Source organism: Lynx canadensis, chromosome B1 (assembly GCF_007474595.2).
Source record: "Lynx canadensis isolate LIC74 chromosome B1, mLynCan4.pri.v2, whole genome shotgun sequence".
Taxonomy (NCBI): domain Eukaryota; kingdom Metazoa; phylum Chordata; class Mammalia; order Carnivora; family Felidae; genus Lynx; species Lynx canadensis.
In genome coordinates, this window is record NC_044306.2 from 123,272,788 (window position 1) to 123,344,876 (window position 72,089).

The 72,089-nt window shown below is 36.7% G+C and overlaps 1 protein-coding gene across 3 annotated transcripts; it reads left to right on the top strand.

Annotated features, from left to right (window-relative positions):
• Positions 1-540: 540 nt before the first annotated feature.
• EIF4E (eukaryotic translation initiation factor 4E) lies at positions 541-49,984 on the top strand. 3 transcript variants are annotated; one of them, XM_030313393.1, is made up of 9 exons: positions 541-634; positions 2,969-3,066; positions 4,667-4,713; positions 29,287-29,393; positions 40,300-40,395; positions 43,566-43,629; positions 44,340-44,453; positions 45,779-45,918; positions 48,714-49,984. In XM_030313393.1, the coding sequence occupies exons 3-9, from the start codon at positions 4,696-4,698 to the stop codon at positions 48,826-48,828; spliced, it is 654 nt and encodes a 217-aa protein (XP_030169253.1). In that variant the 5' UTR covers positions 541-634; positions 2,969-3,066; positions 4,667-4,695; the 3' UTR covers positions 48,829-49,984. The 3 variants fall into 3 exon arrangements, with proteins under 3 accessions (XP_030169253.1, XP_030169254.1, XP_030169255.1); XM_030313394.1 differs by lacking the exon at positions 2,969-3,066 and adding an exon at positions 2,801-2,916 and having other exon boundaries at positions 562-634; XM_030313395.1 differs by lacking the exon at positions 2,969-3,066 and having other exon boundaries at positions 616-634.
• The last annotated feature ends 22,105 nt before the right edge of the window (positions 49,985-72,089 follow it).

The following is a 72,089-nucleotide window of genomic DNA, read 5'->3' on the forward strand; positions in this document are numbered from 1 at the left end:
ATTAGTTTTCAGGCTAGAATTGTATGTAGTTTTAAAAATTAGATTTGAATTTTCCCAAATATTTGTTAGCAATCTACCTACAAATCACAAGAAGCTACTCTTTTACCAGTGGAGACAACCTGCAATTAATTAAATAACGTTTAATATGATACTGGGTTTAGAGCTAGGGTAATGACGTAGTCTGAAGAAAAAGAAAGAAAGGTAAGGAGATAAAGAGTAATGAGTATGCTAACTTAGGGTGGTCAAGGAAGTGTTTTGTCAGGAAATGGCTTTAAAACATAGACCTGAGTGAAATGAGGGAAGGAACTAGGTGATGGGCTCAATTTATTAGATGAATGAGTGCTTGTTATGATGCTTGTTAGCTGCATCCTTTTGGTTCTTAGTCACACTTCTTTATACGGGTACTGAACTATTTATATTTCTATGACTTAGCAGGCCACGCAGATTTTACAGTCCAGGAAGGAAGTGCCTGGGCTTCCCATGTGCTTTAAATATCTGCCAGTGATTACACATTTCCCATGACTGACTTAGTACTTCTTGAGTGGTTTGTCAGTTCTGTAAACGAACTTAGTATCAGAAGTCCTTTGAAGAGGAGCAAGCATTTGGAAGAACCTACCAGAGGAGAGCAGCTATGGTATGGAGGAAAGAATCTTGAATCCAGAGAATTGGGTTTGAATGCCGGCTCACCACTGACTGTGTGGACTTGTATATGTCCCCTAACTTTACTGCATTTGTTTCTTTATCTCTAAAATGGGGTTGATAATGTTTAATTCACCTAATTGTTGTAAAGGTCAAATGAAATAATTGATATGAAAAATACTTGGTATGCAATAGGAAATCAGTAAATGTTACTTGATTTTGAAAACTCAGAGTATCCTTAAAGATAATGGGCTGTGGTTGTTTTTCTGCATAAAATAATTCTTAAGCATACTACACTAAACTAAAAAGTAGAAATAAGAAATTTATGTAACTATAAAATTGTAGTTAACATTGAATTCTTACCATGTTCTAAGAACTATTCTAAGCATGTTACATGGGTTAATTTGATTATTTCTCACACTGATCAAACAAGATAAGTACTATTATTCTGCACATTTAACTCATGACAAAAATAAGGCACAAAGATGGGGATCCTGGCTAATTCAGTTGGTAGAGCATGCAACTCTCAATCTCAGGTCATGAGTTCAAGCCCCACATTGGGCGTGGAGCCCACTTAAAAAATGAGGCACAAAGAGACTAAATAATCTACATACTGTCATACAGTAAGTGGTGGAATTGGGATAATAAACTAATAAATGCGATAATTAAAAGATTACTTATCCTGTCCCAAGCCATCACCTAGGTCTTTCCTTTTTATAAAAAATAAACTTTTTTTATTTTTTAAAGTTTATTTATCTTGAGAGACAGAGAGAGGGAGGGAGAGAGACAGGGGGCGTGCAGAAGGGAGAGAGAGAATCCCCATGCTAATGGTGCAGAGCCTAAACCCAGGAACTGGGAGATCATGCCCTGAGCCCAAATACAGGAATTGCGAGATCGTGACCTGAGTTGAAATCAAGAGTCAGACGCTTAACCAACTGAACCACCCAGGCATCCCACCTAGGTCTTTCCTAAAGGAACATACCTGTAGAAAGTGACAGTAACAAAAAAAATAGAACTTAAGGCACGATCAAGTTTAAAGAGGGTGAATAAGGTTAAAAAAAAAAAAACAAAAACCTCACTGTTAATGTTAATTAAAGGTTGCTTTAGATTATATCTAAAGCTAATAAATAGCCAACCCTGTAATATTAAGGATCATTTATTATGCAATTTCATATCTTCTTTCATCTTCTGAAGGTCTACTCATTTTAAGAAAAACGGTTGCTTAATATTGATCAGAGACTAAGAAAGACTAAAAAAGGCACCTAATAAGAACAGATTACCTAAAATTCCAAGGCTTTTAGAAAAAAATCCTAGAGAGTGCAGCAATAATATTTTTGAGGGATTGATTGTAACAAACGTGATGGGTTTGAACCATAGTTGAACAATGCCCAGCAAAACAATAACTCTGGTTATCTAGAAACTGAAAATTACAATGACAAAGAGGTAAATAAATGATAAAAACAACCTATGTGTTCTATCAAATTATTTAAAATCTTTTACCATGAGTTAAATCTATAAAGGCTAGTAGTAATATGCCAGCTTGAGAAATATATTATGTAGGGAAAAGATCATGACTATACATGCTAAATGATAACCAATCATCCCAGGCTTACAAATAATAATTACCATGATACTATACTGAACCATTAGTTATATATTAACTAACTAAATGAAGTAGAATATATTTCAATACCATATCCCATTTCATATATCTTTTTATTGCCCTTTTCCTTAAGAATAAGCATGAATATGGCAGTAAGATGACAAATGGAATTTTCTGTAGATTAACAGAAAAATAAAGTATAACATTTCTTCTCCGCATATTTCAAGCTGGAAAAAACAAAACCACATAAACACATGGATAAACACTTAACCACCAAATCAGAATCTAATGGAGATGTATTAGGTGGAGACCCATCAATGTGCCATAAAAACACATGCAACAAAGTGTATACAAAAAGGAGAGAAATTAAGCTACAAAGAATAGAAGCATATACAAGTATTATAGAAGTATTAGGCTGACTGACAAAAGTGGGTAGTTTTTTAATCAAGAGAAAAGTTAATAAAACAGAAGCTATCATTAAAAAAAGTTTTAAGAACATCACTGGATTTCAGTCCCATATGGGGACTGAAATTTCCTTAATTCTTTGCTGTTTTCTAGCAACACTGTGAAAATACATCTATGTTATCTCCTCAAAGAAGATAACCAGACACTACAAGAAGATACACTGAGATCAACTGTAATTACTTTGGATAGTTTAACAGTAGATCGTCTTTGTAAGTAGAAACAGAAATTTACCCTGTTTTTGTTTTGTTTTGTTTGTTTTAGAATTCCATCTACTTTTAAGCCTACTAGAACTAAGCTGACTGGAAAAAAGCTTTCATTAATCACCTCTGACATCCAGGGAAACCAAAACATATGAACAGGCAATGGTTTTGAGTTCTTATACAGTCTCAATTATGTGTTAGTCAACTCAAGCAACCATTATGTACTCAATAATAGGTATGACACAGGTCTGGACATCAGCAACACAATAAGCGGGCAGGCACAGGCAGCCTACTTATACTGATATTTTAGTATTAACATTCTTAAGAAGTATGGAAGATAGTAATGATATGTCTTCCTAACTAGAACTTTATAGTAGTGCTCTACTAGATTTATCTCTATTTTATTAACATCAAGACTGCAGAATAACACTGTCTTAAGAAATAACAGCGTAGTGTCACAGAGGGAAAGGAAATGTAGGATGCCAATGTGGGGATAAATTTCTAATTGCCAATGATTGTTGTGAATATAGTGATATTTTCCTGAACATTAAAGCTTCTGTTGTAGGTAGCTACAGTAATAAAGAAAAAAGTTGTCTTGAAACTTTAAAATGTCATTGTTGTGTACACGATAATACGACAAAGTAAACAAAAGAAAAATTTTAAATATTGTTTCAAAAAACATTAGGGGAGAGGCACGAGGTTGCTTATTATGAAGTGCTTACAGAGTCGGATGCATTTTCAAAGCTGGTTACAATCATCACCACAGCACACCCTTGTGAGGTAAGTGTATTATCATCTGTGGTTCATAAATGAAAATGCCAGGCACTGAATCACTTGCCTAAGGAGAATGAGTCAACGTCAAGAGTCATAGTTGACCGACCTAACTTCTGACGGTCAGTCCAGGGCTTAGTCAGCGGGGCCCGGAGTGGCTTCCCTGGCTGGCACCTGGACTTAGGCTATTTCCGTTCACGTTAAAGCAGAACAGTGGAACTGAGAAGACAGAACTTTCAAATAATTTTTACTTCTACTCAAGATTTAGCCCTGTGCTCTTAATCTCAGGATTTAGGACAGGAAAAGCTGTCGGGTGCACTCCCCCTCCCCCAACCTGTGGCAACTGGGAACTGTGGACGGTTCTGCCACCCCCTTTCGCAGTGATGGCAATGAGTGACCACCAGCGTTAGCAGAGCCGGGGGACGGGGGAGGGTGGATTGCTTTAAACAACGACTCTCCATCGCCGCCTCTTTCGGAAAGCAAGAGAAAATGGTGGGAAGTTAAACAAAATTTAAATAAACAGACAACTTGTCCTAGGACCTCAACTAAGCAGATGAAACCTCATTGTGCGCGCTGAGCCTGCAGTTCCCAACTTTCCGGGGAAAATGGGAGGACAGGGCAACAAAGGGCACGGCAGCAATGTCTGGCAGTAAACGCTACAGCACCTATCCAGGCGGAAGAGCACAGGACTAAAAACCACGCACCGACTCGCTAGGGTCCGCAGCCGAGAACCGCGCACCCAGCTCACCAACCACGTGACAAGTCCTTTTTTTTTTTTTTTTTTTTTTTTTGAACTTCTTTTCCCTTAAAAAAAAGAGAGGGAGAGTGAGTGAGCGAGAGAGACTCCACTTCCCAGAAGCCTCTTGTTACCCACGCAGCCGCAGTCTTGCGCAGGCGCCGCCAGGGCCAAACGGACACGTCGGTCACGTGAACAGTAGCCGGCCAATCCGGTTTGAATCTCATTTTTTTCTTCTCACCCCCCCTTCAGGAGCGGTTGTGCGATCAGATCGATCTAAGATGGCGACTGTGGAACCGGTGAGTATTGCCTTTGGCCCCCACCCCCACCGGTCCCCGCGCTCCGTCTCCCTTCGGACTAGGGGACCCCGCGGGACGGCGTTCCCGGCGCGCACGCTGCCTCTTGCTGCCCCCTCCCCCTCTTCTTGGGTCTGACCTCTCCGCGGGCAACTGGGGGCGCCCCGGCGGCTGGCCGCGGCGGCGTGTAGCGCACACGTTCTGGTGGGGGCCCAAGGGCTGGGGGAGAGAGGTGGGGGAGGGGCGGCACGGCGCCTCCTGGTGAAGCTGCGAGGTGGTCTACAAGGGTGGAGGGTGATCGGTGTTCTGGGCTAGGTGTGTGGGGCTTGTGTCTTCGGGATAGAAGGGTGCAGGACTGGCTCCGAGCGGGCGCCGGGATCCGCAGGGAGGGTGGGCGGCAAGACGGCCTGGAATGAGATGGAGGAGGGAGCCCCTGAGTAGAATTTCCCTCCCTCTTTCCCTCCCGAGCTCCAGCCTGGGGGTTCGGGTGCCAGACGCGCGCGGGTCTTCCTTAGACCGGTGGGCCAGGGAGCCGGTGGGCGCGCGTTGCCAAAGGGTGGGTTGGGCGGGAGTGGTGCCGCCGCACGCGCGGAGAAGCTTCGACCTCGCCGAGGGGAGCCGAGAGGGGCAAGCGCATGTTACTCCAGCGCGCTCAAGAGTTGCCGGGGTTGGCGGCTGGGGAGGCGAGAAAGGTTTGGGGCGGGAAGGAGAACCTCGTGTAGCGCGGTAAAGCTCTCAGAGTAGGATGAAGGGTGGTGGTGGTGAGAAACGGGGATCACATTGTCCTCTCCCCTCCATGCTTGATACTGGGCTGTCATGGAGGAGGGAAGGGGGAGGAGCGAGGCCTACTGATCGCTGCTGCTGGTCTAGTTGCCGGCCGGACCTGCTGCGTTTCACACGCGCCTGTCTTCCATTCATTCATCCTTTTCGCTCTGCGCACGTCTCCAAGAATGCGGATGGGTCTTGATCCGTCTGTCCTTACGAGCCTTTGTCGTCTGAAAGATTTCTAAGGCACAGTTTATTGGAAATAGGAACTTAACTTTAAAAATTGGTTTTCCATACATTTTTTTTTTTTTTTTACCCGTTCTACTGGCTTTCCTTTCAGTTTAGGCACCATCTTAAACTTAGTTGAAGCAAGCCGATCCCAGTACTTGGTAGTTACCGCCCAAAGGAGAGAGGATATCTTTGTCGTAGTTTGGTTTGCCGGCACTGGCTCATTTACAGGCCTGGGTTGCTGTTTTAGGAATGTCACATCTAAGTGAAATTGTTTTAGAGGCATAATATGGAGTATTTTAACAACTAGAAGACCTGTGACACTCGAACCAGTTCTAGACCTTGGTTGCCAGATATTTGTGTGTATCTTTAATGGTAGTTTGTGATTTTTGATAATGACTTACCAGTTTGCTTTGACTTTTTAGACTTTCATAGCTAGGTCAAAAATTAGCCATGGAAAGGCTTATAGAATACAAAAAGACTTATTTTTCATTACATTGATGTAAACTATCCTTAGCTTGTTGCCAGAATTTAAGGCAGTTCTTCTGTTTGGTTACTTGTTTTTTATTGGTACCAGTTTTCATTTATGTTTCTGAAAATTAGGTTGGCTGCAAAACTGTCTCTTAATTTTCTGATACAGTTAACTGACTTTGGAACATTCATGTTCCAAATAAAGGTATAGGATGAATATGAAAATACTCCCTTTTAACAAGTTTCCATATTCGCTTTTTACTGGATCTGCTTTCCTACCCATGGTAGTGGCATCATTAAAAAACATTACAGCTGATAATAGGAACAAGGCTAACATATCTGAGCTGTTAAATAATGTATTCTATGAAGTTTATCAGTAACATTTCAGTCTTTTGGATTTTGCAGAGCTATGCAGTTTTGTTTCAACAGCACAGAACTACAGAGTGTTGAAGGACTATTTTGAGTCAGTAAATATTTATAGCCTCTGTTATGTTTAGGAGGTTATACCAAATGTTCTTTAGGATACAGAGTTATACAAAATATGATTCTATACCTTGTTCAGTGTAAACTCTTAAGGAACTTAATTCCCAGTGATGTGGTCAATGATAACAGTATAGTATTCATTCTGGTGCTGACCCAGGGAAATTTAGATACTGCATTTAAATTTGGGGAGTAGGGAACCTAAAAACCTAAAGTGTGTGAAAAGTGGAGAAAGCCAGTAGTAGTTTGAGGATGTTTGTAAAGTAGACTGATATATTCATTTTTAGTGAGAATGGCAAATTTTTAGTACTTTATTTTTTGTTAAAAAATTTTTTTAATGTTTATTTTTGAGAAAGAGACCATGGTGGGGGGGGGGAGGGGCAGAGAGAGGGAGACACAGAATCTGAAGTAGGCTCCAGGCTCTGAGCTGTCAGAACAGAGACCAACGCAGAGCTTGAACCCACAAACTGCGAGATCATGACCTGAGTTGAAGTCAGTTGCTTAACCGACTGAGCTACCCAGGCACCCCAAATTTTAGTACTTCTAATGCACCCTTTTCACAGGTTAGTCTCTTAGAATTCTTTGACAATTTTGAATAGTGGGTGTTTGTTTTTTTTTTTTTTAAAGCAGCCTGTTAGTATCGATTACGATTGAGGTATTCCTGCTGAAGCCTCCAGAAACCGTATTTGTTCACTGCTACTTTAACTAGCTTGTGAGTTTCCTTATTGGTTTTCATTTGGGCATAATCATAAGCACTTAAAGAGCTATGGGCTTTTCTTGGTTGTCCCACCTTTCATAGGCATTTGGGGAATTTTTATCTGTGGAAATTAACACAAAATATCAGTCATTTTTCAGTTTGCTATTACTTGATTTTACTCAAGTGTGTGTAAGAGATCTTTTACATTAAGATGTAGCTTACAAATATTAAATTTGTTGAGAAGCTTGATAGGGCAAATTAATGGAAGCATTTTACCTCTTTACAGGTAATATGGCAAAATTTTGAACGTTGGGATCAATAGTGCATTCCTGTTATTCTGTTGGCACTTGAATTGTGACTAGGTCAAAATTAGACTCAATATTACTCATGAACATGGCAAGCAATTTCCCCGGGCCATTTTGCTTCCAGTGGGTCATGTTTCTTTGTAGCTTTATCTTCATTCCGCATTTTTAATTATTGGGCTGTTTTTTGACTTGTAGTTCTTTTTAAGGTAAGAGGTTGTTTTGTTTTGTTTTTGTTTTAGTTGAAAGGGTATATAGTTTTACATGGTTTTTATATTTTTTAGATTTTTAAAACTACATTAATTTCATTAGTGGAATTAACTTGAACAGCTAATCCAATGTTTCCATTTTTATCCTTCAGAAACATGTATTGTACTGCGAAGAGTTTATTAAAAGTAAATAAGGCTTACACATGTATTGACAAATATGTTGTATATAATTCAGTGTTTTTGGTTAATCAGAGACTGATTGACAAGCAGACCTTGCAAATTAATATGCTTTTTAAAAATGTTCATTTTTGAGAGAGTGCTTGATTGTGAGGGAGGGGCCGAGAGAAGAGACAGAAGCAGGTTCCAGGCCCTCAGTGCAGACAGAGCCCCGTGTGGGGCTTGAGCTCATGAATTATGACCTGAGCCAAAGTTGGTCACTTAACCACCTGAGCTGCCCAGGTTCCCCCCCCCCCAATACATATTTTTGCCTTAATCAAAAAACCCACTACATGTATCAAAGTTCATTCATGAACCAAATAAATTTGGTTCTGTTTATATTTCAAATTTCACTTTATTTTATACTTTGAATTAATACTGTGCATAATTATTTGACTTAGAGAAATCCAATTTAGAAGGCAGACATAGTCTATACACTGAAGTTGCAGAGAATACAATGTTAAATGAATTAGGTAAGCCTAATCCAATTTGGACAGCAAATTCTAGGCAAGATTTAAAAATATGTAGTTTAACTAAGGTAAAGAATGTACAAGTACCTGGATGTAACAAGGACCTTGTGAAGTGGTTATTCTAGCAATGGTAATTTCTACTTTTCGTTCTCTGCTACTACTACTGGAAATTTCCTAGCCCTTCTGGTACCTGTGAGTTTTTCCATCTTTGTAATAGAGGCTTTCTGGAGAAATGGAAATGAGCATGGGTTGTAGTCTAATTTTAATATCTGTGTGACCTTGACTGGGATTTCTAAGTCTAGTTGAAAGAATGGGAATACGAAGATATCTTCCAATGATTTTGATTTTCAAATGCAGTATTCAGAGGTTATGAAGTTATGTCAATTTCATAATGTCAGTTATGAAGAACTGGATAAAGTTAATATTCCATGAATGTGTTGCATGCAAGTGTATCCATGCATAATGTATATACTCACCTTTTTCTTTCTGTGCTAAGAAATTCACATAGCTCCCTTTTGATTAGCAATCCTTGGCCAATAGCAAGAAATGCAAAGCTTATGATCTACAACCCTCAGATACTCTTCCTACTCCTATCTCTATCGTAAAAATCACTAGTGTTCCTTCAAAAGTTCTATTTGTCTGGAGAAAAAAGAAAGGATCACTTTTGACTTTCAGGTACGTGGGAATGTGGTTGGAAAATAAGTTTTTTTTTCCCAGTTGGAATGTTTGATACATTATTCCATAGAAACAGTGGGAAGCTGTAATTTAGTCACATTGTTCAGTAAATTTCTGTGGAATTAGGACAGATGTGACTAACGTTGAATTTCCAGGGATACGGATTTAGAGTTCTAAGCAACTGACCATAAAAATGACCTATAAACACAACCTATTTGTGTGATTTTTAATGTAGGCAGATTTTTATTTCTTAATAATAGCTAACATACAGCACTAATATATATCAGGCACCACACTATGTGCTTTGCATATATTAATTCATTTAATCCTACAGCAACCCTATGAGGTAGATATTATTCTTAATTCAGATGAGGAAACCAAGGCACAAAGAGATTAGGTAACTTTGTGTGACTAACTTGGTGAAGATCACACAGCTAATAAATGGTGGGGTGGAGTTCAAACTAAAGCAGCCGGATTCCAGAGTATGCATTCTTAACCATGACACTGTCTCTCCGTGTTATGTGTTTTCCTTATTTGACCTGGGAAAATTAATTTGAGAAACTTACTAGATATTTTGCTGCAGCTGTAAAAGAAGATGTGCGGATATTTTAGGCCCTTTTGTGCAGTGTTTGGTAACTGATGACCGAAGTACAGAGTCATAAGGAAATAGCACTGTGGTTTCTGAATGCAAGGACTAAACAAGTAGTTATACATAAGGTTATATTTTAGTAACTGGTCCAGAACATTTTGGATAGATTTCTGAAGAAAGCAAATGGACATTTCCCTCCTCCCCCTTTTCATTTGATTTCTGGACCTTGTCAATTCAAATGATTTGCCAGTTAAAATATTTTGCTAGTGAAAACAGTATTAGTAAGTTTTTAAAAATTTGTGAATATGGAATTTACTCTTAACTACTTTTGTACTGTTAGTAATTTTGGTGAATGGTCTGGCCAAGAGTTAAGCGGTTGTTTTGAAAAACTTTGAGTGTATGTTGCTAGTCTTAAAAGCTAAATTGTTTGAGGAAGGTAGTAGGAAGACCATAAGATTTCTCTGAAACTCATGGCTTTGCAGTAATTGTTAAAGACTTCATTTTATTAAAAAGTTTATTTTTTATTTTTATTTTTTTAACGTTTATTTATTTTTGAGACAGAGACAGAGCATGAACGGGGGAGGGTCAGAGAGAGGGAGACACAGAATCTGAAACAGGCTCCAGGCTCTGAGCTGTCAGCACAGAGCCCAGCGCAGGGCTCGAACTCACGGACTGCAAGATCATGACCTGAGCCGAAGTCGGCCGCTTGCCGACTGAGCCACCCAGGCGCCCCAAAAAAGTTTTTTTTTTAAATGTTTATTCATTTTTGAATGGGGGGAGGGACAAAGAGAGAGAGACAGAATCCGAAGCAGGCTCCAGGCTCTGAGCTATCAGCGCAGAGCCCGATGTGGGGCTCAAACTCACGGACTGAGAGATCATGACCCAAACCCAAGTCCGATGCTTAATCTACTGAGCCACCCAGGTGCCCCTATTAAAATTTTTTTTTTTAAAGAGAGCAGGGGAGGTATGGGGTGGGGGAAGAGAATCTCAAACAGGCTCCACACTGAATGTGGATTGGGGACTTTATCTCACAACCTTGAGATCAGGACCTGAGCCAAAATCCAGAGTCGGACAGACGGACACTCCATCAATTGAGCCACCCAGGTGCCCCTGCAGTAATTGTTAGAGTTAAAACATGTATTTGCATGTTTTTAGCTATTTTAAACTGGTTACTGTAAAGTGCTATACAGAAATTAAGTATAATCTTTCTGTGCTCTTATTATAGTGACAGTCAATAAGATTTTTATATTTATGTGAATTAATGTTAGTATTGCTATGAAGAATTTTTGTGAGGTTTTACATGGTCATCTTAGGGCAGCACCTTATGCAGCCACAAAGTCCGATAACTTCCAACTATTAACTAAGGGAAGAAAATTTGATATTTTAATGGAAAGATGAAATGTACATCTTTTTCTTGTAGTTTTTTTCCTAATGCTCTCAATATTTTAGGATAAATAATAGGTGGGAAATTCATATTTCAAGTAATATTTGTTTGTTTTTCTGCCAAGGTCACATAGTTCCTAAGTGAGGGAACTTGAACTCAAACCCAGGTCCTGGCCCCAAGCTGTATTACTTTCCTGTTCAAAAAAAGAAACAAATTCAACCAAGACTAGAAAGTCCCAACTCTTTACCTTCAGTAAAACTCCTACCTTAAGCATAAAATAGCTGCATAGATCATCCTTATGCACAAATAAATATAAAATCCTGTTTTTGAAACGATGTACCGGATGATTCATGGGTTATGGCATGGAGTAATGTGGTTTTGTTTTGTTTTTCATTTGAATTGGTACATTGTATTTTTAAATAACATTTAGGATTGTAAAATTTCTTTTGGGTGTTGGTTTATAGATAATTGCATTTAGTTTTATTTTTTTATAACTTTTTTCTTGAATTAGTAATACATGCTCATGGTCCAAAATTCAGATGGGTCCCTTTAGCAGTGAAGCCTGTGACCTCATTGTCAGAGTGTTTTTAAATGCCTTAAAGAAAATATGTAGAATTATAGGGGAAACTGATTATATTGAATTACAGTAAGGATTAAGTGAGTTAAAATGAAACATTAAGGATGATGCCTGGCACAGGCTAAGTCCTGTCTTTTTTATTGCAGAAAACCTATGTTCTACCTATATTCTCCAGCCACCTAGTTTCCCTTCCCAAAGCATTCACACTGTTGGTCGGTTTTTATTTTATTTTTTTAACTTAATTTTTTTTTTTTTTTTTACATTTTATTTATTTTTGAGAGAGAGAGAAAGAGACTGAGCACAAGTGGGGGAGGGGCAGAGAAAGAGAGACACGCACATACACGGAATCCGAAGCAGGCTCCAGGCTCTGAGCTATCAGCACAGAGCCCGACGTAGGGCTCAAACTCACAAACCATGAGATCAAGACCTGAGCTGAAGTCGGACACTTACCGACTGAGCCCCCCACGGGCCCCAATCAGTTTTTATTTTTTGAGGATTCTTCTAGATATGGGCTGTCCAAGAGAACTTTCCATGATGGTGGAAATGTTCTCTCTCTCTGAGCTGATCAGTACGGTAGCCACTAGCCCCACATGCCTATTGAGCACTTGAAATGTGACTAATTCAACCAAGGAAGTGAATTTTATGTTATTTTTTAAATGTTTATTGAGAGAGAGAGAGAGAGAGAGAGAGAGATAGCATGAGCCAGGGGAGGTGCAGAGAGAGGGTGGGGAAGAGCATCCCAAGCAGGCTATGCACTGTCAGCATAGAGCCCGATGTGGGCTAGATTCCATGAACTGTGAGATCATGACCTGAGCCAAAAGCAAGAGTTAGACGCTTGACCTACTGAGCCACCCAGACACCCCTAAACCAAGGAAGTGAATTTTAAACTTCATTCAACTTTAAATGTAATTTTAATTACTTGAAATTTAATTTCATATATAGCTAGTGGCTACCAAATTGGACAGTATAGCTCTAGTCTAGATACACCTGATGTATACATACACATATGCATATTGTAATTGGCTTAACTTTGTAAGGTTCAACTGGATATGACTAGTTTGGTTAAAGAAATTATTTAATTTTATCCTAGGGAAACCTCTGTCTGTATTTAAACTTTCAAAGGCAATTATTTGCTCTTGTATAGATAATTAAAATTGTCCCGTAGCCTTTTTTTGCTGTTTAAAAAAATGTGTGAGTAGACAGTACTTTATGTTCAAAATTCACATTTTGTACAAAAGAGTATATGATGAAGTCTGTTTTCTCTAGTTGATCCCATCCAGGTGAATCACCTCTAGAGGCCGCCAGCATTGTCATTTCCTGACTTTCCATAGAGATTTGTGTGTGTGTGTGTGTGTTTGTGTGTGTGTGTGTGTGTGTGTGTGTGTATATGTAAGTAAACAGGATGTATATATATTTTTTTTAAATAACAGTAGTCAACTATATACGCTATTCTGGCACATTATGTTTTTCACTTAATAACTGGTGTTTTAGAGTGTTGTATATCAGCACATAAAGCTTTCACTTTTTTTTTCTGATGGTGTGTATTGCATAATTTGGTCTTAAACATAGTTATTTCTTTATTGATCAATATTTGGGTTGTTTCCAGCAATTTGTGAAATTTCCAACAGTCCGTGGTGAATAGCCTTTTATCTGTATCATTTCCATGCATGAGGTAGTATAGTTGCAAGGTAAATGTTTTGGCAATAAATTGAAATTTTAAAAACTCTACTGGTTAGGGGTGCCTGGATGGCTCAATCAGTAGAGTGTTTGACTTCTGCTCAGGTCATGATCTCAACTGTTTGTGGGTTCAAGCCCTGTGTCTGTGCTGACAGCTCAGAGCTTGGAGCCTGCTTCGGATTCTGTGTCTCCCTCCCTCTCTGCCCCTCCCCGCCGCTCTTGCTTTGCCTTTCTGTCTCAAAAATAAATGAACATTAAAAAAAAACTGGTTAGATAAAACAGTTTGTGACTATAGTTGGGCTATATATATATATATTTTTAGAGCTACCCTCCCTTTCTATTTGTGAACGGTTTATTTGTAGAAAACAAAAGATACACATCCGTATAAGTTTTAGAGTAATAAACTGAAGACCTGTATACTCATCACCTAAGGCATCATCATGTCTTTATGATGGCTTCAGCTTCCTGGAATCTCTACAAAAGCCTCTCTTGGGGAAACCAGTGGGCCAGGCAGAGAACTCTCAGTTAGGAGAGTGGTTGTATGTTGTTTTAAAAGTAGATTAAAGGTGAACTCCTGGTGTGAAATTTGTAGCTGTTCTAAGGAGCAGTGCACAAAGGAGGGAAAAGGAGCTTTGTTAACACATGGTTAAGGTGAGTTAAGTATAGATAAAAGTCTGGGCCAGACAAACCATGGCAATCAGTGTTTTGTTTGTTGTTTTTTTTTTAAGGGTAGAATAATAAGCATTTTTATTATTATAGCCATCAAATGAAGAATGTAGCCTGAATTGCATTGCTCCAATCTGGATGTTGCTCTCTATATCTGGTGCACACCTGTCTTTGACTATGCTCGTGACTCCTCTCATCTGACTTCCTTGGTGTGCCTCTCCATTTGCCATGTTCCTTGTTGTCTTATTTGGATTCTTATTTCATTTTGGTAGATCAAATCTCCACTAATTTTTTGAGAAAAGATACATGAGAAAGATTTTTGAGACCTTGCATACTAAGCAATATCGTGTCTGTAGTTTGGGTGTATGTAGAATTCTTTTCTTCGGAATTTTAGTCATTCCAGGTCATCTGTTGTGACCGTTAAGTCAGAAATTATTCTGATGACTACTTTTTTTTCTTTTTTCTTTTGTTTTGTACGTGTGTGTGTGCGTGTGTGTGACCATTTCCCCTACTTTTTTTTTTTTTGTCCCCATTTCACAATGACATGCTTTATTAGTATGAGTGTTTTCATCCATTGTGCTAGGTACGCATTGTACTTTTTTAATGTGGCAACTCCTGTCCATCACTTCACATTTATTTGTGATTCTCCTCTTCCCAGTTTCTCTTTGAAACAGTTATTCATTTAGATATTGGATCTCCTAGCCTGGTTCTCTGACTTTTTTTTTTTTTTTTCCAGTTTAAATCCTGCTTTCATTTTCTCTTTGTATTTTCTGGGAAGTTTATTTTCCAACATTTTCTGTGTCATAATTTTAATTTCTAGATGTTCTTTCTGGTTTTCTGAATGTTCACTTTTATAGCTTTCTGTAATTGTGATGCAACATTTTAACCTTTTGAGGATATAATAGGTATGTATTTTTAAAGACATTTTCTTTTCTCTGCCTGCTTCCTCCAAGTTGCTTAATTTTCTTTTTTGTTTTTGAACTCATGGCAGCAGTCCTAGTAAGGTAGAGGGAGGGAATTGAGGGATCTAGTTATTTTTCAAATAGCTTTCACCAAATTCTCCTTAATTTACTTCATCTCCTACTTAACTCCTAGTTCTAAAGGTGCTGCCAGCTTTTGAGACTTAAGGATCTAGCTGTGTACGTTGCTAAGTAATCACTTGTCCATTCTGTGTTCCAGTTCTTTTCTTTTTTTCCTTGCACTTTCTATAGTTGTGGACTTAGAAAAAAATGTCATCATTTTAGTGAGATTTTGAGAAGGAACAAAATTCAAATCCTATAGATGGATTACTGAATAGTGACAGATCACTGGAATAGACTGAACAGTCCAGAAGTAGACTTAAGTATATATTTTGTTGTAGTAAATTTGGAACATTTAGATCTGGGGGCGGGGGGAATAAAAGTCATCTGTAATGGCAACTAGGGTTTCTTTGGTATTATTTTGGTTTACTTGTTTGTGGATTCTTTTCTTCTCACTACATCTCTTTGTACCTCTTTCTTCCTTTTTTTAAAAAAAATTGTTGATTTACTTTTGAGAGAGTGCATACATGAGAGGGGCAGAGAGAGGGGTAGCCTGAGGATTCCAAGAGGGCTTTGCACAGACAGCAGCAACCCCAATGCTGGGCTTGAACCCACAAACTGCGAGATCATGACCTGAGCTGACGTTGGACACTCAACCGAGCCACCCAGGAGCCCCTTTTCTTTTCCTTTTAAATAGAGTATTTTTAGAGAAGTTTTTAGGTTCACCACAAAATTGAGAAGAAGGTACAGAGAGTTCTGGTGTATCTCCTGCTTCCATATGCACAGCCTCCCCCACTATCAACATCCCACACCAGAGCAGCACATTTGTTACACCAGATGACCTGTGTGGATACATCATTGTCCCCTCAAGTCTTTAGTTTACATTAGGGTTCATTCTTGGTGTTATACAATTGTTGGGTTTAGAAAAATACGTAATGACATGTATTTATCATTATAGTGTCACACAGAAGTAGTTTCACTGACTAAAATACTGTGTTCTTTGCTTTTTCAACCCTCCCTCCTAATACCTGGCAACCACTAATCTTTTTACTGCCTCCATAGTTTTTTTGCCTTTTCCAGAATGTCCTATAGTTGGAATCATAGCTTTTCAGACTGGCTTCTTTCACTTAGTAATGTACATTTATGGTTCCTCCATGTCTTTTCACAGTTTTTGATAGCCCAATTTTTGTGTGTGCAGAACAAATATTGCATTGTCTGGATGTACCACAGTTTATTTAGGACTTCTTAAATTAAAAAGTGTGTCCCCTCCACCAATAAAGTAAAGTGCTCCTTGTTTATACACTTCTGTAATCTACCTTTTCCCACATTTACGTTAGCATTTTAAAATCATTTTCTCAGCATCACTTTTAGTGCCTACGTCGTAAACACCATGATGTATCTGTTACCTTTTGGTTGTATCTTTTGTTTTATGTTGTCTCTACTTTTTATTTGCTAACATAAGAATATATAAAACTGTTAGTGTTCTGATACTTTGAAGAAATCTTTTAGACGTATAAAGAATATAGCTCTTTTTATATTTGAAAGCTTGATAGTTCACAAGCTCAGTAAATGGAAGGATATACTCTATAAACCTGGGGACATTTGAAAACTGTCCCTATGGTTTTCTAATTTTTTGAAAGAAATATAAGTTGATTTCTTTTGGAAGATAATTTAAATATTAAGTCTAGTTTTCTTACTAAAATTATAGTTGGTGTGCCTGGATGGCTCAGTTGGTAGAGCATGTGCGTGTTGATCTCAGGGTTATGAGTTCGAGCTCCCTATTGGCAGTAGAGCTTACCTTAAAAAAAAAAAAAAGCTATAATTATATTATATTACATAGATACGTATCTATGTAATATAATCTATACGTATAGATACGTATCTATGTAATATAATATTAATCTTTAACTTTTAACATTATAGAATTTTTTTTTAAGTTTATTTATTCATTTTGACCAACTGAGCCACCCAGGCGCCCCTAACATTAATAGAACTTTTAAAAAACATGTAGAATTTAGAAAGAATTCAGCTGCTGGTTTAACTGTGCCATGTAAAGATTGATTTTTTTAAGTGTATTTATTGTTATTTTTTTAATGTTTATTTTTGAGGGCGGGGGGCGGGATAGAGGTTCCAAGCGGACTCTGTGCTGATAGCTGATAGCTGATAGGTGAGGCTCAGACTTATGAACCATGAGATCATGACCTGAGCCAAAATCAGTGCTCAACTGACTGAGCCACCCAGGCACCCCAAAGTTTATTTATTTATTTTGAGAGAGAGAGGAAATCCCAAGCAGGCTTCGTGCTGTCAGTGTGGAGCCTGACATGGGGCTTGAACCCAAGAACCATGAGATCATGACCTGAACTAAAACCAAGAGTTGTGCACTTAACTGATGAGACACAGGTGCCCCAAGATTGATTTTTAAACTAACATTCAGTGTCATTACGTTTTGTTATAGTTTTTTTTTTAAATTTTTTTTTTTTCGTTTATTTATTTTTGGGACAGAGAGAGAGCATGAACGGGGGAGGGCCAGAGAGAGAGGGAGACACAGAATCGGAAACAGGCTCCAGGCTCTGAGCCATCAGCCCAGAGCCTGACGCGGGGCTCGAACTCACGGACCGCGAGATCGTGACCTGGCTGAAGTCGGATGCTTAACCGACTGTGCCACCCAGGCGCCCCACGTTTTGTTATAGTTTTAAAAGCAATAAACTTAAAAAGAAGCAGCAGTTAAATTCTTTAAAACGTTTGCCTTTCAGATTGTAATTTTAAGCTTTAAAGAATAATTGAAATAGAAATTATCATGCTACTGGAACCAGTGTAATTTTGTGCAGTGAAAATGCTTGTCCTAACATCATTTTAATGTTATTTGAAGTACTTTTTAATTTTGTGTAATGTTTAACTTCTATAAATTTCCTTAGTTATTGTAAAGTAGGAGTCTCTGGTAGCCTTTGGTTTAACCAGCACTGACATTTAAATTTTATCGTTAGCCTGTTGTCATTCTAGATCACACATGTTTATTTATGTCTCTATCATCCCGCTTTCGTTTCTGAATTTGAGATCTTGTCCTAAGCAACATAAGATGTGCAGAGTAATTTGGGTGTCAGGTGATCTTAAATGAAACAAGGTGCCTACAACTCTTTCTAGTGAAGAGTTAAAGACATATGCATCCCGGGCGCCTGGGTGGCTCAGTCGGTTAAGCGTCTGACTTCGGCTCAGGTCATGATCTCGCGGTTTGTGAGTTTGAGCCCCGCGTCGGGCTCTGTGCTGACAGCTCAGAGCCTGGAGCCTGTTTCCGATTCTGTGTCTCCCTCTCTCTCTGACCCTCCCCCGTTCATGCTCTGTCTCTCTCTGTCTCAAAAATAAAAGTTAAAAAAAAAAAAAAAGACATATGCATCCAAGTTTTGAAATTCTATTCCAGAAGATCAGAAATTCAAGTGTGGCCTGTAGGGATTTTTTTTTTTTTTAATAGGTGTAAAATGTGGTTAAGTATACCTTGCTGTCTATTCAGAGATAGGCTTTTTTTTTTTTTTAAGCTGTAGAGCAGCAAACTTAATCAACTCTGTTCACTGAAAAGTTTAGTGCTAGTCATTAATTTTAATGAGGTAACTAGGTTATTGTTACTCAAATAGATTGAACACCTATTAAATTTTGCAGCACTTTAGATACGACACGATTTGTACAAATCATTACAGCTCTTCCCGTCTATACCTCTGCTTCAAGTATTTTTTGTTGTGTAGATGTCATTTTACATCAATTGAGAAGAATATTAAAATAAGTAATGTCTTTTGAATTGGAATTGATATATGGGCTTTCACAGTCCTTTACATGGAAAAATTTTCTCCCATTTGAGCAGTGCTTTAAACTTAAAAGGTTTGTATTTTGCTAAATCTGCATATGTTGTTTTTCTGCTTCAGCTTTTTATTTTAGAGCACAAAGATCACTATTTTGATCCTTTATTATGACAAGGAAGAAGATCTGCAAAATCCACAGCCTCCATTTTTGTGATGTGGGATGCTGGATTAGCTGGTATCACTTTAACAACCAAAACAATTGATTTAAACTATTTGTGATGCTTTTCAGTGTTTACACCAAGTTATATACCTTACAAGGCAAGTGGTAAAACCACTTGTTCTTGTGTATTTGTTAATTAATTATAGTAATTTACTTATGGGAGAGTGCTCGGGGAGTTGTATTGTTTGCAAGAGACCTAGGAACTGAATGTTTGGAGACGAGAAGGAAGAGTAGAGTATCTTGAAGTCTGTTTACATATCATACTTGTAGGAAATGATTTTCTCCTTCCAGTTATTTATATCCATAAAGAGAGGATTTTATTTATACTTGCCTGTATTTCTGAGGTATTTGACCACATAGGCAATTCGTATGCTGTCTTGTATAACAATATAAACCACTGTGATTAATCATTGGCATTTTCTTGCTTTTTATCCTAGTGGGATTTTGTGTGTGTTGGGAGTGTGAGGTGCACCATTTATGCCTTTTTTTTTTTTTTTTTTCTAGCTTATTGGCAGTGGCATGTGCTTGCAAGATAGTGAAGGTGTTGAGCCTGAGGCTGTGGCACTAAGTATAGTGTGTGTGTGTGTGTGTGTGTGTGTGTGTGTGTGTGTAGTATATAGTGTATAGTATATATATAGTATATACTATATATAGTATAGTATATACAGCACAGGGGTATGCTGCCTGGAAGGAGTACCTTAGTACCATGTACCTTAGTACCATATGTAATTTATTCTCCAACTCTGGGGCACTTTTGAGAGTGAACAAAGGTTCTAATAGCTGAAGCAACAAACAGGTAAAACCAGGACATGCAGTATTCCTATCCATGAACCCTGACAGTCTTGAATTCAGTGTAGAGTACAACTAGGCCATAGTAACTTCTCAGCACTTAAATTTGAAAAGCAGAGAGAACAGTAGTTTCACAGTATTGTGAAGATTAAATATATTGACTGAGTTTATATAAATGTTGAAATAACGTATATAAAAGTATGTAGCACATTATTTGATAGTAACTGCTTTGTAAGTGTTACCTATGATGAAGTGTGAGGATGGGTGTAACCACTTTAAAAGTCATAAAACACCATCCTTTTCTGTTCTTATTTGCTTACTCTTCTCATTATTTCATACCTTTCATGTATGTAGTGCCTTCAGTTTACTGAAATGTGGAGTAATTTGTAGAGATAATTGCAGTTATCTTTGCCATAATAGCATTTATATTTCTGTTAATTCTGCAACTGGTCTTTTCTAATTCTGCTAAGAAAAGTAGTGAAGCAAGGAAGGGAGAATATGAGAAAGTGCTACTGAAAATGGGTTACCAATAATATCATTATCCATTATTTGTTGTTCTGTTGAATTTGCCTGCAATTATACAACTGTGAATGGCAGAGCTGGGATTCTAATCTGGGTAACATGGCTCAAGAGTATGTGACCTAAACCAGTGCTTCTCATACTCTAGCAGAACATGAATTTGTTTTCTATTTTGTTTTTAAACAGTTTTAATGTAATGTTTTTGTAAATCATGGAAATAGGATAAAAGTGAAAAAAATGCACAAAAATGTAAGCCTGAATTTGCTATTTTTAGTGTGACCAGGTACAAAAATACTGTCAGATTTCTATGAAGTATTCTAAGTGTTTATGTTCCATATTATTTATTTATTTTGAGAGAGCACACACATGCACGTGCTGGAGGCGGTAGGAGGGGCAGAAAGAAAATTCCAAGCAGGCTCCACACTGTCAGCACAGAGCCCCATGTGGGCCTGGATCTCACAAGCTGTGAGATCATACCTGAGCCAAAACCAAGAGTCTGATACTTAACCGACTGAGCCACCCAGGCGCCCCTACTTTCTATTTCTATACCTAACCTCGTTGTAGACTATAACCAGCAGAAGTCTGTGGACCACACTTTGTTTTAAAACCTAACTTATTAGTGCCAAGTGATTTTTGCTTACTTCAAGTTAAGGTTTAGGGGATGCCCCAAAGGTGTGGGGGTTGGGAGACTCTGGAAGTTCTTAGTAGTAATATTTGTTCATTGAAGTAATATTTGTTCATTTGTTCATGGAAGACACTAATTGGGTGTCCTGAGGGTAAGGCTTATTGTTATTTCTAAGGAGAGATAGTTTGTGTGTTTGGGTTGAGTTAATGAAAAATCTTGAATGTTCATAACCATGAAAAAGCACACCATGGTTTTGGAATTAAAGCAGTGTAGAATTGAACATGGCTAGAAGGAAGAATCTAAACTTTAGTCAGATTAGAGAGACAATACTATATCTACGGAGTATCTAGCTTTATAATATTAGGATTGACCCACAAAGTTAATATTGTGTTTGATACATGTGCTGGTTTTTGCAGAATGTTACTACATTCTACCATGCTGTAGCAACATTCAAAAGTTGCTGGAGATTTCTTTGCGGCTAATTGTTAGACTTGTCCCACCCTTGCTCTACTCCCCCCCCCCCCCCCCCCCCGACTTTCTTCTCTTGCTATGACACCTATTGAGCCTGGGACCACTGAATTATAAGACAGCTTGTTTATTTGAATCTCATTAACTCAGCAAATCCAAAACCAGTTTTAATATTTTGCACTTAAACTCGTTGTCTTTTCTATTCCCTTACTTGTCATCAGTATTTAATCATTTTGATCTGTCAGTGAATGGCTTCCATTGCTCACAAGATGAAAGGTAACACTTTTAGCCTGACCTTTGAGGCCTTTCACAATCTCCCTTCAGCCCACTGTTCTAGTGTGTCTTTGGTTTCATGAACTCTTTAAGTCTCATTGGTTCTTTACCATCTTCTAGTTAAGCACTGCACTCTCATGGCTTTGTGGCTCTCATTGCTTTGAGAATGGCTCTCCGTTCTCACCACCTGAAATGTCTTATACAATAGTTTTTCAAGTATAGTTTGTCTTTTAAGCTAAAAATGTATTTGATTACTTGGAACAAAATTAACAACACAGGAAGCAACAGGTGTTGGCGAGGATGTGGAGTAAGGGGAACCCTCTTACACTGTTGATGGGAATACAAACTGGTGCAGCCGCTCTGGAAAACTGTATGGAAGTTCCTCAGAAAGTTAAAAATAGAACTACTTTGGGGCTCCTGGGTGTCTCAGTCAGCTCAGGTCATGATCTCACAGTTGATGAGTTCGAGCCCTGCAATGGGCTGTGCTGACAGCTCAGAGCCTGGAGCCTGCTTTGGATTCTGTGCCTCCCTCTCTCTCTGCCCCTCCCCAGCTCATACTCTCTCTCTCAATAATAAATAAAACATTAAAAAAATTTCTTTAAAAAAAAATAGAACTACCCTACAATCCAGCAATTGTAGTACTAGGTATTTACCCAAAGGATACAGAAATACTAATTTGAAGGGATACATGCACCCCAATGTTAATAGCAGCAATATCAACAATAGCCAAATTATGGAAACAACCAGGCGTCCATTGGTGAATGGATGAAGATGTGGTGTGTGTGTGTGTGTGTGTGTGTGTATACACACTGGATAATTAGCCATAAAAAATGAAAGAAATCTTGCCGTTTGCAATGGCATGGATGGAGCTAGAGAGTATTATGCTAAGCTGAGTAAGTCAAGTCAGAGAAAAACATGATTTACTCATATGTGGAATTTAAGAAACCAAATAGGGGTTTAAAAAAAGAGGCAGGCCAAGAAACAGGCTCTAAACTATAGAGAACAAACTGATCATTACTGGAGGGGAGGTCTGTGGAGGGAAGGGTTTAAGGAGGGCATTGGGCTGTGATGAGCACCCAGTGTTGTATGTTAAGTGTTGAATCACTAAATTCTATACCTGAAACTACTGCTACACTGTATGTTAATTGGAATTTAAATAACAACTTGGAAAGAATGTATTTGATTACTTTGAGAGTAGCTATAATCTGTTAAATTAGCCTTTTGTGTTTTTGCATAATTTTAAAATTTAGAAATACTGGTAAAGCATGGGTATTTTAGATGTAATTTCTAATGAAATTTGCTTACAGAGGAGACTGTCAAGCTGAGAGAGTAGATACAGGAATGTTGTGGAACTTTGTGGTGAAGAATTTTGTTTTTAAATTGAATGTAAATTTGAAACTATTTTATTATTTGCTCTATATGTGAAGCAACAATAAAAATGACAGGTTATAAAATGTTTTTTAGTTCTTCTACAATCATACAATAATTTTGGTTCCTTGCTGATTTGATGATCTTCCACATTTAAAAATAACTGATTGAATCAGTTGTTAAACATACCATGAAAACCCCTGCTATGGAGTTTTCAGAGAGAATTTTGTGAAATTGCTGTTGACAAATACCACATAGCCCTCCTGTACCTATTTCATGGTAATCTTAAGTCTCAGAAACCTTCGTAGTTAATAACTTTACAAATAGTTTTAAGAGGAGATAAAATTTTAAGATAATTTTATTTTCAAATTCAGTTTATATTAGAAGTACTTAGCAAATTAGGACAAATAATGGATAATTTGGAGATTTGTTACAGGCTTATGCTTAAGAGTGGAACTGAAAGTGTGGTTTTTTTGTTTCAGTCCCTTAGAAAAATAAATTGTATTTCTTTGTTCTGGTTTGGCATATGGTGGTAATTATAAATCATTTTTTGATCAAAGAGTTTAATATATTATGGCCATCATTCTGGACATCGTTTCTCATTGTATATGTTGCCATAGATTCAAGAGGTTGTTTAGAAATTGGAATTTCCCCGTAGAATGGACTACCCCCACTGAATTAGCCTGAAAGTTTTAAATAGCCTACATTGATATTATTTTTCTAATGTTTTATCTCAGTTAAAAAAAAATTCCGATTATGTGAATCAAACTTAAGAGGTTTTATAACAACAAAATAATAAGTTGAAAGAAATTAGCAGGAAATGATTTTAATGAGGCATGCCTCAATAGTCCCAAGTTTTGTTTTGTTTTTTTTTTTCCTTTGCAATAATTTACAACATAACTGCAAGAAACTTAGAAGGTGACTGTTTGATAGTAAGCTTTTTGGTTTAAATTTCTGCTGATTAAGAATGGATTGGTGAGGGGCTCCTGGGTGGCTCAGTCAGTTAAGCCTCTAACTCTTGAATTTGGTTCAGGTCATGATCTCACAGTTCCTGAGACTGAGCCCCGTGTCTGGCTGTGTGCTGGCATCACGGAGCCCTCTGGGATTCTCTCTTTCCTGCTCTCTCAGCCCCTCTCCTGCTTGTGTGTGCCTGTTCCTCTCTTTCTCTCAAAATAAACATTAAAAAAAAAAAGAATGGACTGCTAAGAAAAGTAGATGGTCATAACAAAATATGACCTAAATGAGAAAATGTATGCCAAGAAAATATGCATTTTTTTCTTTTTTTTTGAAAATGTGCCCTGTATAATGTTAATGTTTTCATAGGTAATTTCTATCATGAAGTGGTTTCTAAATCTTATTAGATTTGGTTTGTGCCATATGGATATTTTCATAGAGTATTTTGTATTCCATCTTGAAAATAATTGGCTATTAAAACCATTTTTGCTTTATTAGAAGAGTTTGAGAAATCCTTAAGTTAAAATTTTAAACAGAAGACTATTAAACTGCACATAGTAACTTAAAAGGCTAAATAAAAGAAACATCAATATTGCTTACGTTATGAAAAAGAGGTTTTAACTACTGAAAAGATGAATGTCTATGGTTAAGATATTTTTTTTTTTTAAATTTTTCTTTTTTCAACGTTTATTTATTTTTGGGACAGAGAGAGACATAGCATGAACGGGGGAGGGACAGAGAGAGAGGGAGACACAGAATCGGAAACAGGCTCCAGGCTCTGAGCCAACAGCCCAGAGCCCGACGCGGGGCTCGAACTCACGGACCGCGAGATCGTGACCTGGCTGAAGTTGGACACTTAACCGACTGCGCCACCCAGGCGCCCCTATGGTTAAGATATTTTTTAGAGTATTTGTCTTAACACCTAGCATATTTCTATATTAAAAGTGAATACTGAAAGATTTTAAATTATACTTATTCATATATCCACAGACACATTTTTTAAAGTTGAGTATTTTGGTTATAAGAAAAATCTAAAATTATATATTCTTAGTATAAAGACTAAAACATCAAGTAAGGTAGGACTTTTAAATTTTAAAAGAAACTTTTTTTAAATTCTAGGAACTGAATATACTTTTTCCTGTTATTAACTGCTTTCAATTCCTATGTGTCCAGAGACTTTTTATACCATCTGAGTCTTTCATCATTCCCCTAATTGTGAGAAGAGTTGAGAAACCAAAAAGAAAGGAAAATACTGAGTTAGGTGACATTTTGGACCTCATGAAACTTGTAATTACTCATACTATAATTAATTATTTTTTAGTGTGCTGCTGACATAAACTGTTTAAATAAATGTTCTGAAAGTATGGTTTGTATTGAGGATTTGGAACTTACGAGTAAATTTTACTTGTCTTTTAGATAAGAGAATTTACTGAACTTTTGGAGGAAGAATATACTTCATACCCAACCTCACAAATCCATATATATACTCTGTCCTTTGCTAGGACCAATCACTAATATTTTAAACTCCCTAAGACATCATTATTATTGTTCCTTTAAACTATTTGTAGTTTCTTACATATTTACCCACTGATTTACCTTTTGCAGGGCTTTTCATTCCTTTTTTGCATTTTCATGTTCCTAGTGGGATCTTATTCTTCCTCTAGCCTGAAGACTTTTCCTTTGGTGTTCCCCTTACGTTGGACCTGTGTGTATGTGGGGTGGTGGTGGTGTGGGGTGGGTTGTGAAGGATATTTTTCCTAGGCATTGAATTCTAGGTTGACAGTTTTTCTTTCAGCATGGAGATATTCTGTTGTCTTATGGCTTCCATAGTTGCTGTTGGAAAGTTAGGGGTGTGTGTGTGTGTGTGTGTGTGTGTGTGTGTGTGTGTGTGTTTCCCTCCTAACTGCTTTTATTTTTATTAAAAAAAATTTTTTTAGTATTTATTTTTGAGAGAGAAGGAGCATGCGTAGGGGAGGGGCAGACACACACACACACACACACACACACACACAATTCGAAGCAGGCTCCAGGCTCTGAGCTGTCAACACAGAGCCTAATGTAGGACTTTCGAACTCACGAACTGTGAGATCATGACCTGAGCCGGAGTCAGATGCTTAACCAACTGAACCACCCATCTGCCCCCGCCCCCAACACCGATTTCCTAACTGCTTTTAATATGGCTTCTTTATATTTAGTTTTCAGTAGTTTGAATCTGATGTGCCCAGATACAATTTTGTTTGTGTTTTACTGCTTGAAATTCCTTCAGGTTTTTGAGTCTGTGACTTGAGTTTCGGATGAGATACTATATATTTTGGTCATTATTTATGTATTGCTTCTGTCCCATTTTCTCATCTTGTCTTTGAACTTTTTAAACCTCTTCGACAGTGTTTTTTTTTCTTCAAATTTTTATTTAAATTTTAGTTAACGTACAGTGTAATATTGGTTTCAGCAGTAGTATTCAGGGATTCATCACTTACATACAACTCCCAGTGCTCATCATAACAAATGCCCTCCTTAGCACCCATCCCCCATCTAGCCCATCCTCCATCTACCTCCTTCCAACTCCTCAGTTCTCTATCGTCAAGAGTCTCTTATGGTTTGTTTCCCTCTCTTTTTTCTCCCTCCTCCCATATGTTCACCTGTTTTGTTTCTTAAATTTCACATATGAATGAAATCTTATGGTGTTTGTCTTTCTTTCACTTATTTCTCTTGGTATAATACACTAGCTCCATCCACGTTGTTGCAAATGGCAAGATTTCATTTTTTTTTAACAGCTGAGTAATATTCCGTGTGTGTGTGTGTGTGTGTGTGTGTGTGTGTGTATTTACCACATCATCTTTATCCATCGGTTGATGGGCATTTGGGCTCTCTTCATAGTTAGGCTGTCATTGATACCAGTGTTTCTTAGCATCTATTTTCCCCCTCTCTCTATTTGAATATCTTCTGTTGACTTATCTTTGATTTCACCAGTCTTACATTCTGCTGAGTTGAATTTCTTGTTAATCAAATTCAGAGAGCTCTTAATTTCAGACATTGTACTTGGCAGTTCCATAATTTCCATTTGGTTCCTTTAAAATAGATTTGTTCCCTTTTTTTAAGTTTATTTATTTTGAGAGAGAGAGAGCACACAAGGCTGGGAGGAACAGAGAGAGAGGGAAAGAGAATTCTAAGCAGGTTCCACACTGACAGCACAGAGCCCAGTGTAGAACTCAAAATCAGGAACCATGAGATCATGACCTGAGCCTAAACCGAGTCAGATGCTTAACTGACTAAGCCACCTAGGCACTCTCAGTTTCATTTTCAAATACTCTGTTTTTTTCATCTCTCTCCTTATCTTTTCTTCTATTTTACTGTAACAATCTTGATTATTAAGACTTTGCTATTTTCCCATAGTAATCATAGTTATTAATTTCATTATTTGGATCATGCTTGGATGTCTTTCTGTGGACAGGTTAATCTCTTGATGATTAGTGACTTAAGAAATTCTTTACATGTCTAGTAATGTTTGATTGGTAGGGTATTGTAAATAACATTCAGAGACACAGGATTATGTTCTCTCCTGAAGAGTGTAGAGTTTGGTTCTTGGAGGCACTTAATTTATAGGTAGATTACCTTGATATTGTCAAAGGTTGGTTTTAGGTTTTGTTAGATGTGTTTCACCTGATTCCTAGGGCATGGCCTTTCTAGGATTTCATCAGAAAGCTGAGGATTTCACCCACCCACTCTGGCTTGGTCTGAACCCAGTCTTATGTTATTGGCCTCTGAAGTCTTGGCTCAGCTGTTGCTGTACTCTGAATGTCACAGTTTAAACTAGCCAAGGACCTGCGAGGGCTTTTAACCTAGATTTTTTGAGGCTCACACCTCTGCAGCCCATTTTTCTCTAGTACTTTGTCTCCCAAAGCCCACCTGCCTTGTTAGTCCCTAACCGTTCCCTGTTTATTCATGGAGACTGCCTGTCTGGAGACTGTCATTAATTTTAAGCTAGTGGGGTAAGGAATAGTTTTTGGTAATTATACGAAGATGTAAATTGACTGTGATGGAAAAATGCAGTAAAAAATGGTGATTTTTAAAGCATTGACTGTAAATTTTAGGGTCTTAATTGCTTTGTAAACATTTAAATTTATTACTTAAGTGATCACGCCAATAAATTCCTATTGAGTATAGCACTTTGCTCATTGGCATTATAATTATGAGCAAAATCAAGACCTAGCTCCTGCTGTGAGCAATTTCTTAGGCCAGTAGAAATTAATTCCTGGACATGTCATGTTATTAAGAAAAATGTGTTTTGTCAGTTGAATATTTACCACCTACCTGCTAGATCTTTTAGATCCTACATAACTGATTTACATAATCTTGTTAATGTGAACATAATATCTCGAGGGTTTTGCTGGTTTAAATTTGACCCCTAGACTCTTGTTGTGGTGCCCTTTTTGAACAAAATCAGCTTTTCTTTTAGCTTCTGGTGCCTTTCCTTGGCATTCTGTTTTGTTGACCATAATTTATAACAGGGTGAAGAGCTACATGAGCTGTGAACACAGATCATCCACAAGCTCCTTTTTTCCCTGACATTTTTAGATGGCAATATTAATTATGTCTAACCAAGAAGAAGATTTAGTTCAAGCCAGTGTTGAGCTTTTTTGCCTAGGGCTAGTTGAAAATGACAGAAGTTGCAGAACTTTTAGGTTACTATATAACAGTATGACATGAAGGAAAGACCTATATAGTATTGACTTGGTCACTTTATAAAGCTGTTATACTCTCCAACATTAGTTGTATTCCCCCCATTCTCCAAATCGTACATAGTACTTTAATGGTATGTTAAGAAAGACAGCTGATTTCCTTAATTTTGTTGCATGGTGTCTAACAATCTTTCTGATACTAAAATGCGTAAGTGAAAGATAACTGTATATAATATTGTTACTGTATTTTTAAACTTGAGAAACCCTTTGCTCTTAGTGCAGAGATGGCTAGAATGGGAGAGTCGGGTGCTTTTCTTAGAGCTTGGTCTGTGGTCTATTTTATGAAATGCTTCTGCTGTAATTTTTTCTCCTTAGAAAGGGAATATTGGCAATATTAGTTCAAGTTGATTTAGAGTATTGTTATCATAGTTAAGACATTTAAAATAATGTTTTATTATTTTCCATTAGGAAACCACCCCTACTCCTAATCCCCCGCCTTCAGAAGAAGAGAAAACAGAATCTAATCAGGAGGTTGCTAACCCAGAACACTATATTAAACATCCTTTACAGAACAGGTAAGCCTTCTGACATACAGGTTTTTCTGACTTAGGCAGTAAGGTAAATGGTGAATGACTGGGTGAGACTAGTTTTAAATATATTAGGTTGAGGATTCCATTTTCATTTGGGTAACCTGTTTCTAGTAAGCAGTTTTATGTGTGAGTCTTGAGCTCAGAAAGAACTGGTTGAGACATTGGGTTTGAAGTTCACCAGTAATTGGTGGTGAGTGAAACTAGTAGTACATGAATTCTCTTTAAAGTGAACTTGACTCAAGACAGAGGCTTGGGATACCAGCATGTAAGGGATTTTTTGGAGGGAGAATGCCTATGAAGGGTTTAGACATATAAACTGTATAAACTAGAATAGAGTGGTGGTCAGAGAAGCAAAGAAAATGGTTTGTTTTAAGGACAGGTATGTGGTCAATAGCGTATGTGCCACAAAAAGGTCACATACCCATTGGATTGAGTAATAAACATTTCAGAATGGCCATTGGATTGAATGGCAAATTCTTTGCTAATGTAGGAGAAAATTTAGTAGAATGTAGATGATGGAAAAAGATTGGAGTAGTTTGCATAGTGAATAGAAAGTATACAAATGTGTTATAGAGAAGATAAGCAACTTAAAGTTGGGGTGTGAAGGAGAAAAAGCTCTAAGGGATGTGGAGTCTGGTGGGTGGTTTTTTTTTGTTTTTTTTTAAAGTAGGCTCCACAACCATTGTGGAGCCCAATGTGGAGTTTGAACTCACAACCCTGAGATCAAGACCTGAGCTGAGATCAAGGGTCGGACACTTAACTGAGCTACCCAGGCACTCCGGTTAGTTTGTATTTAAGCCAAGTTAGAAGAAAAGAGGAGAGGTTAAGATGAGTTAAGCTTTGGGGCACCTGGGTGGCTCAGTTGGTAGAGCATGTGATTCTTGATCTCAGGGGTTGTGAGTTTAAGCCCCATGTTGGGTGCAGAGCCTACTTAAAAAAAAAAAAAAAGATGAATTGAGTTTCATAGTTACAGTTGACTATAGCTCATTAACACCACCCCACCACTTCCCAGTATGTTTGTATTTTTATGGTTTATATGATGAAAATTAAAATGAATGTACTGAGAGCTGATGGTGAAAAGAAAAAGGCAATGCAGAAACATTGTAAGAATCTGGAGGAAAGTAAATTGGAATTAATTTCTGGGGATATATAAGTGTTCAAGTTCCTTTCATTCTCCTACCCCAAGACTTTTAAAGATCCTATAAGCCTATGTATGTTTCACAGCATACTGTGTTTTATCGGATTTTGCAGATACTGCATTTTTTTTTCAAATTGAAGGTTTGTGGCAACCCTGCATTGAACAAGTCTGTTGGTGCTATTTTTCCAACAGCATTTGCTCATTTTGTGTCTCTCACATTTTGGCAATTCTCACAATATCTCAAACTTTTTCACTGTGTTTGTTATGGTGATCTGTAATCAGTGATCTTTGATTTGTTACTATTATAGTTGTGTTGGGGCACCATGAACTGTGCCCATATAAAATGGCAAACTTAATAAATGTTGTCTGTGTTCTGACTGCTTTCCTGACCAGTTGTTCCCCCATCTCTCTCCCTCTCCTCTGTTCTCCCTATTCCCTGAGGCACAATATTGAAATTAGGTCAATAAGTAACCCTACAGTGGCCTCTAAGTGCTCAGGTGAAAGGAAGAGTCCCACACATCTCACTTCAATTCAAGAGCTAGAAATGATTAAGCTGAGTGAGGAAGGCATGTTGAAAGCCAAGAGAGGCCAAAAACTAAACCTGTTGTTCAACAGCCAAGTTGTGAATGCAAAGGAAAAGTTCTTGAAGGAAATTAGTGCTACTCCAGCAAGCACATGAATGATAAGAAAGTGAAACAGACTTACTGTTGAAATGGAGAAAGTTTGAGTGATCTGGATAGAAGATCAAACCAACCTTAACATTCCCCTAAGCCAAAACCTGATCCAGAGCAAGGGCCTAATTCTCTTCAATTCTGTGATGGCTGAAAAAGGTGAGGCAGCTGCAGAAGAAAAGGTTAAAGCTAACACAGGTTTGGTTTGTGAGGCTTAAGGAAAGAAGCCATTTCCATGATATAAAAGGGCAAGATGAAGCAACAAGTGCTGATGTAGATGCTGCAGCAAGTATCCAGAAGATTTAGCTAAGATCATTATGAAGCTGGCTTCGCTAAACAATAGATTTTCAGTGAAGATGAAACAGCCTTTTAGTGGAAGAAGATTTAGTCCATCTAGATGGACTTCCATAGCTAGAGAGGAGAAGTCAGTGCCTGGCTTTAAAGCTTCAAAAGACAGGCTGACTTTCCTGTTAGAGTCTAATACAACTGGTGGCTTTAGGTTGAAGCCAGTGCTCATTTACCATCCTGAAAATCCTAGGGCCCTAAAGAATAATGCTATATCTACTCTCCTGTGCTTTATAAATGGAGCAATAAAGTGGATAACAGCACTTCTGTTTACAACATGGTTTACTGAATATTTTAAGCCCAGTGTTGAAACTTGCTCAGAGCAAAAAGATTCCTTTCAAAATACTACTCATTGAAAATGATTCTGGTCACCCAAGGGTTCTGGTTGGGATGTACAAGGTTCATGTTATTTTCATGCCTGCTAATACAACATCCATTTTGCAGCTTAAGAGTAATTTTGACTTCCAAGTCTTACTATTTAAGAAATACATTTTGTAAGACTATAGCTGCCATAGATAGTCATTCCTCTGGATGATCTGGGCAAAGTACATTGAAAACCTTCTGGAAAGGATTCACTGTTGTTTGTTTGTTTGTTTTTTTTTTTAATGTTTATTTTTGAGAGAGGGAGAGAGTGCGTGGGTGGAGGAAAGGCAGGGAGAGAGGGGGACAGAGGATCTAAAGCAGGCTCTGCAGAGAGCCAGATGAGGGGCTCCAACTCAGACTGTGAGATCATGACCTGAACCCAAATCAAAGTCAGATGCTTAATCAACTGGGCCACTCAGGTGCCCCTGGAAAGGATTCACCATTCTGAGATGCCATTAAGAACATGGTGATTCATGGGTAGAGCTCAAAATGTCAACATGAACAAGCATTTGGAAGAAGTTGATTCCAGTCCTCCTGGATGACTTTGAAGGGTTCAAGACTTTGGTGGAAGAAGTAACTACAAATGTGGTAGAAATAGCAAGAGAACTAGAATTAGAATTGGAGCCTGAAGGTGTGACTGAATTGCTATAATCTCATCATAAAACTGAATGGGTAAGGAGTTGCTTATTATGGATAAGCACAGAAAATAGTTTCTTGAGATGGTACCTACTCCTGGTGAAGATGCTGTGCAGATTGTTGAAATGACAACAGAAGATTTAGAATATTACATAAACTTAGTTGGATAAAGCAGCAGCAGAGTTTGAGAGGATTGACTCCAATTTTGAAAGAAGCTCTGTGGGTAAAATACCAAACAGCATTGCATGCAATGGAGAAATCGTTTGTCCAAGGAAGAATCAATCAGTGTTGACAGCAAATTTTCATTGTTGTCTTACTTTAAGAAATTACCGCAGCCACCCCATCCTTCAGTAACCACCCACTGGTCAGGCAGCAGCCAGCAACACCAAGGCAAGACCTTCCATGAGCAAAAAGGTGACTCACTAAAAGCTTGGATAATGGTTAGCATTTTAAGTTTATTTATTTTGAGAGAGAAGTCCTCAAGCAGGGCTCAGACTCATGAACTGTGAGACCATGACCTGAGCCAAAATCAAGAGTCGGATGCTTAACTGACTGAGCCATCCAGGCACCCCCAGCAATAAAATATTTTTAAATTGAAACATACACATTTTTAAATACATAATCCTATTGTATCCTTACTATACTACAGTATAGTATAAACATAACTTTTATGTGCAGTGGGAAACCAGAAACTTCAATTGACATTATTGCAATATTTGCTTTATTATGGTGGTCTGTAACTGAATCTGCAGTATCTCTTATCGTTTCTCATTATCTTGGTAGACTCACTGAAATAAAAGTCCAAATGTGTTTTGTGTAGTTTTTCATAGGAGACCTGTAGTTCAGCATATCCTGTAGCGAGGAAGAAATTAATGCTCTGGACAGTGAAGATTGTCAGCTAGTGAGTGAGTTATCGAAGATCAGATAGTCCATAGAGGTATAATCTATCCTCAAGAAAGCATTATACCAAAGTTGAACTATTGATTAGCAGCAATTTCATATAATTCAGCCTAACAGCACCAAACCCCTTAAGGTATTTTTTCATCTTTTTAGTATTATCTTATAAAAAGCCACTCTTTATGCCTTCTGTCTGTGCTAAGCCCAGTTTTTAGTGTTGTTGTTGGGAAAGTAATCAAGACATAATCCCTCACAGTTTGAATAAAATCTGAGGAGCCCCTGGGTGGCTCAGTTGGTTAAGCAACTGACTTCAGCTCAGGTCATGCTTTCATGGTTTTGGTTTTGGGGTTCCAGCCCCACATCGGGTTCAGAGCCTGGAATCTGCTTCAGATTCTCTGCCTCCCTCTCTCTCTGTCCCCCCCCCCCCCCACACACACTCTCTCAAAAAGTAAGTAAACATAAAAAAAAATTTTTTTTTTTAAAGTGTCATCAGTAGGGGTGCCTGGGTGGCTCAGTCAGTTGAGCGTCCAGCTTCGGCTCAGGTCCTGATATCATGGTTTGCGAGTTTGAGCCCTACGTCGGGCTGTGTGCTGACAGCTCAGAGCCTGGAGCCTGCTTTGGATTCTGTGTCTCCCTTTCTTTCTGCCCCTCCCCCACTCATGCTTGCTCGCTCGCTCTCTCTCTCTCTCTCAAAAATAAATAAACATTAAAAAAAATTTTTTTTTAAAGTGTCATCAGTAGACAAATGGCCTGTGAGGATTTCAGTTTCTCTATGATTGCACTTCCTGTGTAAAATAGCATCATTTAGAAAAATATTCCAGGATGCTTTATGTTCACATTTTGGTAGTTTCCTCATTATTTACTTAATCTATAATAATTATAAGAAAGCAAATCATCAGAGTACAAGTATATAAAGTAAATGTTCTCTGATTTTCCTCAGATATTCTCTTCTCCATTTTACTTTTCTTCACTCTGTGGAGTAGTCAGTGCTAAATTTGGTTTGTAGTTTTCCAGAGCTTTTCTTTTTTCTTCTTTTAAAATTTTTAATGTTTATTTACTTTTTTTTTTTTTATATTTTTTTATTAAATTTTTTTTTTCAACGTTTATTTATTTTTGGGACAGAGAGAGACAGAGCATGAACGGGGGAGGGGCAGAGAGAGAGGGAGACACAGAATCGGAAACAGGCTCCAGGCTCTGAGCCATCAGCCCAGAGCCCGACACGGGGCTCGAACTCACGGACCGCGAGATCGTGACCTGGCTGAAGTCGGACGCTTAACCGACTGCGCCACCCAGGCGCCCCAATGTTTATTTACTTTTGAGAGACAGGGAGACAGAGCACAAGCAGGGGAGGGACAGGGACAGAGAGAGAGGGAGACACAGAATCGGAAGCAGACTCCAGGCTCTGAGCTGTCAACACAGAGCCTGATGCGGGGCTTGACCTCATGGAGCGTGAGATCATGACCTGAGCCCAAAGTCAGACGCTCAACCAACTGAGCCACCCAGGCGCCCCTCCAGAGCTTTTCAATGTACATATCTTTTTTTTTTTTTTTTTTTTTTTTATACAGGTGACCTTTTTTGTTTGTGCAGATTTGGGCTCATTATTTTAAACTACTGCCTTATAGTAAATGAATATATAGTCATATTAAGCTTATATTAATGAGTATATAGATTTTGTTTTCTATTTACAGTGTTGTAGTGTACACATTCCTATATGTTTTTGTGCACTTGTGTGAATATATTTATAGAAGTTTCAGATTTCTTAGGTTAAAGACTAACTTTTGTAGATAATTGCCAAATTATCCTCCTTTTATCAGTTTAGGCTCTTAGCAGTTTGAGAGTTCCTGGTTTCTACATCTTTGCCAATTGGTGCCATCAGTCTTTTCAGGACCAGATGAACTGGTCCTATTCTGATTTATAAAACCAATGTCTTGTCATTTTGTTTGCATTTCTTTTATTGAAGTTCCAAAGCAGTTTCATATTTATTGATCATTTTTGTTTTTATCTGTGGACAGACTGCTCATTTCTTTTGTCTGTTGAGGTGGAAGGGTGGTATCTTTTAAAGTTTAATTCCAAGCACTATAATTAGGGATGCTAACTCATCCAGGTGGGGCATTAGGTTGAAAATGAATTACCAAATCATTTGTCTTAGAGCATTGTCTGTGGAATTATGTTTTTTACAGGTCTTTTTTTTTTTGGTGGGGGAGGGAGGGGCAGAGGGAGAGAAAATCTCAAACAGGCCTCCATGCCCAGTGCTGGGGGGAGCGTTGGCAGGTGGGAGACTTGATCTCATGATTTCATGACTGTGAGCCAAAATCAAGAGTTGGATGATTCTTAACTCAGGCGCCCCACAGGTTTTTGATATTTATGTAGTCCAGTATCACCTTTCCTCCATGGCTCTGGGTTTCATGTCCGACGTCTTAGGGATAACTTTACCCACATAATTATCCCCCCCTTTTTTTGAAAGTTTATTTATTTGTTTTGAGAGAGAATGTGCATGCGAGTGGGGGAGGGGTAGAGGGAGAGAGGGAGAGGGAGAGAGAGAGAGAGAGAGAGAGAGAGAGAGAATATCCCAAGCAGGCTCCATGCTGAACACGCAGGGCTCTTCTCACAGCCAAGAAAGATCATGACCTGCACTGAAACCAAGAGTCAGTCAACCAACTGAGCCACCCAGGCACCCCTACCCACATAATTATTCTATTAAGTAACTGCATGGTAGTCTCTTTTATGTATGTATATGTTATTTAAGTCAGCAGTTCTCAAACTTTTTGGTCTCATGACCTTTTTATACTCTTAAAAGTTATTGAAAGGGCTCCTGGGTGGGCTCAGTAGGTTAAGCGCCAGACTTCGGCTCAGGTGATGATCTCACGGTTCGCGGGTTTGAGCCCCTTGTCGGGCTCTGTGCCAACAGCTCAGAGCTTGGAGCCTGCTTTGGTTTTGTCTCTCCCTCTCTCTCTCTCTGCCCCTCCCCTGCTTGCTCTCTGTCTCTCTGTCTCTCTTTCAAAAATAAACATTAAAAAAATTTTTTTTAAGTTATTGAAGACTTCACAGAGCTTTGGTTATATAGATTTTTATCTATTTCCATTTATTGTTAGAAAAAGCCGAGAATATGTAAAATTAAATAGTCATTTAGAAAATCCATTGTATGTTAATATAAGTGTTTATATTTTATTTATTTTGAGAGAGAGAGGGAGAAAGGGGCAGAGACAGAGGAAGAGAGAAAATCTCAAGCAGTCTCCACACTGTCATTGCAGAGCCCTGTGCTGGGCTCAAACTCATGAACTGTGAGATCGTGATCTGAGCTGAAGTCGGATGCTTAACCGACTGAGCTACTCAGGCACCCCAACATAAATATTTTATATGAAAAAATATTTAAAAAATATAATGGGAAGTATAGCATCTTTGCATTTTTATAAATCTCTTCAAGTGCCTGACTTAATAGAAGTTAGTTGTATTTTTATAGCTGCTTCTGCATTCAGTCTATGGAGGAGATAACTTGTTTTATATTAAGTATGAGAAAATGTGAAGTCACACAAATTCATGGTTGGAAAATGGAAGAGGGTATTTAATAGCCTTTTAAGCTAATGATAGCCATTCTTCTTTGATACTAGGTTTCTTATAGGTCACCTGCAATGTAAAATCTGAAACCATATCCAAGAACCTTTCTTTCTTTCTTTTCTTTTTTTTTTTTTCCAGTATTTTATTTGTTTTTGAGAGAGAGACAGAGCATGAGTCAGGGAGGTGCAGAGAGAGAGGGAGACAATCTGAAGCAGGCTCTAGGGTCTGAGCTGTCCGCACAGAGCCCAACACGGGCTTGAACTCTTGAGCGGTTAAGATCATGACCTGAGCCAAAGTTGGACGCTTAACTGACTGAGCCACCCAGGTGCCCCTCCAAGAACTTTTCCTACTCTGTTATGTTAAAAAAATCTATTGGCTTGTCTTGCATTTAGAATGGATCTTTTACTCATGCATGATTTTGCAACATCACTGGTCATTTGGAAAACAGTGAGTTATACAGATTTTCTGGATATTGATACTTTTCATTATATAGTATCAAAACAGTAATATTTATATCACTAGTAAACTCACTAAACTTTAGGAAGTTTGTCAAGCTCAACAGGGGCACATGCAGGATTTCCAAAATTCTGATTTTTCCCCTGAAAGCCCACAGTAAAGCATCAGGCTCACTACTTCATTTTCAAGAAATAACCATGGTTTATCTGTCAGTCATGGTTAAAGTGGTGTGCCATGAAAAAAGTGGCTAATTCATTTCACAGTTCAGTTTTTTAAGCATTGTTCTTTGGTGTGCAGAAGTGTTTTTTTGTCGTTTTTGATTTTTTTGCAGAGTATGAAGAAGACTGTATACAGATTGAAATTTAATGAAACCAATAATTACTGCTTCATCAGTTGTATTCTTAGCTAAAACATTGTTGTTACTGTGAGAGGTGGTGATAATAAAGGGTATAGTGACTACTAATACAGTTCGGTCCCACTGTATGAAACTTTGTAAGACACCAGCAGATTCACTGCACCATTGCTTTTGTACCATTAGTATAGATGTTAACAGTGAAAAGTAAAAGAATGCCTTAGCATTATTATGAAAATAGTTTTTACTTATCACATCTTCTGATAAGGGTCTGGGGGTCCCCTAAGTGTCTTGCAAACCACATTTTGATAACTGTGATTTAAATGATCCCTTGTTGAAGGAATGTAAGATGTTTCCAAATTTTCCAGTATTAAGAACATTCTTGTACAACGTTTTTGCCTAGTCATCTAATTATTAGGATAAATTTTTGCATGTTTAATGGCTGAGTGCAGTAAAAAAGACAAAAAGACAATTTTGGTATCATGTTTAATTGAGATATAATTGACCTATTATATTAGTTTCAGGTGTAGCACATAACTCAGTATTTATGCATATTGTGAAATGATCACTATAGAAAGGGTACTTAACATCTGCCATGATAGAGTTACAAAGTTTTTTTCCTTGTGATGAGAACTTTTATTGTTTCTTAGCAACTTTCATACACATAATACATTGATATTAACTGTAGTCACCATGTTGTATGTTACATAGTTAGGAGTTATTTATTTTATAACTGGAAGTTTGTTACCTTTTGACTGCTTTCACCCTTTTTCACCCTACCCCTACTTCTAGCAACCAGTCTGTTCTCTGTGTCTATGAGGTTGTTTTTTTTGTTTTTTAAGATTCCACATATAAATGAGATCATATGGTATTTGTCTTATTTCTTTGTTTCACTTAGTTAGCATAATGCCCTCAACGTCCATTCAGTGTTGCAAATGACAAGATTTCTTCCTTTTTTTGGGGGGGGGGGTGGGCGAATAAATATCCATGGCGTACATACAACACTTATTTTATCCATTCATTCTTTGATCGACGCTGACGTTGTTTGCACATCTTGACTTTGTAAGTAATGCTGCATGAACATGAGAGTGCATATTTTTTTTTGAGTTAGTGTTTTCATTTTATTCCGATAAATAACCCAGAAGTAGAATTGCTAGATGATATGGTAGTTCAATTTTTAATTTTTTGAGGAAAGATTGAATTAATTTTGGAAGACCAAAGTATAGTACTTGACCTTACATTTATGTTTAATAATTTTTATGCCTTTCCTTTTTTCTTTTTTATCCTCCTTGATAGTGGGTTGGCAAATTCAAATTATCAAGTGGATGTTGAAATGCATCTCATTTTTATGTCAGATTATCCAAACATTAATCATGGAGTTATGAAATATATATATATGTATCTGTTTGGAAACCTATCTTTTGGTAACATTTTTGTCAATGAGAAAATAAAATTCTCCTTTTGAGTTACCTTAGGTATAGTAATTCAGACAATATAATTGTTCTGAAGATGTTATCTTGGGATATTTAATTATAACTTTGATGTGACAGGAGTTTATCTTCCAGGTATTAGAATAAACTTTTAACAGGTATATACAGATATGGAGAAACTAGTGTACATTATTTCAGAATATATCTATGGTAGCATTACTCAATGAATCTCTTTATTTTGTTATTTTCCTATTGGTGTGTTTGAGTAAACAGAATTTATTAATAGTTTCCCCTCTTTTTTAGAAGTCCTATTATCCCCTCTTGGCTAATACCTTTTCATTTCTCTAAAGATCCAGCTTTCTTGTCCCTACTTTCCTTTCTGGTTAAGTACTTCCACTCTTTTTTCTTGAGTAACTGCTTGATATCTTGGTTATAGCACTTAGCACACTGTAATTGTCTCTCTACTACATTTCTGTGAATTACTCTGCGGGATGAGCCTCAATGGGTCTGTAAAGTATAGCAGAGAATCTGTTATGAAGTAGGTATAAAATACATACTTTAAAAATGAAAGAAAACTCATTTTTTGCCAGTGTAATCTACCATTTAAAATTATTCTTAAAACAAATTTTTAATTGTGTTAGACTACACATACCATAAAATTTACCATCTTAACCGTTTTCATCTTACATAACTAAAACTCTGTACTCATTAAACAATTGTGCATTCCCTTTCCTTCTAGCCCCTGCCATTCTACTTTCTGCCTCTCTGAGTTTCATTACTTTAGGTACCTAATTCAAGTAGAATCATGTTTTGTCTTTTTTGATTGACTTATTTCACTTAATGTCCTCAAGGTTCATTCTCAGAATTTCCTTTTTAAGTCTGATAAGTATTCTACTGTATGTTTGTTTATACCACATTTTGTTTATCTGTTCATCTGTTAGTGAACACTTGGGTTGCTTCTGCCCTTTGGCTATTGTGAAGAATGCTGCTAGGAATGTGAGTGTAATAAAACTACCATTTTTTTTTAACGCTGACTTTTTACTTGTAGATGGGCACTCTGGTTTTTTAAAAATGATAAAAGCAAAACTTGGCAAGCAAACCTTCGGCTGATCTCTAAGTTTGATACTGTTGAAGACTTTTGGGCGTAAGTAACCATTTTAGAATGTTTATTTTATGAATTGTGTAATTTTTCATTTTAAATCACTCATAAAATGAAGGGACGGTGAATAGTTAATAAATATTCATCTGTAGACCTACCTTTTTGTTTTTCCATCTCCTCACAACTGTTCATTTCTCATCATTTAGAAAGCTTCAGTCTCATCATCCTTTAGCCCTGTGTATATTCTTTATTCCTTGTCCCAAAAGATTCTTCTTTTGAAAGTCCTTTATTGCTTCTAGAACTTTGACAATTTGTTGGAACATGTCCTTTTCTTGGTTGCCTAGATACATCTGTCCTATACTCCAGAGCTTTGTTAGGTTCCCATTTGTGCAAACTCTTTTTGGTATAACATCTGGGATTTCCTGTACTAAGGATTCTGAGATTTAAAAAACTGAAGTCCTCAAAATTCAGGTTTGTCCAAGTGTCTTTGATGTTAGTTGATCAACTTCAAGAAGAATAGTTGAAATACCTTTGAGATTTTGTTTCAGATTTAGCAAAAAGTTCAGATTTGGGGGTCAAACCTTTGCTTGACTCAGTATAAAATCGTAAAGTCTTTTCAAGACGTTTTATAATATTGATTCTTTAAAACAAAGTTCATTTAGTATGTAATTTTATTTGGAAAGTAATTTGCATTTCAAAGATAAAACTTGTTTAAAAAGATTTTTAAGAGCTGTAAATTAACTAGCAGTTACCTAAAAATTCTAATTTGTACATCTGGTATATTTTTAGATCATGTATCTGTATTGAATCAATGAGCAGCTCTTCTGTATTAACATAACCGTATGCCTGAGTATATTTTGCCCACACTAAGAACAGATTGTCAGAAGATTCATATACGTATACTTCCTCCAGGACAGAAACAATATTCTTTTGTATCTTTCCAGTGCTTTGCCCATAATAGATATTTAGTATACGTTTGAATCACTGAGGAAAAAAAGCATAGAATAATTAGAGAAAACTGTAAAATTGTGAAGTAGGCAAGTAGGCACTTTAAGAGTGGTCACTTCATATTGCAATCATTGACTTTTTTAAGTAATGAAACTATATTTAAATCCCCAGTTATTCATAGATCTGGTTGTCTAGTTAAACTAGGGTTATTTTGCCCTTCATCAAAACATCAGATGATTTTTTTTCCCTTAATTGTATTTGAGTCTTCTAAACCAAGTCTCCTATGGAGGAGGAAGAGCAAGAGTCTTGAACCATTTCCCTCACGGAATCAGAGCTGCGTTTATTTAGTTTGGTTAGCTTTCACCATTGTACATAATTAGGTTTCTAAGTGGGCCTCTAATTTAGAATATGGCTGCACACTTTAGTTATGTGTAAGCAATGTCATTGCATAGTGGACTTTTATAGTGTAATTTAGACATATGAAGGAATCCTTTAGCTTTCTGTGAATATCTAAGCACTTCTTAATTTCTCATTTTTTTCTGGCAGATGTAGTGGTAAACAACTGTTGAGCCCTTTGGGATTTATGCAGTTTTGTCTATAGTGTTCTGATTCTGTTTAGATTGTATCATTACAAATTTTCTTTACTGTAACTTGCTAAGAGACCTTAGAGCATCATGAAGGAGAAAGGAGGCACATAAAGAAGCATTGGTCATATCTACCTTGAATGCCATTGAAGACAGCTACTCCACCCTGTCCATTAATTTTATAAAGTAGTGGTCCTAATTTTATAGTTACTGTTAGTATCCAGGCCTCTGTTGTTGCCTAGAGGGAGCTGCCAGTGATAATGTAGTTTGGGAAGAGTGACCGTTAAGTAGAGTAACTCGACAAACCTTATTCAGCCTTATGCTACCCTCCACCAAATTGAATTCATATATTACCCTGTGGAATATGATTCAAAGGATGCCAGAATCTTTCTTAAGACTACTTGAAGTATTTCTAGACTTGTTTAAAATAGCATCAAGAGAATCTGACTAAAGATAACAGCATTGTCCATGGTCTGCAGATGTAGTAAAGATCATATTTCTGCATCTGATATTGGAGACAGGCAAAGCATTCTTATTCTGCTGCCAATTTTATAACAATTTTGCTATAAGAAACTTTAGAAGACCAAATGATTTAGCCTTCTACCTTCAGGCTAGTGAGTATCTAAGTCATCTCACGTGTTACTCTGTTACATTGATATTTTGAGAGAGAGAGAGAGAGAGAGAACATTTATTTATTTATTTTGAGAGAGAGTGCCAGTAGGGAAGGGGCAGAGAGAGAAGGAGAGAGAGAGAATCCCAAGCAGGCTCTGTGCTGTCAGTGCAGAGTCAGATGCGGAGCTTGAGCTCATGATCCGTGAAATCATAACCTGAGTTGAAACCAAGAGTCAGGCTTAAGCGACTGAGTCACTCAGGTGCCCCTCTACCCTATGTTTAAGGGATTAAAATCACAAGGAGTAGGTCCTGGAACTGTTGTTTTGTTTTGAAAGGTTCCCAAACGATTGCTATGCTGACTGACTAGTAATGATTGCGATATTTGAGACCCATTGGTCTGTTCTACTCTTGGATACCTTCATGGATATTAGTGTTATTTTATTTCAGTCATGCAGTCCTGATAGTTGGGAAGTGTATCTTGCTTTCTCTTGGTTTGTCTTATGTGCTGAAAAAAAATTTTTTTTACATTTATTTTTGAGAGAGAGAGACAGAACACAACTGGGGGAGGGGCAGAGAGAGAAGGAGACAGAGAATCTGAGTTGTCAGCACAGAGCCGGACACAGGGCTCGAACTCATAAACTGTGAGATCATGACCTGAGCCGAGGTTGGACGCTTCACCGACTGAGCCACCCAGGCATCCTCTTATGTGTTTAAAACTACTTGTTAATAGCGCCATAAATTCTTTCACGTATTTAAAGCCACCTCATCCCACCTAGTCTCAGATTCTCATACATACATATGTATACATTGAGTTAACTAATACATCAAAATATACTTTTGTCAAAATAAAATCATTAAAAATATTGCCTTGAGAATCATCAAATGCTGATTCTTGAACTGACCATTATTAAGGTATCTCTTTGGTCCAGTTCAGAAATTGACTCAGTAGAAAAACGAGTAAACATAAACTTTTATCTTTTAATTTTTATCATATTCTCTAAATGTATATGTGAGCACCTAAACTCTGCATTACATATTTTATGTTTATAATTGTCCTTTTGTTTTACCTAGTCTGTACAACCACATCCAATTGTCTAGTAATTTAATGCCTGGCTGTGACTACTCACTTTTTAAGGTATGTTTAATCAGTGATTTCATATATTTTAAGACTGGACCATTCAGTTATTTATTAAGAACTCTTGTCAGAAACTTAGGAATAGTTAATGCTCTGAGGTTTTCTGAGGTTTGGAGAATAATTAAATTAGTTTTACTAGACTTTAGCATTAACCAATTTTGGCTTATTGCTATAAATAATTGAAATTGAGAGTCTGACTCTGGGTACACACTGTCGTTGATTTTTGCAGAGAGCTTTGATATCCAGTCTAGTCTCTTTATATATTTGAGTAGACCAAAGTAAGTCCAGAGTTTTGTCAAGAATTCTTAACTTGGGGTGCATTGGTCCTTGGGATATTTATAAGTGGGTTCTGTCAAGTGGTAGGGGGGTTGGAGGGGCATTCATTAACTCTGAAATTGCATAATTTTTACATACATTTTTTAGGCATAGAAATGTATGTAATTTTTCAAAGTTATCTGTTACTCAGTGTTTAAGAACCTCCAAATTAAATGAAATCCAAGGTTTGATAGCTAGAAGTATCTAAGTCAAGTCTCTAATTCTCCAATTCCATGCTTCTGGCTTTAATTCTTGTATGCTTTTCCCCCCACTACATCAATAAGTTTTATAGAGAATAAAGTAAAAAGTTGACAGAGTTGTTGCTTGCTCTTTCTAGTGATCTCTTCAGTTAAAGTAACAATTTTGCCTGATATTGTTATCTACTAACCTTTTAGGATGGTATTGAGCCTATGTGGGAAGATGAGAAAAACAAACGAGGAGGACGATGGTTAATTACATTGAACAAACAGCAGAGACGAAGTGATCTGGATCGCTTTTGGCTAGAGACAGTAAGGTTTTAAAATTATAAAGTAGTTTTGGCATATTAAAACTTACTTTGCATTGCATTTTAAATTGATTACCTAATTGAAAAGATAAGAATGCCCACCCTATAAAATCTAAGCCGGCAATTAATCATGTGAATACTGTATATTTTACATACTGGTACAGTGAAACCGTGTACCACATTACAGATCAGATAGAAAGTGATTGGCAGTTGACTCTCACCTTCCACAGTAAGCTCATCCTGGTCATTTCATTAACTTCAAAATTATAGAGCCTCACATTTTGTATGATGTAAGTTTTTACAACCCTGTTAGAGTATTACTTTGTATACTAAATTTTTTATATCAGTGAAGCAAACAGTGAAATTGTAGCTTGGTATTATTCATCTTCTATGTTATGATATAATCTGGAAATTTGGCTTTATAAGATGTAAATTAAATAAGAAATAATTGACATTTTGTATAGTGAGAAGTCCTAAACCCCAAGCTGTCAGGAATAAGGATGATAGTCTCTTGTGTATTTTCATCATTCGGCACGGTGTCTTGCTTATAGTTAGCACTTACTAAATTAAGCAGTTAGTGAATATTTGAATGAATAGGAGGTTTTTTTTGGTAAATGGAGAGACTTAATTTTGCTTTTGGGGGAGATTATCAGTAAATACCATTTTAGAATTCCACGTTAAAGTTTTGTAAGATGACAAAAGTTCTGGAGATGGATGGTTGTGATAGTTGTGAATATACTTACACCACTGAACCGTTCCCTTAAAAATGGTTAAAGCGGTTTAATGTCACGTGTCATCTATACTCAAAAAAATTTTTTTAATGGTTAAAATGGTAAATTTTTAAAAATTCTTTATTAAATGGTAAATTTTATATATATTCGCCACAATAAAAAAAATTAGAAAATGGCTCTGAAAAACCGCAAGAACAAGAGGCAGTTAATCTAACCATGAGTAACTATTTGGTTATTTTTAATATAATGACAACTCTTCAGTCATTCTATTAATATTTGTTTGCTGGCAAGTATAAGCAGCAGCAGAGCAAATGAATATTAAGATAATTTGCCTTTTATATGTCCCCTGATATCAATTGCCCCATTTGCTGAAACAGTTAAAACAACTGTTAGTGTTCTTGTTATTAAATAAAGAAACATGTGAATTCTTAAAAAGTCAGGACAAAGAACTATAAACATAAATATAATTTAGACATTCAAGAAGTCAACTTGATTTAGAAACTTTCTTAGTTTTGTATGTATACACATACATAAGGGACATTTGCAGTTTAATAAGCAGTAAATAATCTATTTAATTTGGGATTAATTTTTTTTTAAGCTGCTGTGCCTTATTGGAGAATCTTTTGATGACTACAGTGATGATGTATGTGGAGCTGTTGTTAATGTTAGAGCTAAAGGTGATAAGATAGCAATATGGACTACTGAATGTGAAAACAGAGAGGCTGTTACACATATAGGGTAAGTTTTGCTGTTTGTACACTTCCTTTAAAATATTAAGATAACTAAAAGCAGAAGTACTGTTATTTATAGCTTTAAAAATACTTGGATTCGTAGATCATTATTTTCCTTGTGTTTTCATAAACACTTTAATAATCTTGAACTACTCTAGTGGTTTTTAGTGTCTTGTTCATATTTTTTTTTAATTTTTGTAAAATTCTTTTTCCTAGCAATGGAGTATATAATCACCAGAACCCTGAATTCTGGTGTGTGGCATTTTGTTCATTTATCAAATGAGAATATTAAGTCTTTTTTCTATTTTAAAACCATAACATAACGTGAATATGTAACACCCATAATAGTTCAGTGAGCATTGACAAGTGGTATATGTGTATCCTGTGCATGTTTTGTAATCACTGTACATAACATTTTCAGTGAAATTTAAGTGATAGTATCTTAATTTTGTCCATATTTAAAACCCACATGTATATGTTTTGACACTTTTTTTGGTAAATACTATTCCTTGCAAAAATTGCCTGTTGTTTTCCCCCCAAAATGTTGTCAGTGTTAACTGGGAATTTCTTTTCACTACATTTAAATTAGTAAAATTTGACTTTAAATTTTGTATTAAAATTATGTATTGGTCATAGGTCACAGAATGTTCAGTTTACCCTTTGTGATTTCTTTTTTTTTCAAACATTATGAATTCTCCTATGAACATAATTCCTTTCTTTATTAAAAAAAAGTATGGGGGGTGCCTGGGTGGCTCAGTCAGTTAAGCGTCCGACTTCAGCTCAGGCCATGATCTCACAGCTTGTGAGTTCGAGCCCCACGTCGGGCTCTGTGTGGACAGCTCAGAGGCTGGAGCCTGCTTCGGATTCTGTGTCTCCCTCTCTCTCTGCCCCTTCCCTGCTCATGCTGTGTCTCTCTCTGTCTCAAAAATAAATAAACATTAAAAAAAAAAAAAAAGTATGGGGATTTTCCAGATTTCGTTCTACAGAGGTTTTCAGTAAAAGAAGTTGACTGTTAATTTGTCATCACGTTCTTTTTTTTTTTTTTTTAATACTTATTTTGAGAGAAAGCATGAGCAGGGGAGGGGAGAGAGAGGGAGAAAGAGAATCTCAAGCAGGCTTTGCCCTGTCCTGTCAGCGCAGAGCCCCACGCATGGCTCGATCCCACGAACTGTGAGATCATGACCTGAGCCGAAATCAAGAGTCAGATGCTTAACTGACTGAGCCCCCCAGTGCCCCAATTTGTCATCATATTCTTAATCTTTCTGTCAGCATCAAAACTTAATAGTTGTGGGGATTTCATGTTGGAAATCAATTAAAAAAATGAGCATGAATTTCTTTCCTGTGAAAATCTTGTATTTGTGTCAATATTAAAAATTATTGAAATCTTTGTAAAACATTTGACTTCAGTTTTTCAAGGGAAGATTATTAATTAATTTATTTATTTTGAGTGAGACCAAGAACACGAGCAGGGAAGGGTCAGGGAGAGAGGGAGAATCCCAAGCAGGCTCCACGTGGTCAGTGTACAGAGTGAGACTGGGGGCTCAAACTCAGGAGCTGCAAGATCATGATGACCTGAGCCAAAATCAAGTCAGTCCTTCACTTATTAACCTCATGAGCCACTCAGGTGCCCTGGGAAGATTTTTTTTAATTTTTTTTATTTTTTTATTCTTCCAAGTTATATGGCTCAGTGCAGTGCTCTGGCTTTCTGGCATTTTTAATGATTATGTATAATGGAAAAGAATACATTGTTTCATAATATACATCTGATAATAGTTATAATTTTAGTTATCATGAAATTATTTTTAGAACCTTTATTTGAAGGAAGGTAGAAGCTTCTGGAAGGTGGAGTATGAATAAAACTGCCCTAGTATCCTATTGGAGAATTTAGCTCCATGAAAATATATATCCCTTTTATTTTATTTTGGTGTTTATTTTTGAAGTTTTGCTATTTTTTCTTTAGAATAAATATCTATATTCCTAAATTTACCTGTCATGCTCTCTATGATCTGTCCCCAATTTTACCTTGTCAGCCTTTTTGCTCATATTTTCTTCCTTAAGGACTGTTGCCACACAGCCTTATTTTTGTTCCCCAGCCTTCAGATGTGTTTCATTTTCTCAGCATTTTACTTTTAACCTCGTGACTTTTAAAGGGGAACTTTCTCTAATTTCAAAGATAAGATTAGATCATCTTTGTTAGTATCACAACCCCTATACTTACTTTTGGCACTCATCATAGTTTATTCTTAAAATAGAGTCACATGTTATTTGGAAAGTAGGTTGTAGAGTTAGTATATAAGGCAGAAATCATGTTTATAAATTACCCTCAAAATGCCATAAAGTAAGAAGTATGATAAATGTAATTTGCAGTATCATACAATATTTATTATGTGTTATATGAAAAGTATAATTGTAGCATTTTAGAGAGAATTAAAGTAGACCTATGTAGGCATTAATTTTATATAAATTATGCATGTGATACAGCTCTACCCTATGTATGTGGGATTATTTGTTTATAAATAATCAAATACTATAAACACCCAGGAACTGTCCATACTTTGCTTATTATTGATTTATTAATAATTACAATGCCTGATAACATCCTGATAACACAATAGAATCTCAAATATTGTTTAAGTGATTAGCCAAGATTGTTGTGGAAATGAAGAGTATATTTTGTTGAAAGGAAAAGTGCATGCAATGTCCTGTTTCACTCTCTAGATATTTTTTATATATAAAGAATAATCTGAATTTGGTGTGTGTGAATAAAAATTAACAGCTCCTTTTTTCTTTTGCTTCTTCTAGGAGGGTATACAAAGAAAGGTTAGGACTTCCTCCAAAGATAGTGATTGGTTATCAGTCCCATGCAGACACAGCTACTAAGAGCGGCTCCACCACTAAAAATAGGTTTGTTGTTTAAGAAGACACCTTCTGAGTATTCTCATAGGAGACTGCGTCAAGCAATCGAGATTTGGGAGCTGAACCAAAGCCTCTTCCAAAGCAGAGTGGACTGCATTTAAATTTGATTTCCATCTAAATGTTGCTAAGATATAAGAGAAGTCTCATTCGCCTTTGTCTTGTACTTCTGTGTTCACTTTTTTTTTTTTTTTTTTTTTTGGCTAGAGTGTCCATTATCCCAATCAAAGAATTACAGTACACATCATCCCCAGAATCCATGAATGTGTTCCTGGCCCACTCTGTAATAGCTTAGTAGAATTACCATTATAAACACATTTTACCCATCCACAATATTCAAAAAAGAACTTGCATTTCTATACCTTAAAGGAAAAAATTCTGTTTATGTTCCATTGTATGCAGGAGCATATTTTGCTGGTTTGAAAGAGTATGATGCATACAGTTTTCTAGCAATTTTCTTTGTTTCTTTTTACAGCATTGTCTTTGCTGTACTCTTGCTGATGGCTGCTAGATTTTAATTTATTTGTTTCCCTACTTGATAACATTAGTGATTCTGATTTCAGTTTTTCATTTGTTTTGCTTTTGTTTTTTTCCTCATGTAACATTGGTGAAGGATCCAGGAATATGACACAAAGGTGGAATAAACATTAATTTTGTGCATTCTTTGGTAATTTTTTTGTTTTTTTGTAACTACAAAGCTTTGCTACAAATTTATGCATTTCATTCAAATCAGTGATCTATGTTTGTGTGATTTCCTAAACATAATTGTGGATTATAAAAAAAAATGTAACATCATAATTACATTCCTAATTAGAATTAGTATGTTTTTGTATCTTTATGCTGTATTTTAACACTTTGTATTACTTAGGTTGTTTTGCTTTGGTTAAAAAATGGCTCAAGTAGAAAAGCGGTCCCATTCATATTAAGACAGTGTACAAAACTGTAAATAAAATGTGTACAGTGAATTGTCTTTTAGACAACTAGATTTGTCCTTTTATTTCTCCATCTCTATAGAAGGAATTTGTATTTCTTATTGCCAGGCAGTCTCTATTGTGTCTTATAGTGTCTTCCACGTGAACAGCATAAGTTTGGAGCACTAGTTTATTATGTTTATTATAATTTTTAATAAATTGAATAGGTAGCATATATATGGAATTAAATTGATGTGACTATCTTTGTTTTTTTATAAAGGAAGGCATAGTCCTTCAGTCATAGGTAAATAATGTACTCTTAATGTATTAAAACACAAGAGAATTGTTATCTTGGTGCATTACCATTTGATTGGTAGGAATGGTAGTTGTAAAACTTGGTTGCTGAATTGAGATGTTCTTTTGTAAGTGTCAAAATGATAGCATAGGGAAAGAGTACAGGTGGTGGGGGCATATACATTAAGAATTTTGTTAGTGTTGCTGTCTAAATAGAATGGAATAAACAGGTACGAAGACTTATATTTATATTGGTAAATTGGTGTAGTATGGTTTTATGTAAATTTGAAACGTGATCTACTCGTTGTAGGCATTTGAAAGCACATTTGAAAAATTTTGTATATAGTTGTGTATTTCAGATGCAGTAAAATGAAATGGCTATTGTAGACAAAAGAATAAGCTAAACTTCTAGATAGAATGAAAATGATTAGATGAGAGGAAAATTTGTGTTTAAATAGTCATTATGAATTAATCATTTAAGAACTGAAAAGTTTGACAAAACTCATATAAAGTAAACATGAAATTAATAATATTGACTTCATTGAAGAATTTTAAAACTTCAGTTTAAAGGGTGCCACAGGCTACCATCTGAGTACTCTCAATACCACAGACACCTCTTGTTCAGTATTCTAGAAACACTGAATCTCTTGTGTTTATAATCTCACTAGACTATAGCTAATATCTGCTGCTTAAGCTTGGGTGCTTGGTTAAGTGATTTATTGTCTGTGTTGATATGTGTAGTTGTGAGCACTTCAAGAGCTTGCTTGTAAGTGATGGTGGTGTGTTGGCAATGGGTGGGATTGGAGTAGTATATCTATTAGAAATTAATGCTCTAGTTCCTTAATTCTAAGATGCAGTCCATTTGAAGAAGCATCAGCTTTCAGGAGTGGAGGAGGAATAATGCATTAAATGTACACATTTCTGAATTTTAAAAAACCTGATTTATAACAAGCATTTGATTATCCTTATCATTACCATTTTAGAATCATAATCAGTTTTATTTTAAGTCTTTTCCCAGTGGGTGGGGAGGATGATAAATTACTGAGTCACTTTTGGCAGATGCCACCTAAGTATTACAGTGACTTGCAACTTTTCATAATTTCATTAGCGTCTTTTCTAAATATAAGATTAGACTATATGATTTTTCTAACTTTTTTCTCCCTGTCCAACAGGATATTATAAATAAATATATTTTCATAATAGAGAATTAAAATCTTTTAACAGAAGAATTGTAATTAATTGTAGGGTGTGACATATTTAACCAATTTAATTGTTAATCCAATTCTACAGAAGGATTTGAGACATACTGTATAAGAATTAAGTAATTACAATACTTATGTAATACTTACTTTGTGCCAGACAGTGTTCTAAGCACTTTACATGCACTTTAACCTGCACAGTAATTATTTGATGTAGGTGCTGTTATCCCTATTTTATAGATGAAACAGAAGCAGTGAGGATGTAAGTCACTGTACAGCTTGTAAATTGCAAAGTGTGGATTTCATTCCAGAGACCCTGTAAATCACATCATACTCTTAATCTTAATAGTGTAGAGCCTATCTTAAAGTCTGTGGTAAATCACATCAGATTGTAGTCATTTTATAGGCCAGGCATTTTACTTACATTTTATTTCCTTTGGTAATGAAAACGTAAAATAGACAGTCCCCCTAGGCTCACTCTGTTAGCAATCAACTAAATTAATCATCTGGAGGAGTTTTGAGAATGTGGAGAAAAAGATACAGGAGTTCACAGATACTGTTCAGTTGTATCAGTTAAGTGGATATTTTCATATACAACTTTTAAGTGTCTATATCCTGTTATCTTCTAAAATAAATGGTAAAATAAAGCAAAATTTTCAAGTTGATAGGAGTAAAGCTTCTTAAATACCATAGTTTGCATTTAAAAGGATAATTTTCTAAGGCAGTGTGATAATGCGATGTTTTACATTTTAAAATTAAAACAAGTTAATGACAAGTCTCTGTGCTACTTTTTATCTCTAATTGTTACGGAGTGTCTTCATTATTTAGAAGGGGGAAAAAACAACTGAGTTTTCTCACTCAAGAGTCAGATTCTAGACAAATGCAAGATTTTAGATCAGATTGACATTAAAAAACAAAACACTGGGTCATTGCAATCCAGTGTCTCTGTGCACCAGTTAGAAATTGAGAATGTATAGAAATTTCTACAGCAATTTGATATTGCTGTTGCATTAAAGTTTATCATTTTTCTAGTAATTTTTGAAAACGTGTTTTACAAAAATGTTTTTGACAGCAATTTAGGCGTTGAAACTGGTCCTTCACATATAATTTGAGAAACACTACTCTTAGGTGGTTTTCCTCAGGAGCCAAGGCCAGCTCATTTGCCCATCCTTCCCTAAAACAACTAGGTTTGTTATTCATCTCCTCACAACTATTGGACTTGGTGTCAAAATTTCATTTCTAAACTGTAGCATCTTTAAATAATACTGTGTGGTATCCTGCTTACTATGAATTCCAAAGTAGACATTAGGCAGCCTTCCTAGTTACCTTGGGTAGTTTATACTTCAGTGTTCCTGTTGCTATTCCATTGCTAGAAGCAAGAAATGAAATTGCAGGCATGCGATCACGTGTGGTACTAGGTTTTTCTTTTTAATTGAGAGGAACCAATTTTCACATTTTAATCTTGTCCCGTTTCTTTTAATTCACAACTTGTAATTCCTCATAGTTTTGCACAGAGGTTCTGTTCCTGCGTTTCCTATCCACACCCCCCCCCCCCACCCAAGATATGTATTGAGTCGTTACATTTGTTGTGTTCTAGGTGAGGGGCCTAACAGCAGAAAACAGAATGAACTAGACTCTGCTTCAAACTTTTAAAAGCAGACATGTCTTAAAAATAAACAGATCTCTCCATAAGGTTCTACAGTTTTTGTTATTGAAATAGAACTCCTAGGGTCTCTGTTACTAGGGATTAGTAGTCTGGAGGTACATAGAAGGTGAGGTGGTTTAACCATGAGTGAACATCACACTAGGTAGGACTAAACCCTCGCAGGCAAAGAACAGCTTTTGCAAGACTTAATTTTTATATTACTGAAATCTATGATTGTCCAAGAAAAATTTGGTTCTTTTTTGATTATGTGATTTTACTTTTTAATAATTACAACTTTCATTTAACATACTGAGTATTGTGAAACATTTTAAATGTGATTGTGTCTACATTGGCATGGTTGTATAGATCCTCTAGCCACCTCCCCAAAATACCTAAAGTGTTTTTTCCTTTCACATTTGACCAAACAATGCATGCTTATTGTATTTTGACTACAGAAAGGTAGAAGGTGAAAATTTCCTTTCTTATTCAAACCCACTCTTTTTTCAAGGTACCTCTCAAATTTCTAGTAAATGTCTAAATTTCTGTGCACACACCAGACACATGTGTGTGCACATGTGTGTAACTTTTCTTTGGACACAGATCATTTTGGTAGCATTTTCTCATTTAATAATTTTGGACATTTTTACCTTGAATTGCACATATAGAACATTGTTTTTATTCTTTGTCTAGTGATCCATTGTGTGAATGTATGCCTTATTGGAGGACTGCTTGCCTGCTTTCCTTCCTTGTAATTTTTGCCTTTATAGTCCCCACTGTAAATTGTCTTATCTTTGTATACTGTGTTTTTTTGCTGTGTGTAAAGAAAACAGTTTTCTGTTCTTTAGCTAAGTGGCACTTACTCTTCTTTCCCTCTTCCACACCAGACTGTTTGAAACTACATACATGAATTATCATCAGTTTTGTAATTGTGTCCTGTAGTGCTTCTTTGCAAGTTTTCAGTTTTGGTCCTCATGATATCTTTTTGATTCGTTTTTAATTGCATTACTTTTTTCTAATGAGCCAACATTGTTATAATTACAAGTAGTTTTTCCCAAAGACAAGCAATAAGCTAGTAATTCTATTTTAGACCTGTAAACATTGAAAGAGCTTGAATCAAATACATTGATATTGGACCCTGTTTTATTTTTAAGCAGTGTAATGAATTTAACTCCATAATTTTTAAAATGAGAGCATTTCCCAAACACATCTATATATTTTTATAACCTTTTCCCCTTGGCATTTGGTTTTGTTTTTAAGGGCTTTTTTTTCCCCTTTATATTTGTTTTCAATCTTTGACTCTGTTTTAAGTAAATGGTTTCCGTGAAATGCCTGTGTGTTTTGTTTTGGTACAGGATACACTATAAAATACATGAGGCATAAGATATTGTTCCAACTTGACCCTGCTCTGCGTTGTCTCATGTCAAGGCATTAAGTGTATTACATACACATTTGGGGCTTTTTCTGTGTTCTGGCACTGCCTTTCAGATAATGACTATGGTTAAATACTGCAGTGTCCTGTGCTTTTTCAAGCATAAGGAATTTGTAATTGAGCCAGAATGACCTTTAAGGGAATCACGAGTTTTCATTTCACATGCTTTTTCTTCTTTCAGGAAACCACTAATTATTGACCTCCTCCTCATGCTTTTTTTAAAGTGCTGCTCTTTATAAAGTTTCTGTCTATAAATATTAATGCGTTCCATTTCTTCTTAGGTTATCCATTCTGTCACTTTATTTGTGACAGTGACTTCAAGTATTTGTCCTTAGGTATAACCTTCCTCTTGTGCTTCAGATCTGTGTCTCCCTGCCTACTGGACCTCTTATGTTGGGGTCAGCAAACTACAACTCATAGGCTATATTTGGTCTGCATTCTGTTTTGTAAATAAAGTTTTATTAAAACATAGCCTCATCCATTTGTTGATGTATGTCTGTGGCTGTTTTTGTGCTACAATGGCGGAGTTGGCTAGTTGTGACAGACTGTGTAGCCTGCGAAGCCTAAGATATTTACTGAATTGGAGATTTCTAATCTTAATTGAAAAAGATTTTTTTTTTTTTTTTAAGTTTGATCCTTACCCTTACCCTAAATGTTTTGTGGTGATGATGTTACTGGCAGAAACCAAATATCTTATCCTCTTTCAACTTCCTTTTCACCTCTAGCAAACCTCTAGCTCCATCCCCACTTGATCAAAGCTTTATTATCAACACAATTAAATGTGATTTGCGTTGTTACTTATTTTCTTTCACCTTCCGCTCACACAATTTCTGAGTCTACTGCTGTTTTCTCCTAATTGTCCCTTTGGGTTTTTATACTAAAAGACATCCCAACTGACCTCCCTACTTTTTGTCCATGGCTTCAAACACTTACTGTTTTATCTGCATATTAAGACTTCTCTTTTGAAAGCAAAGTAACCGGAGTTTTCTCCAACTGGAAAATGCTGGAGCTTATGTACTCACTATCAAAGTGATAGTTGGTGTTTTTAATTGTAAAAATGATTGCAAAGTGGTTTTGAATTATCTAAGAAAGCTTGTACTCTGTGGGACTATCTTACTAATATACTTACTGTATTATCTAAAGCAGCACGTGTGTGCATTTGTTTGTTCCTTGTTTTATTACAAGAAAGGAGGGAAATGGAAGAAAAAATTAAGCCAAAAGTAAAGTTAGCAATGTAAAATGCATTCATCCCATAAAGTCAATCTAGTGACCAAATAAAAGGGAGAAGCAAGTAACTCGGAGATGCTAATATGCGTGGGCAACTCCCATTTGTGGCCACAATTTGTGCTGTAAGTAATTTAACAGGCTATGCCAAAGGAAGACAGGAGCCAGTACATACTCCATAAAATGATTAAAGGAAAAAAACAGCTACCTGCTCCAGAAAAGCACACACATGCTTTGGAGTCTGACAGCTTGAGTTCAGATTCTAGTTCTGCCATCTATTAGATACCTAAAACTAGTCAAGTTTGTTGAGCTCTTGAAGTCCATTTTCTCATCTGTGATACAAGTGATCCCTGTATCAGAGGGCGGTTGTAAGACAGTTGTGTGATCAGTGTATAGTGCAGTGCCTGGTTCATGTGAATGTGGAAGGAATGAATAGTAACCTTCTTCCGTGGGTCTTCATAAAAGAATACCTGTAGTGTACATCATGTAGCGACTGACATACCATAGTAATTCTTTTATGGGATTTGTTTGTCAATGTAAGCTGATGAAGTGATGCAAATTGTAGTTCCGTAAATGTAATTGGGTAGGGGCCTCAACCACATTTGAGAGCCAAGTTTATATAACCCAGCCCAAGACATAAGAGTCTCAGGGTGTAAAGTAATGGTTCTTAATGTAACGGTTTTTGATGGAGCAAAGTTATGTGTTACCATTCCAGAGTAGCTATACGTACATATCAAATCGTATGTAGTATTTGGGAGTCCTGTTGACCTGAAGCCACTCCATGGATTAATTAGCCTGAGTGTCCTTGTATCTCCAAATTAAGGGCTCTTGATTTAGGAAGATGGTATTGGGTGCATAAATCATTAAGTCAGTGGTTCTTAATTTTTTTTTTTAAGTTTTATTTATTTGAGAGCGCAAGCAGGAAAGGGGCAGATGGGGAGAGCATCTCAAGCAGGCTCCTCACTGCCAGTGTAGACCCGATGTGGGGCTCCAACCCATGAAACTGTGAGATCATAATCTGAGTTGAAATTAAGAGTCTGACACTTAACTGACTGAGCCACCCAGGCACCCCAAGTCAGTGGTTCATAAATCTGTCAGACATAGCACCCCATGTGTAAAAGAAAATGTATCCTTGTATGTTCTTATTCTGAAGTGAAATTGCTGGGTAATATAACTTGCTTATCCCCTTTTAAAGAAAAATTAATAAATACCCTAACCAGAGAATAAAAGAAGTAATAATAGAATAATTAGGGAAATTAGAGGGAAGTAATTTTTAGAAAAATTATTTTAGCCCAAATGGAACTACATAATGGAAGTCTGATAATTGAACTTCTACCTAGTATCAGTGGGAATGTAACAATTCTAAATGTAAGCTATTAAGTTACTCTGAAATGAACAATGCTTAGGACAGTTCTGGACTAAAACTATCTTTTTTCAATTTACATGTAGTTTTGGAAAATTCAGAGTATATTAAAATTGTGCAAAAATTGGTTAAATGTCAATGTCTGGCAGGATATTTGAATGTTGTTTGGGATACTAGCTCTTAGGTTTGTAGATCTGTTCTGTGTATTGCTTATCTGTAAAGCCAGCATTACTCTACCTGTAATTGCTATAACCAAAGTATCCCATAAACTTCCACTAGGATGCTAGTGCTCAGTGGTAATGTGCCCATTGATAGCTAGTCCTTTAGATTGTTTGCATTGTACACATGAATTGGCAGGTCATTCTGATTCATTATACCTGGAGTCAGACCTATGATTCTGCATTTCTAAGAAATCCCCACGTGATTCAGACGATTATTGCGATCCATGGGCCACACTTTAAGGCATAATGCCCTATATCTGTATTGTCCAAAAGGGTAGCTTGGACATTTCTATTATTGCAGAAAGTTCTGTTAGGGAGTTGTGGTGAATACTGTTTCTCAAGTCATCTTTTAATAGGTTTTAATAGGTTTTAAATGAGTTTTACTTCTGGACATTTATCTGAAGAACTAGTTAATGTGTGTGATCATATGCTTTAGGAGTCGTGTTTGGAATAAGATTGTCATTCTTTTTGTGAAAGTTGAACTTGGTAAAGACATGTACCACAATGGAATGTCCCCAAATCTGCAGAGATGGATCTAGATTCTACGGAAAGCATGAAACAGCATTTTTCAAAATGTTTCTTACTACAACCTACAATCAGAAATACATTTTATATTGTGACTCAGTTTGTGTGTATTTGTATATCCCAAAACAAAAGTTTCACTAAGCTGTACTCAGCTTTACCATAGGGATCCATTCTGAGATTTTTCTGTGCTAGTCTGTTTCTTTTTTAATGCTGGTCTCGATCTTCATCTAGTTAGGCAAAATCTGCAGTTTGAAAAAATACCATAGGAAATATCCCTGGTAATGTGAGCCTATTAAAATCATAAAGCTGTTTATACCATTTGGCCATATCAGCCATGAAAAAGTATCTGTAAAGCCTTCATTGTTTGTTTACACTTCGTTAGTTTAACTTTTTTTTTTTTTTTAATTTCATGTAAGTAATCTCTACACCCTGTGTGGGGCTTGACTTCACAACCCTGAGATCAAGAGTCTTTTCGGCTGAGCCAGCCAGGCGCCACCAGTTTAACATTTTTTTTTTTAATTGAAGTAAAGTTGGTATATAACAATTTGAAGTGTATGACATAATTTGATATTTGTATACACTACAAAGTGATCAGTCAGCAGAATTCAGTCTAGTTACCATCCGTCACCATACAGTTGGCTCCCTTCACTTATTTTGCCCACCCCCCCAATCCTCATTTCTGACAACTATCAATCTGTTCTCTGTACCTATGAGTTTTGTTTGTTCATTTGTTTCACATTCTACATATAAACAAAATCGTACATTACTTGTTTTTCTCTGTCTGGGTTATTTCACTTAGCATAATATGTTTAAGGCTCATCCATGCCACAAATGGCAAGATGACTTTTTTTTTTTTTACGCCTGAGTAGTATTCCATTGTGTATATATACACCACATCTTGATTCATTCATGCATTGATGGACATTTAGATTGTTTTCATATCTTGAAATATCTTGACTATTGTAAATAATGCTGCAATGAACATAATGGGGTACATGTGTCTTTTTGAATTAATGTTTTTTATTTCTTTGGATAAATATACTCAGAAATGAAATAGGTGGATCATATGGTACTTCTGTTTTTAATTTATTGAGGAACCTGCATACTGTTTCCCATAGTGGCTGTGCCAATTTATATTCCCACCAACAGCACATGAGGGATCTTTTCTCTACATCCTCACCAATACTTGTTATTTCTTGTCCTTTTGATACTAGCCATTCTGGCTGATGTGAGGTGACATCTCATTCTGGTTTTGATTTACATTTCCCTGATAATTAATGATGTTGAACATCTTTTCGTGTGTCTGTTGGCTATCTATATGTCTTCCTTGGAAAAATGTCTGTTTAGGTTCTCTGTCCATTTTTTACTGGGATTTTTTTTTTCCTATTGAGTTGTTTGATTTTTTAAAATTTTATTTTAATGTTTATTTATTTTTGAGAGAGAAAGAGCATGAGCAGGATAGGGGCAGAGAGAGAGGGAGACACAGAATCTGAAGCAGGCTCCAGGCTCTCAGCTATCAGCACAGATCCCAACTTGGGGCCTGAACTCATGAACCGTGAGATCATGACCTGAGCCGAAGTTGGACACTTAACCAACTGAAGGCACCCAGGCGCCCCAGTTTGAGTTCTTTTAATTCGACTTTAACATAAATACAAAATATATTCCTAGGTAACTAAATGAGTGGGCACTCAAAAGTCTTAATCAGTTAAATAGTTACCACATTGTAAGAAGTGATAGTGCTGGTTTTAGATAGGTATTCTGTAGATTTTTGGGGGGGAGGGGAGGAGGTGGGGAAAGCAATAATTACATTGCAAATTACTTGCCTATTTAAGGTCACAGTGACAGTAAACCCATGTGATCTGCATTAACATGAATACTTATCTATGTATAGCAAAAGAGCCTATATTCATCTTATCCAAGTATGGTATTAATACACGAAGTTAAAAAAAAGTATAGGAAATATACATATTAATTGTTTCTCCCATTGGAATTCTGATCTATTAAAGATGTTTCTTACTACTCAGTTTCCCACAAGTATTAATGAGCAGGCTTAGTATTTAGCCATTCAACAAATATTGAGTACCTATTATATACTAGCCATTGCTAAGTGTTGAATAGACAGTGGAGAATAAGTGAGACATAGTAACCCTTGATGATGAATATAGTCTGTAAGTTTATATAATGTAAATGAAAATACATTTATTCAATGGTTACTGTATGCCAAGGTAGTTTATACTAACAACAAAGCAGAACAAAAATCTCTCAGCTAATAAATCTTGTTTTAGATTTGTAGATGTGTTCATTTTCCCTTTGTGTTTGTAACAGTTTTTGCCTTACACAGTTCAGTGCAGTTATTTGATGTTAACAGATGACATTTTGTTGTTAATTTTATGCTTTATCATACAAACAAATGGCTAATATTTCTCCATTGCAGTAGATAGCCCTGAACCCTGAACCCCTCCTCTAACTCCCTGAAGTCCATGTGGTTTTACTGTAGGTTAGAATCTTAAATAGGTAGTTTTATTCCTGGGCAATAATTAGTTATCTATGTGTGAACTCCAGAAAATATTTTTTTAACTTTTAATTTTGGTATAGTTTCAAAGTTACAGAAAAATTGGAACAATACGAAGAATTTCTATATACCCTTCACCCAGATTTATCAAATGTTAGCATTTTATAACATTTACTTTATTCTAAATTTTTTTCTGGACCATTTGAGAATAAGCTGATAACCTCTTTTGCCCTAGATACTTCAGTATGTTTCTTAAAATATATGCTGCATATTTTCTAGAAGCCAAGACATTCTCTTACATAAGCATAATACAGTGATCAAAATCAGGAAATTAGCATTAATACAGTGGTAAAATTTATAGATTTTATTCGATTATCATCTGTCCCAATAATTTCCTTGATAACAAATCAAAAGTTCCATTTCTGTGTTGCATTCAGTTGTGCTATCCCTTTAGTCTCCTTTAATCTGCAACAGGTCCTCAGCCCTTTGGTTTAATGACATTAACATTTTGAAGAGAACATGGCAGCTACTTTGTAGTATATTTCTCAGTTTTGGTTTGAATATGTTTCCTCATGATTAGAATCAGGCTATGAACTTTTGGCAAATATATAACCTAAGTTATGTGGTTTTCTCAGGGCATCCTGTGAGGAACACATGGTGACAATTTGTTCCATTACTGATGTTAATTTTGATCACTTGATTAAGATGATATCTATGGTTTTGTCCACTGTAAACTTACTGATTTTCTCTTTGTAGTTAATAATAGTATATTGTAGGGGAACTTCCTGTTTCTCCACAAATTTTGCCCGAGAATTTTAGTACTCAGTGAGGTTGTTGCCTTCAGTTAGGACTGACAAATGGTGATTTTTCTACTTCCATCAGTCTTCTGTATTTATTACTTGGCTTCCCATTGTTAGAGCTTTCCCTTATTATTTAAGTGCAGACTCATGGTTTCTATTCAATTGATAATAATCTTTTACCATCATTAGTTTGGTGTTCATATTGTCCCCGATTTGGCCAGTGGGTGCTCCTCCAAGCCTGCTCCTTGTCATTTTGACACATTCATATTATTCTTTGAGTGGAATTTACTTTTGGGTATAAAGAACGTCCCGGGTTTATCTTGATTCATCTTGTACCTTCTCTGCTTCAGTTCTGAAATTGGTGATTTCTCCATGGAGCCCTGATCCCTTTAATGGAGAATGTCATTTATAGCCAATAGATTGGCTATAGATTTATAGCCAAGATCTAGCAGTTGGTATACTCATTGCTACCAAGGTGTCATTGCTTAAAAGTTCTCACGGTTGACAGAGCTAGGAAATAGAAGTATGTATGTGTTTATACACATATCTTTCTTTTTTTTTTTTTTGCATTTTATTTTATTTTATTTTTTTAGTATGTGAAATTTATTGTCAAATTGGTTTCCATACAACCCCCAGTGCTCATACCAAAAGATGACCTCCTCAATGCCCATCACCTACCCTTCCCTCTCTCCCACCACCCCCCCCCCCCCCCATCAACCCTCAGTTCTCAGTTTTCAAGAGTCTCTTATGCTTTGGCTCTCTAACCACTCTAACCTCTTTTTTTTTCCCTTCCTCTCCCCCATGGGTTTCTGTTAAGTTTCTCAGGATCCACATAAGAGTGAAAACATATGGTATCTGTCTTTCTCTGTATGGCTTATTTCACTTAGCATCACACTCTCCAGTTTCATCCATGTTGCTACAAAGGGCCATATTTCATTCTTTCTCATTGCCACGTAGTACTCCATTGTGTATATAAACCACAATTTCTTTATCCATTCATCAGTTGATGGACATTTAGGCTTTTTCCACAATTTGGCTATTGTTGAGAGTGCTGCTATAAACATTGGGGTACAAGTGCCCCTATGCATCAGTGCTCCTGTATCCCTTGGGTAAATTCCTAGCAGTGCTACAGCTGGGTCATAGGGTAGGTTTATTTTTAATTTTTTGAGGAACCGCCACACTGTTTTCCAGAGTGGCTGCACCAGTTTGCATTCCCACCAACAGTGCAAGAGGGTTCCCATTTCTCCACATCCTCTCCAGCATCTATAGTCTCCTGCTTTGTTCATTTTGGCCACTCTGACTGGCGTGAGATGATATCTGAGTATGGTTTTGATTTGTATTTCCCTGATGAGGAGCGACGTTGAGCATCTTTTCATGTGCCTGTTGGCCATCCGGATGTCTTCTTTAGAGAAGTGTCTATTCATGTTTTCTGCCCATTTCTTCACTGGATTGTTTGTTTTTTGGGTGTGGAGTTTGGTGAGCTCTTTATAGATTTTGGAGACTAGCCCTTTGTCCGATATGTCATTTGCAAATATCTTTTCCCATTCCATTAGTTGCCTTTAGTTTTGTTGATTGTTTCCTTTGCTGTGCAGAAGCTTTTTATCTTGATGAGGTCCCAATAGTTCATTTTTGCTTTTAATTCCCTTGCCTTTGGGGATGTATACACATATCTTTCTATAATCTTTTGTAAAGTCCCTGAGTTTATCCAATACCTCTAATTCCAACCCAATATAACAGGAGTTTTTGTGTCCTCTCTTTTCATACATGTAGCTTTGTCTGTGTACAGTGAGAAAGCAGTTTATCATCCCCAATATATTTACTTACTTGTTCAATCCTAGAATAGAAAATAGATGGGGCGCCTGGGTGGCGCAGTCGGTTAAGCGTCCGACTTCAGCCAGGTCACGATCTCGCGGTCCGGGAGTTCGAGCCCCGCGTCAGGCTCTGGGCTGATGGCTCAGAGCCTGGAGCCTGTTTCCGATTCTGTGTCTCCCTCTCTCTCTGTCCCTCCCCCGTTCATGCTCTGTCTCTCTCTGTCCCAAAAATAAATAAACGTTGAAAAAAAAAAATTAAAAAAAAGAAAATAGTTGCATAATTGCTAGCCTTTGTCTTTACAAGAAAGAACTCTAATAATTCAAGATATGTTTAGAGTTCATTTGATCTTTAGATGTAGGACATTTAGTTCAAATACTGTGTTCAAACTTCAGTTCTCCCTCCTACCCACCTTTCCTTCGTTGTGGCCATGTTATTATTTGAAATGTCACTTTGTTCTTTGGTTTCTGTTGTATTCCATTTTAGGTTCCCCTGCCCCATCATTTCTGGTTTCTCTCCTTTCTTACCCTTTCTTTTTCCTTTCCTTTTTTTCTCTTTCCCTTCCCTCCTTTCTTCCCTTCCCTTTCTTTTTCTTTCCCTCCTTATTTTCTTCCTCCTCTCTCCCCTTTACCTTCTTCCCTTTTGTCTTTCCTGAATGTGTAAAACATAAATGTGATTCAAAAAGGCAGGATGATTTATGAAGCTATACTCAGAAAAATGACCTCTTCCTCTCCCCCCTAATTTATTTTGTTCTTTCTACCCCAGTCCAACTCGCCTCCTGTAGGTAACCGAATTCATGAATCTCTCGGTTATCTGTCCTTTATTTCTCTTTGCACAAAGGAGTAGATCCATGTATATTTTACTTCCTCTTATTTCTTACGCAAAGGGTAAGATACTACAGATATCTTTTGTACTTTGCTTATTTCACCTGACAGTGTATCCTGGAAATTATTTCACATCTATTCATAGAGATCTTATTTAAGCTACATTGTCTGTCTCATAGTTTATTTAACCACGCTCCTATGTATGACTATGTGTTCCAAAATATGCAGTTACAAACCTGCTGCAGTGGATAATCTTGTGCAGTTAAATTTTCATGTATCTCCAGGTTAAACTCCTTGAAACAGGATTGTTTAGTTAAAAGATAAATATTTATGTAGTTTCTGTTAGTCTCTTGAAGTTGCATCAGTGTGCATTGCCACCTGCAGTATGAGACTGCCTGTTTTCCCGTGACTTGAACCAACAGTATGTTGTTCATAATTTTACGTTTGCCAATGGAACGTGGAGAAATTGTATTTTGGTAGAGGTTTAATATTCTCTTGTTTTGGGTGATGTTGAATATATTTTGAAGGCTGAGTGTGTATGTGTTTAAAAATTGTTTTTGCCTTTTACTCATAATTCTGGTGTTTTTAACAGCTCCTCAGGTAGTCACCAGGTAATCAGATGTATAGCCAAGATTGAAAATTGCTGCTCTGTTCTTAAAAAACCTCTCCACATTGGCCAAGTTTATACTCCTTTCTCAAGATGGTGTGTGTGTGTGTGTGTGTGTGTGTGTGCACGTGTGTGCATACCCTAGAATAAATAAGGGTAGTGTGAGAACTGGTGGTTTTGGGTTGCTAGTTCCAGCTGTTCCTGAAGCGCATATATTTCCCTATTCTATTTCTGTTCAGTAATTTCTGCATTCAGTGTGCAAATAAATACCCCCTGCCTTTTACTTAAGTTAATTATATTTCAGTTGTTATCAGAATTGCCTGGAGAAAACCATTTTGTTGTCCTTCCACAATAATTGTTCATATTCTCTGGAGGAGTACTCATTTTTCATCAGTTTTGTTGTTATTTCATTTTATTACTGATCATATCTTTGATGTGTCCATTTAGGAAAGTTATTTCAGGGCACCTGGGTGGCTCAGTTGTTTAAGTGTCTCACTTCAGCTCAGGTCACGGTCTCATGGTCAGTGAGTTCAAGCCCCACGTCAGGCTCTCTGCTGTCAGCACGCAGCCTGCTTTGGATCCTCTGTCCCCTTCTCTGTCTGCTTGCTCTGTCTCTCTCAAAATAAATAAACTTAAAAAAGTTTAAAAAGTTATTTAGTGAATTGCAATTGAAGTGTACTTTTTTATTTTTTTAAGTTTTTAAAAAAATACTCTTTAAATGTTTGTATTTATTTTTGAAAGAGAGAGAGAGAGCGTGTGAGTAGGTGAGGCAGAGAGAGAGAGAGAGAGACACAGAATCCTAAGTAGGCTCCAGGCTTTGAGCTCTCAGCACAGACTTTACTGGCATTTCTCACATTTTCTGTTGCTTGGCCTTTTTGATACCATCTAAGCTTTCCACTCCCCTTTGTCTGTGACAACCTGCACTTTAGTTCTTGTGCTGGTTATAAAGAAGGCCATGCGTTTTAGGATGAAAGTATATTTTTGCTGGTGCTCTCTGAAACCTGCCGCCACTGGGCTGTCTCTGTTTACTTCTATGTAATGTCAGGTGCTTTTGGCAGTAGTTATCTGTTTTGGTGTCTGAGGATTATACTTTTCCTATGTTTCATTGGGAAAGGTCACAGGGTTTCCCTCCTCCCTGTATTCTGGTTTTTGTACAGTTTCCAAGAGGAAAAGGAAAAGATGCTGATTTCTAGCTCTTTTGCATTAGAAGTCCCTATTTCTTTCCATTGTTACTTCATTATGATTATGGGAAGGAAGGGAGGTAAATGTATCCGGAGTCTATTATTTTTCAATTAGAAACCAGATTTTGGTCATTTTTAACCCTTTCTGAGATTATCTGTCATTATTTTTATTTTTTAAGTAATTTCTACACCCAATGTGGGGCTCAAACTTGCAATCCAAGATCAAGAGTCATATGCTGTGCTGACTGAGCCAGCCAGGCGCCCCTCATCTGTCTTTAATACAGATGATTAATTTATTCTTATAATTAATATGTTTGATGATAGTCATCTTTTTCATTTTTTTAAAATGCTTGATTGCTGTTTCTTTTTTCAGTGCTTTGGTTTAAACTATTTTCTTTGCTTTTATCTTCCTAAAATGTATTTTATTTTTGATTCTTGTGGTTGGTATTTTAAGTTTTCAAAGGATTCTTTAACTTGTGTTCTTTGTTAGTATTAATGATTCTATGACATGTAATATTTTTAGCCCCTTTTGTTTAAGAAAATGCTTCAATTCTTACAATTCTGAGTCTTTTTGTATTGTGTTTTATGACAACATTTACAGCATTAAAAGTTATCTCTGTTTTATCGTATTTACTACCTGACCCTGAAGTCGTGATTTTTTAGAATAATGAAATCTGCTTAATTATTTTGATATCTAAATGATATTTGCTCATCAAAAATTCAAATAATTTTTTATGAAAGTCTGAGGACTACTGTTAATATTTTGGTGGTCAGATTTTCATGCATTCATAATACCCAGATACACGCAGGGCTAGTTAAGATGTTGAGTTACAATTGACCCAAATATTTGACTGAAAGCAATACCAACAATAGAGATTTGTTAATTAAATGTATAACATAAAATAAGGCTACAGGTTGATAGCAGCTTAGCAAAGTTAGGGGCTTTGGATTGGCTTCTCTTGATTTTCTTGGCCTTCCTCTCTCTCTCTTTTTTTTTTTTTTTATTTAAAAAAAATTTTTTTTTCAACGTTTATTTACTTTTGGGACAGAGAGAGACAGAGCATGAACGGGGGAGGGGCAGAGAGAGAGGGAGACACAGAATCCGAAGCAGGCTCCAGGCTCTGAGCCATCAGCCCAGAGCCTGATGCGGGGCTCGAACTCACAGACCGCGAGATCATGACCTGGTTGAAGTCGGATGCTTAACCGACTGTGCCACCCAGGCACCCCATTGGCCTTCCTCTCTTAATCACAAGACGGCTCTCACAATTCCAGCCATAACATACTCAGATAACTGTTCAAAATCAGGAAGCAAGGAAATAAACTGCTTCTCCTTGTGTCTTTTTAAAGAAAAAAATAAATCTTTCCTAGGAGATGCTAGCAAATGTTTACTATCCTTTGGTCAGGTTACATGGTTGCACCTCAGCTGCAAGGGAGGCTGGGAAAGAGTGCCTCAGGCATTTTCTGCTTCTATATTGACAGTTTAGACTTTGATAGCAAGAAAGGATGGTAGGGAATGGCTACGTTTGTCGCACGTGAAATTGTACACAATGGGGCCATATATTGTGTTTATTTTGGTGTGGATTTTTTCAAAAGAGAATTCTTTTTTACCACACCCAAGCCCCATATAGCCATTATTAAAAATCTGTTTGCTCACATTTCACTATGCTTTTACATGCACGTAAGTACAGAGTGGAGGTTTAGTCACTGGTTTATAAAATGGGCTCATGTTCTATACATTTATCTGAATCTTCTTTGTCTTGCCTACTATATGGTACAAATTCTCCTAAGTCAATAGGCAGAGATCTAATTTCAGTTATTTTAGAGGCTGCATGACCTGTGCTGTGTATCTACCACATTTTATTCACCCATATCCTGCTTGGTGAACATTCATTCATGTTGCTAGTTTTTTCCCTCTACAAGTATTGCCATTATGGATATCTTTTCTATGCTTGTTTCTGCAGATTTTGGAGCTAGTTTATTTGGATTATGAGGATGGTAACCCATTGCTGGGTTAAAGGGAATGTTGTCACACACAGGCATAATTTTACATAAATTCAGAAATGCTGTTACAAATTCACATATCCCCCACAAGTGTAGAAGACTTTCATTTTATTAGTACTCTTACTAGTGGTAGGTGTTTGCTCATTGTACGTTTGTTCAGTCAGCAAACATTTATTATCTTGGCCATGTGTCTGGCATTATTCCAGGCATGAGGGTGAAAAAGTTCCTGCCCTCATGGAGTTTACAGCCTATTGAGGAAGACAGGTAATAAACAAGTAATGAATGCAATCTAATAAAATAAATATTGTACACATATAATATACAATAAAACAATCAGTTACTCTAGGCAACTGAAAAGTGCTGTAAAGGGAAATAAAGTAGGATAGGTATTATGGGAAGGGGATTCTCTATTAGGGAGATCAGAACAAATTTCTGAGCAGTTAGTTTTTGGGCAAAGACTTGATTTAAGTGAAGGAGCAAGGAGCAAATATTTCAGGCAGAAGGGACACTGTTTTTTATTTGAGGATCACTAGCTGGACAGCGTAGCCGGGTGGAGTGATAGGGGAAGAGTAGAAAGAAATTAAGTCAGAAGCGGTGGTCTAGGGCTAGATTACAACAGATCTTGTCAGCCATAGTAAGAATTTTGGTAAGGTGCTGAGGCTCTTAATTCTTGATAATCTGATGGGTGCAAAGTGATATGTCCTTGGTACTTCATTTTTCTCTGTGTAGTAATGTGAAAATATTTTATATGTGTATTTGGATTTACTCTCCTGCTTATTAATATTCACTCTTCTGCATATGTATATCCTTAGTCCATGTTTCTGTCCAGTTACTTTTGCTGTTGTTTTCTAAGAGTTACTGGTTTCACATTATAAATACTTTCATAAGGATATTATTTAATGACTTGAGTTGTTTTCTTATCCACAAATTAAAATTTTTTTGACGTCAAACCTATCTATGTATGTTGTTAGTACTTATAAATTTATGACCATTTTATCTGCATGAATTGCTACTTTCTATATAATGCTTCTCTTTATTCTGCTCTAGGCTTTTAATATTATATTGCTGATATTATATGGCTGATATTAGCAAAGAGAAAAGTTTTGCCACTTACCATCCTGTGGCTTTGGGCAAGGTTTTTAATCTCTCTGTACTTTTATTACTCATCCGTAAACTAGGGATTATAAGAGCATCTACCTTTGGGGGAAGGGGATGGGGAAGGGAAATGATTGCTTTTCCCTTTTTTTCCCTTTCAGCCTAGAAGGCTATATGATTTTATCTTTGAAAAAGAGAGTTTTATAAAACTAATGAGGTGTGTATATTTTCTCAATTCTAACTGGGCTCCTAACCTCTTTAATCTGCAGACTTCAGTTTTATTAATTAGTTTAATTATTACTTTTCCTTCATCTGTATTTTGTTAACTTGGCACTCCTGTGATTTTTTTATGAGAGATGCCCTTGGATCTGTCCAGGTCAGTTATCATCTTTTCTCGCAAGTCACACTCTTTTGCATGCCTGCTGACTGTTTTGAGATAGGCCTCCTTACTTTTAATTTATCAAGGTCTAAACAGCAAATTTCCTGTTTTGATTTATCTATTTAATTTAAGAATTTTCAGTCCATGCTTTGTGATTTGTAATTAGATTTCCTTAAACATTTTGATTTTGTGCATTTTAAGGTGGCTTTGTCTTTCAGTAGCTCTGTTTCAGGAGGTGATCTCAGTTCCGGGGGTATTCGGTGTTCTTCCTCATTCTGGCTACCAAGTTGGGGGCTGTGTTATTTGTCTTTGCCTCCACAGGGCTCCCTCCACCCTTGCTCAGGGCTCAAGTGCTACTACTGATATACCTCCAGTGTGTACCTCTAGTTCTGAGAGGCACTGGCATTTTCTGTCTTGCAGCCTGCTGGTACTCCTGCCAGAAGGTTGTTTATCCCCTGCTGAGAATGATCTGCTCCCTTGACTCCTCAGATTTGGAAGATTCAGTCAGTTTATCAGTTCCCCACTTATCCCCAAGGGCCAGAGATGTGAGAAGGAGTAAGTCATGAGATCTAGTATGATCAGATATCAGTGATTTTCAACCCTCATCCCAGGACTCCTGCTCTTTCTATAGGATCCAATCATTTCATCTGGCCTGGAAGCGAAAGTCCTGAGCTCACTCTCTGAAGAGATCTAAGCACACTTGAAGTTTAGCTCATACATGCTGTCTGCCCAGTTGGGGATGAATGTGGTATTTGGGCTGGAGTTGAGAAAGCCGAGCAGTAGGAATGCATTCACATTGCCATCTTCCCAGAAATCTTCCAATGTTGAGCTTTTAATTTGGGGTCGTTTGGTAGGCATCTTTATGTAACTTGTACAAGAAGGATTTGTGGATGGTGTATTTTCTCAGACTTTGTCTATCTGAAAATGATCTTCTTGTTTCTTTTTACATTTAAAGGAAGCTTGAAGGGGTATATATGGTTTATCATTTTAGGGAGGCAGGATTTTCTCTTTGAAAACTTTATAGATATTGCATAATTATTCTTGACATTTAAAATTGCAGTCAGGCCCACCTGCAATGTTCACAGGGCCCGAGGCAAGAGTTTAAATGGAGATCCACATACAATGTATCTAAATATTTAAAATGTTTGAATCAAGCTAACAAACTTAAATATATACCATTCTCCCACCTTGGCAAATAAACTTTCATTACAATAAAGTTGAAAAAGATATGTAACATTATGGTTTTTCTCCGATGAAAGACAAAATATGAATTTAATTATTGAATGTTTCTGGGATTTCAGCAGCAGTGTTTGGGTGAATGACATAGACCTATGTTTTTGATTAATGCTTCTGTTTCTTTTGTTCAGTCTTCTTCAGGAGCACTGTTTATTTTGATTCTATTTTTTATTTTTTTGGCCAGTCTTCTGTTGTTTTTATCTCCTCTTGTCTTTTTCGAATCTTTATTCTGAAGAGCTCATTAGTCTTGGCTTTGTTTTAGCAAAATCATGAATTACATTCTTATAAGAAGAATTTTCTTATAATTTCTGTTGGCAGTAATATAAAGTTTAAAAATATATTCCAAGTGTGTAATATTTAAATATATTTCATCAAAAATGAAAATTAAAGGAGCTTCTGGGTGACTCAGTCTAAGTGTCCGCCTTTGGCTCAGGTCATGATCTTGCTGTTCGTGAGTTCGAGCCCCACGTTGGGCTCTGTGCTGACAGCTCAGAGCCTGGAGCCTGCTTCGGATTCTGTGTCTCCCTCTCTCTCTGCCCCTCCCTGACTCGTGCTGTCTCTGTCTCTCAAAAAGAAATTTTTTTAATGAAAATTAAAATAAATGCTAGAAATTATTTTTATGTTTTCAAAAAGTTATCTTAAAATATTCATTTATTCCTTAATTTATCAAAACTAAAAGGTAAAATACAAATATAGTATCTCAATTTTAAATAAAAATTAAATTAAAAACTTAATTTTTTGGAAATTTAATGAAATGTTATTAAATGGTTTATATAAATAAAACTCTTTGCAATTCTAATGGTCAATGTCCATCTTGTTGCCAATGTAAAGAGAGTCAGTAACACACTTCACACGTTATCTCTGTAACTATTTATACACAAATGTAAGAGTAATAATGAATTGCTTAATATCCTGAAGTGTTGTACTTTGTGTACCTGATGTGAATACATTTCTATTTGTGTCATTGTGACTTTTTACAATCTAGTTTCACTTAGTCTCTTTTCACCTAGAAGCAGCTTCTCCCCCTGGATGTTCATTGACTATTAGAAGAAATCGGATCTTGTAGGATGGCCCACAATCTAGGTTTGTCTGATCGTTTAATGTGTTCTTCTGTCTTTGATATTCCCGTTAATTGGAAGTTTAGCCTAATGGTTTGGCTAGAATGATGTTAAACCTTTTTGGCGAGAGTGCTTCATGGTTAATGCTCTGTATTTCATACTGGATCCCATCAGTGAGCACATAATGTCAGGTTTGATCACTTGGCTAGGATAGTAATGCCCAGGCTCTTGGTTGTACAATATGTTTCTCCTTTGCAGTAAAAACGTTATCTGTGGGTGATACTTTGGTTCTGCGCCAATATCATCATCTTCAACAAGCTTTTACCCAATGGCTTTAACATCCTTGTCTGAATTAATTATTTCATTAAGATTTGCAGAAAAGTTTTCCAATTAAATAATTCCTTCTACATTTATTATCTGACATTTTTCTATAAAGAAGAAATTTCTCTCATCAACAGGAGTTAAGTTCCAGTTCTTCCCCAAAGGCAGGATAAATGTTTAATTCTTTCCTTTCCAAACTAAAGAATGGTTGCCTATAAGGGATGAAGAGGGCATGGGGAGAGGAGAAGGATGGAACCATGACTTTTATATGACTTTGATTTTCTTTTGCCAATGAGTTTTACCAATTGAAAGAAAAATTTAGATGGAGTGTAAAATGTAAACTCCAATTTAACTCCAATAATTAGAAAGCCTATTTAAAAAAATTTTTTTTAAATGTTTATTTATTTTTGAGAGAGCAATAAACAGCATGAGCGGGGTAGGGGCAGAGAGAGAGGGAGACACAGAATCTGAAGCAGGCTCCAGGCTCTGAGCTGACAGCATGGAGCCTCACATGGGGCTCAAACCCACAGACTATGAGATCATGACCTGAACTGAAGTCAGATGCTTAACCAACTGAGCCACCCAGGCACCCCTAGAAAGCATAATTTTACTTCATGTTGGTAGAATCCAT

Coding starts and splice junctions, on each gene's coding strand:
- EIF4E (XM_030313393.1), top strand. Junction 29,394..40,299: donor AAACATCCTTTACAGAACAG/GTAAGCCTTCTG, acceptor TTTTACTTGTAG/ATGGGCACTCTGGTTTTTTA. Junction 45,919..48,713: donor GAGGCTGTTACACATATAGG/GTAAGTTTTGCT, acceptor TGCTTCTTCTAG/GAGGGTATACAAAGAAAGGT.